The sequence below is a fragment of the Nicotiana attenuata genome, chromosome 1 (genome assembly GCF_001879085.1).
Source record: "Nicotiana attenuata strain UT chromosome 1, NIATTr2, whole genome shotgun sequence".
Lineage (NCBI taxonomy): Eukaryota > Viridiplantae > Streptophyta > Magnoliopsida > Solanales > Solanaceae > Nicotiana > Nicotiana attenuata.
The window spans coordinates 83,715,068-83,787,156 of NC_031989.1; the positions used below are offsets into that span (position 1 = coordinate 83,715,068).

The 72,089-nt window shown below is 39.5% G+C and overlaps 1 protein-coding gene and 1 long non-coding RNA gene across 4 annotated transcripts; one reads left to right on the forward strand and one right to left on the reverse strand.

Annotated features, from left to right (window-relative positions):
* Positions 25,661–45,769, forward strand: LOC109229873. Of its 3 annotated transcripts, XM_019395426.1 has the most exons (21): positions 25,661–25,880; positions 25,969–26,273; positions 26,549–26,666; positions 26,786–26,868; positions 27,767–27,984; positions 28,083–28,185; positions 29,317–29,399; positions 33,550–33,762; positions 34,855–35,211; positions 35,506–35,677; positions 36,448–36,639; positions 37,565–37,774; positions 37,866–37,958; positions 38,164–38,378; positions 38,577–39,077; positions 39,182–39,262; positions 39,388–39,473; positions 41,693–41,917; positions 41,993–42,439; positions 44,993–45,146; positions 45,267–45,769. In XM_019395426.1, the coding sequence occupies exons 1-21, from the start codon at positions 25,766–25,768 to the stop codon at positions 45,349–45,351; spliced, it is 4,056 nt and encodes a 1,351-aa protein (XP_019250971.1). In that variant the 5' UTR covers positions 25,661–25,765; the 3' UTR covers positions 45,352–45,769. The 3 variants fall into 3 exon arrangements, with proteins under 3 accessions (XP_019250971.1, XP_019250967.1, XP_019250975.1); XM_019395422.1 differs by having other exon boundaries at positions 41,693–42,439; XM_019395430.1 differs by lacking the exons at positions 25,661–25,880; positions 25,969–26,273 and having other exon boundaries at positions 26,553–26,653; positions 41,693–42,439.
* On the reverse strand, positions 46,433–47,077 carry LOC109241574. The gene is made up of 2 exons (XR_002070255.1): positions 46,849–47,077; positions 46,433–46,756 (listed from the first exon to the last, which is right to left on the reverse strand). It is a non-coding gene; the product is annotated as an uncharacterized LOC109241574 (long non-coding RNA).

Here is a 72,089-nt window from a genome sequence, read left to right on the forward strand (position 1 = left end):
CTCTCAGTCATCAGCCTCACAAGCCACTCGGACTATCAGTAAAACAGGGTGCTCAGCCCAAAATATCATTTTATGCATAAACAGAGTAATAGAGAGTGAGTTATAAAATCAGTAAAACGTAGCATGACTGAGTGTAGATATTAACCAAAACAGTGAGGAAACAGTAGTAAGAAGCCCCTAAGGGTCCAAATAGTTGGCACAAGGCCCAAATATGGCATTCAGCCCAAAAGATAGTAATATTTTCAAAAACACAATGATATCAAACAATTGTCAATCAAATACGCGACTTAGCAGTCACACGGGACGGACCAAGTCACAATCCCCAACAGTGCATGACCCCACGCTCGTCATCTAGCGTGTGTGTCACCTCAAAGTAGCACAACGATGTGAAATCCGGGGTTTCATACCCTCAGGACAACATTCACAATCATTACTTACCTCAAATCGAACGAGAATCTACACCGCGATGCCCTTGCCTCTCGACTCGGCCTCAATTCGCCTCAAATCTATCCAAAATCAGATTCATAACATTAATATACGCTAAGGGAACAAAGCCCACGCGAAAATAATTAAATTACACAAAAATCCCGAAATTGGTCCAACCCGACCCCCAGGCCCACGACTCGGAATCCGATAAAAATCACATCAATAAAATCCTTATCCTCCCACGAGTCTATTCATACCAAAAGCATCAAAATTGGACCTCATGTAACGACCCGACTGGTCATTTTGCTTTTTAGTACCCGTTCCCCTAAATAAGACTTTCGGTACTTGCTTTTACTGATTTATGACTTGCAGGAATGGTTGGTTCGGGATTTGGAAGAGTTTGGGTGGAAATCGGAACACTTGGTTCCTTAAGGTTGGATTTAAAGGCCAAGTTTGACTTCGGTCAATGTTTTGAGTAAACGACCTCGGAATCTGGATTCGAAGATTCCAACAAGTTTGTATGATGATTTCGGACTTGGGCGTACATCCGGATCGGGTTTTGGATGACCCGGGAGCATTTTGGTGCCTAATAGTGAAAGTTGATTCCTTAAGGATTTTGAAATTCTTAAATATTTGGTTTGGAGCGGGTTTTGTGTTATCGAGGTCCGAACGGAGTTCCGAGACCGGGAATAGTTCCGTATTGCCATTTAAGACTTGCACGCAAAATTTGGTGTCAATCCGAATAGTATAAGTATGTTTCATTGCGTTGGAAGTAATTTGAAGAAATTGAAGTTCATAAGTTTGATTCAATTGGTTTTAGGGGGTGATTCTTAGATTTAGCGTTGTTTTGGGCGTTCTGAGGGTTCGAGCGAGTCCGTTTTATGATTTCAAACTTGTCGGTATGTTCCGGCGGGGCCCGGGGGCCCCGAGCGTCAATCGGACAAGGCTCGAGTGAAGTTGGAAAAAATTGGAAAGGAGCTGAAGCTCCAGTCATCTGTCATAACCGCACATGCGGTTGGACAGCCGCAGGTACAAGACCTCAGGTGCGGTCAACCGATCGCAGCTGCTGCCAAGAGGGAGGAGCCCAGGAACCGCAAACGCGGCTCCTTCTCCACAGAAGTGGCTCCGCAGGAGCGGCCCAAAGACCGCAGAAGCGGTCCCAGCCCGCTTGGCCCAGTTCCGCAGATGCGGACCCCCTCTCGCAGAAGTGAGACCGCAGATGCGATCCCCTAACCGCAGGTGCGGAAATTGCTGAAGGCAGTGCCTTCATTTAATACGGGAATGTGTCATTTGACACATTTCCACCATTGTTTGGGCGACTTGGGAGCTTACAAAGAGAGAGATTCCACCTAGCATCTTGAGGTAAGTTCATCCTACTTATTTTGAATTTAATACTTGAGTCTTGGGTAGATTAACACACAAAGATTAGGGAAAAATCATGGGGTTAGAGCAAAACCTAGGGTTTTGATAAAAATTAGATTTAACCATGAAATTTGTTATGGATGAAGTAGAAATCATATATTATTGATCCTTAGGTTATAGAGAACAACTTTCTTCGAAAAATTTCGGAATCCGGGCACGTGGGCCCGGGGTCGGATTTTAGGAAACTTGTGATTTGGGTTGGGAAATTACCTTAGTAGTTAAAATGCAAACTCTTGAGCTTGTATTGACTAGTTCCTACCTCGTTTAATTAGTTTTGGATCGTTCGTTTCCAAATTGAGGATTTGAGCACATTCTTGATATTGGGAGTACGCTTTGGAGCGAGGTGAGTCTCCTTTCTAACCTTGTAAGAGGTAATTGTCACCATAGGTGAGTTAATTAATCATGTGTTGCTAATTGTGAGGGCTACGTACGCACGCGGTGACGAGAGTCCGAGCGTAGCTACTATTATGTTAATTGTCCGGGTAGTTAGGAACCATATCATGCTATATTTGCAAATGTCTATATCCTTTCATGTTAATGAGATCACTTAGGATATGTTAGGGGTTGGAAATAAATGTATAAGGACGTATGCACTTACTTGACAACTTGTATGAATTTATTTGACTATGAATGCACCTTATGTGCCTTCTTGATGATTATTGATATTTGTGGATCGGGTCGATCGCCTCGATAGAAATAGTTGCATCTATGGTTCGCGCCATTCGAACCTCAAGCAGTGCACATTTCCTTTTTATGTTGGACCGGGCCATACGACCTCGGCATGATATGCGCATGACATTTATGTGAAATCTTATTCATGACTTACTCTGATAAATGCCTCGAATTGAAATCATATAAGACATGACTGGAATTGATATATATTGATCTCTGTAAAATCTGAGCTTGTTATTTTGCCTATATTATCCATGCTTAGTGAAATCTTAAATCATTATTGGTATTGACCTTAGTAAGTGTCATGTCGACCCCTCGTCACTACTTCTTCGAGGTTAGACTGGATACTTACTGGGTACATGTTGTTTATGTACTCATACTACACTTCTGTACTTAATTGTACAGGATCTGAGGCAGGTATATCTGGCTATCAGTCTGGTGCGCATTCTTGATAGAGTCCCGAGATTCCACGGTGAGCTGCCCTTCTCCTACACCGTTCAGCAGCGTGATGGAGTCTCTCTGTGCTTTTCGCTGTCTATTTTATTCTTTTGTGTATTCTACTAGATGCCCATATACTTGTGACACCAGGTCTTGGCACACATATTGGTAGACTATTCTTTTGGTTTGTATAATTATTATCGTACATTGTTGATCATCACTTATTTATGATTCAAATGAACAAACTGTAGGAATTGTTTTGGTAAAGTAAAACGAGAATTCACTAATATGTAGAGTTGGATTGCCTGACAACGGTGTTGGGCGCCATCACGACCTGTAATGAAATTGGGTCGTGACACCTCAATGGTCCCTCAAATCCCCACTCAAAGCTCTCCAATATCAAGCCCTAATCCCTCAATTTTCTTCCTTAAATTCCCCTAATACCATGATTAAACAATGGAAAAATGGTCATAAACACAAGTAATGAAGCTTAAGTGGCTTACCTAACCGATAACCTTCGATTTCCCTTGAAGAATCACTGCCCTAACTCACTTCCCGTCTTCAAAAATGGAGAACTTAGCAAAAATTTGCGAAGGAAACCTTATATACTTTCTGACCCAGGGATTTCGCACCTGCAGTCCCTTTTCCGCTTTTGCTGTCAAACTACCGCTTCTGCAGTTTTCACTTAAATCATGGAACCGCACCTGCGCCTTACCTTCCGCACCTGCGGTTTCGCAGGTGCACTCAAGCTTCCGCACCTGCGGCTTCTGGTCCTCTAGCCCCTGGCCGCTTCTGCAGCTTACCCAACGCTTCTGCGATCACGCACCTGCGGTCCCCAATCCGCAGGTGCGCTTATGACAGGGGCAACAACTTCAGCTGCTCATTTCCAAAGTCAAACTTTCCGAAAATCTTCCGAATTCATCCCGAGGCCCCCCGAACCTCCACCAAAAGTACGAACAAGTCACATAACACTATTCAAACTTATACCAACCTTCGAAACACTCAAAATAACATCGAATCATCAAAACACCCTTGGATTCAAGCCTAAGATTTCCAATACTTCCAAATTCCGCTTTTGATCAAAAAGTCTATCAAACCTTGTCCGAATGATCTGAAATTTTGCACACACGTCACAAATGACACAATGGACCTACTCCAATTTCCGGAATTCCATTCCGACCCCGATATCAAAATTTCCACTGCCGACCGGAAACTCCAAATTTTCCAATTTCGCCAATTCGAGCCTAAATCTACCACGGATCTCCAAATCACATTCCGGACGCGCTCCCAAGTCCAAAATCACCAAACGGAGCTAACCAAATCATAAAAATCCAAATCCGAGATCGAATACTAAAAAGTCAAGACTGGGTCAAACCTTTCAAATTTAGAGCTTCAAGATGAGAATCATTCTCCCATATCTATTCCAATTAACCTGAAAACCAAAACCGACGATTTACATAAGTCATAATACATCTTACGGGACTAATCATGCCCGACAACTGGCGAGCGAAGTGCAAATGCTCAAGACGACCGGTCGGTTCGTTACATCCTCCCCCACTTAAACATACGTTCGTCCTCGAACGTGCCCAGAGTTGTTCCAAAAGCCAACAAATCGCTGTATAACCTTACCACGCAAATACCTGGGGCTGATCCCACGTCACCCTATCCCATATAGGTCTGATAACGCAACATGACTGAAATTTCGCAATCCAACCAAGTCCATAAACCTTGGAACCAAATTTCCACTTCCGATATTATCCATAAGTTTAGAACCTCGCATCTATACACTGAATAAGTCTGAACACGTTGTATCAAGCCATAACCGCAATTCAAGATGAAATCATATGATATACCACACAACTCAAACTCTCATATCGACAACTTCTAATCACAGCAGTTGTTCACAGCAACACAATACTGGTAATAAACCTCTTATTAAACCAAACCTCATTTCAACACTTTCGTATATTGCCAATGATGAAAGAAACATGCAAAAGGTCATAATTATTCTTCAGATCAACCATTCATGAAACTCTCTCTCCTTTGGCAAGGACCATAGTAAATTTCTAAGCCGAATCCCAATGTTATCCTTTCAACATGCTGAAATCGAATCCGATAGTATTCATTCTAGATCCCAATGACCTCATCTCATCCAACACGACCACTCTAGCGACATGACACATCGATACAATCTAAATCCACAACCCGTGCAACTCGTGCACCAATAAGCAACAGTCCAAATGTACTTAAATCATGGAAAGTGAATCAAATGAGAGAGCTGTACCGCAATCTCACCAGTACCACCACAACACAATGCTGAGAACCCATCACACATTGTAGAACCAGAACACACGAATCTAACCCGAAGGGTCATAGCTCAACATAACTTCGCCGCAATGCGCTACCCTACCCAAACACTGGTTCTCATGAGACACCCCAAATCACCATGCTCAAAATCATCAACCAAGCGCAATTTGATGCCTAACGCCCAAAAGTGAATCACCATAACCATGGAGAAGCAAATGACGCAATGCCACACCAGTCTGAAAAGAACATATCCAATGCGCAACAAATCATGCAACACCCAAATACCCGTCTCATTCAAATCCCGCTATAAAGCCCAAATGAAACCGCACCATATGTGCATATAACCACCAAATCACAACTCCTCGTAACACCGGAGAGTAACTCATAGATCACTCCAGAACACGAATAAACTCATCAACAATCGAATGACACATCTCCCAACAATAGCAGTTCGGAGTCAACAAATCCGACTCGATGCAGAACGCACGTCCATATTGGCCTACCAATGGACCCCAAATCAACTCTGGTCACCCACAATAGATAAAAAACTCTCTGAAAGTTCATAATGACTGAATCATAGCACATACTATCATCTGACTAGTTTGTCCACATCTTCACAGTCCACAACCACGAAATAACCTGTTTATGAGAACTCCTAGTCTCCAAATCCCCAAAGCACACAAATCATCATATCCGATCCCAACTCTACCGTCCGAATATCTAACACATCTCTACTACTCGATCATCCCATTAGGGTAATCCTAAAATTCTCCTGTGCCGACAAGCAAACTTTAAATATCAACATTCGATCAGACAAGATAGTACCGCAATACCGATGAAGCACCCATAACTCAAACATATCGCCCTTTTTGAAGTGTATACCCTCATCAAGCCACACTAATCAGCAACATCATTTACCTAATCATCTGAAACTACCCATGCTGCCTAAAAATTTATGACCTTCCTTTCAGAACTGAACTGACCTTACACATGCAAATCTCAATCCTACACAACATACCGCATATACCATACCACCCTATGATAAATATGAGAACTTCATAATCCACTCTGAGCTACAAGAAACTATGTACTCAACGAGCCAAGAACTTTTTCACTTGATCCCATCTAGGAGAGAAGCACTATACATCCCATGCTCCTCATGCCAGTAGAAAATATACATCTCCAACCGTGGTAGAAATCATCAAGAACTCTACGAATCCCCTTTGCACAAAACCGAACCATCAGGACTGACTCCTTCTAACTTAACCAAGCTACACAAGCCATCAAAACCTAAGGGCATTGCCACGAAACATCTGTAGAAACACGCCGCTTCATAAGCACCCAAGAACTAATCACATCCATTACCATGCCGATCCAGCCTACTACCCAGTAGTCCTAATTTTCTGAGTTCCTTTCGAATCACCTTCAATTTGATACATTTCCTTGCTAGTACACCACTATCCTTAACTAAAACTTACCCCGCGAACTTTAGTATAAGACCACACCGTTCTAAAGCTCAAAAACTGTTGTATTCTTCTGAAACACCCCACAAAGTACCACAGCCGAGATACCCGCTCCGAAGAGACCCTCTGCGAATCTAAAGCCATTACCTTTGCCTTCCTGATACTGGTATGTAGAATCCATAGTGATGTAGAAACGCCACAAGTCTTGTCATCCTCCAATGTAAACCTCAGTTTCTAGCCAAATACACAACCTAAAAATCTCCAATTAATACATGTAAACTCTTGAACCCATTAGAACCATTCTCGAGAGCCATCCACCCTGCTCAAACCTTTAGACTGATCAAACGGACCGAATGGCCTGTGCTTGATAACTAGGGATTCTAGTCTATTTTATGCTCCTTTTTGCTTGAGTTTTGGATTAAAAATGTATACAAGTAATACCGAAAGCTTACATGTTGTGCTTGTTTGCAGTGTTTGGTCAAAAGTGACAAGGAAGTCAAAACCAATTCAAAAAGGAGTGAAACCTGCACAAGTGCAAAGCCAAGTCAAAGCACCGCTACAGCAGAAAATCCACCACGGACGCAGAAGACCGACCGCGACCGCAGTCCTTTTATCGCGATCCGCGGTAGCATGGTTCAGAGAGCTTGATTTTGGGGTTACCAATCACCGCTGACCGCGGTGCTTTTATGCGGCAGCGGTGCCCTTACCGCTGTCACGGTCCGCGGTGGCATGATTCAGAGAGGTGGAGTTTCTTGGGATTTCAAGTTATCGCGGTCCGCGGTTGATTTTACACGGCCGCGATGGCCTCACCGCCGCAACGGTCAATTTTCTGATGTCAGCGGTACCTCCGTCAGGGGCATTTTTGTCCGAAAAATTCAGCCTTGTATAAATACTTCTTTTTCAAATTTTTAGGTCATCTGTTGTTTAGCTGAGCACGTGAACCGCCTCTTTTTACCTTTTTGAGTAATTTCATAGCTAGTTTAGCAATTAATCTTAGTACTTTATCTTGTAATTACATTTTATGGATCAACCTTCATCTAAATCTTTGATTTCTTCTATTATTATGAGTAGCTAGACCCATTAGCTAGGGTTGTGGCTCAACCCTAGTGTGGGTATTTGATGGGTCTCTTATTTTAGGGCTTAGTTGTTTATGGGTGACTGGTATTTGGCCTGATTTGTATTTTTCATGTTGAATTAGTGGTTGCAAACACTAATTTGTGCCTATTTGACTTAGGCTCTTCTTGAGAAACAGAGCTTGAGTCTAGAAAATCAGGCCAACAAGGAATTGGGGCGTATTCAAGAGATTGATATCCCCAATTAAAGGGTTAAACCTAGAGATAGTAATACCCGGCTTGAGCCTACATTGCTTGCACAATTTTGACACCAAATGGTCTTGAAAAAGTCAATTAGGGCAAAGTCACTCGAACTACCGAAAGGTATAGAGTGAGTAGTTTCGTGCATTGGCTATATCACGAACCCAAACATAACAATTTTGCCTTAGGTATTAGAACCCATTAAATATTCACCTAGGGGAAAGTCGCTTCCCTAGTGCCTTTCCATCAATTAAGAAAACCCTACAAAAAGATATCAAACTTAGTCTAATTTCCTGCATCGTTAGTGTTAATCTAGAATAGTGAACTATCAAAGCATGTTTAGAAGTGTAAACAATTACTTTGCACATTGCTATTGTAGATAGGAACCCAATTCCAAACTTATTCTAGCTCCCTGTGGATTCGATCCCGACCTTCTCGGGTGAAAGCTGCATCGACCGCTCTTGCCACTCTGTAGTGGTGAAGGGTTGGACACGATCAGTGCTCCATTAGCACTCCAATACTGCAGATAGTAACCTCACCTTAATGCAACCAAATGAATTCCTGCTCCATGTACCTTACATCCTTCACCAATAACACTCAAGTCATTCCATAAGTTCTTATACACCCATAAAGCATAACACAACCCCTATCCAAAATTTCCTTTATTCAGATCGTCCTCGATCTCAACCTCTGTAAGCCATAACTGATTCACCAGTATGCCCCAAATTGGAAACAACAGCGGACTCCCCCACTTGGCTCAAAGCCATAGGTCAAAACACACAATAAATCATAATGCCTATACTCTATCACTGCCATAGTACCGTAGTGAGATTCAACTAAATCCCTCATAAGCTCATGTGACGCATACCATCTCGTATTTCAAATCATTTGCGAACCTCGCATTCACCCTTGTCACAGTCAAGCCCACTCTCTTAAACGACCCAAATTCAAATTGCAACACGTATAATTCACTGGTAAAAAAGGACTCGCTACAAAACAGCATAGGGATCACACGCCCTCAGGACACCCCGCAGGAGATAACCCACCTGCTTCGTCTCAAACTAACATCTCTTTATACCCTTCCACTGTTATAAACATCACGCAATCACTTAATCTTCCTGAGTCTGAAGTCATATCACGACATGAAATCTACTTCATTCCCCAACTAAACAACATGAAAAGATCATTCAACACACCCATAACTCGGGGCTATACATCAAATCAAGATAGAAATCAAGCACCAAATAGTTCTTTCTACCCTCAAGCAGACCCTTCTCGTCTCATTCAATTCACACGAACACATCTCGCAGTCACGTCATACTCATCACGTAGCTATCCAGTCATCACTTCCCCCAATAGGGACACTGTCGAACATACAAATCCAGATGCACGTGCTCACACAATCAGCACCTCGGTGCTCAAGCTACAGACAAAATCCGGCCTTAAGTCCTCCAGACTGGCCCAACATCAACACACAAAAGTCACATCTCGCCCCTTAATCAGGGAATCACAAGCCGCCGACACACACTGATACTGAGCGCTCATGTGCGCATACGAACACGTGGAAGGAATTCAAAGAGTTACATTTCAGGCTGAATCAATGTCGCACGATAAGAATTCAAGAATGAGAAGTTTTCCTAAAGGTTCTGCAGCCTCCCGAGGATAAGTATAGACGTCTCCGTACCGATCCGCGAGACTCTACTAAACTTGCTCATGACTCGTGAGACCTATGTAACCTAGGCTCTAATACCAACTTGTCACGACCCTAAAACCGACCCGGTCGTGATGGCGCCTATCGTGAAACTAGGCCAGCCAACACAATTTCCAAATCAAACCATTATTTTATAAGTGTCATTTTTAAGCCATAAATTAACAAGAAATCTCATAATATGAATCTAAATAACCAGTGCGGAAACATAACACAAGCCCGACATCGGGGTGTCACTAGTCATGAGCATCTATTACCACTGTCTGACAACATAAGACTGACATGGCCGGGAAATCACTGAATACAACTAAGGAAGAATAAGAAGGGAGAAAAGCAGGGCTGCGATTGCCAAGCAGCTACCTGGCTAACTCCGATGAACCTGCCACCGAGCTCGGAAATGCCTGAATCTGCACACAAGGTGCAGGGAGTAATGTGAGAACGCCAACTCAGTAAGTAATAAAAGTAAATAAAGACTGAGCAGTAAGAAATCACATAAAACACGTCATAGCACCACAGCGGGTACAGTATGTTTCCAAAACCAGGATACAAATCAAATCATCTCATTAAACTCCAATTTCAGTGAAATCCTTTGAAAAATAACTTTCTAAAAGTCTCATTAGAGGTTCAATGTAGTTTATAGTGAAAGTGATGAAAACCGTAATCAGCCCCTTGGGCAAAAATAATTCATAAACAGCCCTGCCGGCAAAACCCTCAGTCATTCATTTACATGACATAACAGGAAAATCTCAATGGGAATAACAAAAAAATACAAATAAGTGATTTACTTCCAAACATCTCGTAAAAATTCCAGTTTCAATCTAAGTTGCTCAAAACATTTGTTTAACATTTTCAATAGAGGCTCAGTATAAAGATGAGTGAAAATAGTAATTTCGTGAAAACAAGCCCCTCAGGCAAAGCATCACTCGTATCTGTGCATATATATAGCCCCTCGGGCAAGCCTCTCAGTCACTCATGAGTCAAATCTCATCAATCAGCACTCACGCTCAATAGGTACCATATAATAACTGCTGCGGCGTGCAGCCCGATCCATATATCGCTGCGGCGTGCAGCCCGATCCGTATATATAGTCCACTGCGCTCACTAGGGGTGTACAGACTCTGGAGGGGCTCCTTCAGCCCAAGCACTATATCGTTGCAGCGTGCAGCACGATCCAATAAATATATATAATATCGCTGCGGCGTGCAGCCCGATCCAATAAATATATATAATATCGCTGCGACGTGCAACCCGATCCAATAAATATATATAATCCTCACCACCAGGCCCTCGGCCTCCCTCAGTCATCAACCTCACAATCAGAGCCTCTGTCCCTCTCGGTCATCAGCCTCACAAGCCACTCGGACTATCAGTAAAACATGGTGCTCAGCCCAAAATATCATTTTATGCATAAACATAGTAATAGAGACTGAGTTATGAAATCGGTAAAACATAGCATGACTAAGTGTAGATATTAACCAAAACGGTGAGGAAACAGTAGTAAAAAGCCCCTAAGGGTCCAAACTGTTGGCACAAGGCCCAAATATGGCATTCAACCCAAAACATAGTAATATTTTCCAAAACACAAAGATATCAAACAATTTTCAACCAAATACGCGACTTAGCAGTCGCACTGGACGGACCAAGTCACAATCCCCAACAATGCACGACCCCACGCTCGTCATCTAGCGTGTCTGTCACCTCAAGGTAGCACAACGATGTGAAATCCGGGGTTTCATACCCTCAGGACAACATTTACAATCATTACTTATCATAAACTGGACGAGAATCTACACCGCGATGCCCTTGCCTCTCGACTCGGCCTCAATTCGCCTCAAATCTATCCAAAATCAGATTCATAACATCAATATACGCTAAGGGAACAAAGCCCACACGAAAATAATCAAATTACATCAAAAATCCTGAAATTGGTCCAACCCGACCCCCGAGCCCACGACTCGGAATCCGATAAAAATCACATCAATAAAATCCTTATCCTCCCACGAGTCTATTCATACCAAAAGCATCAAAATCGGACCTCAAATGGTCCCTCAAATCCCCACTCAAAGCTCTCCAATATCAAGCCCTAATCCCTCAATTTTCTTCCTTAATTTCCCCTAATACCATGATTAAACAATGGAAAATGGTCATAAACACAAGTAATGAAGCTTAAGTGGCTTACCCAGCTGATAACCTTCGATTTCCCTTGAAAAATCATTGCCCTAGCTCACTTCCCGTCTTCAAAAATGGAGAACTTAGCAAAAATTCGCGAAGGAAACCTTATATACTTTCTGACCCAGGAATTTCGCACCTGCGGTCCCTTTTCCGCTTCTGCGCTACCGCTTTTGCGGTCAAACTACCGCTTCTGCGGTTTTCACTTAAATCCTGGAACCGCACCTGCGCCTTGCATTCCGCACCTGCGGTCTTGCAGGTGCGCTCAAGCTTCCGCACCTGTGGCTTTTGGTCCTCTAGCCCCTGGCTGCTTCTGCGGCTTACCCAACGCTTCTGCAATCACGCACCTGCGGTCCCCAATCCGCAGGTGCGGTTATGACAGGGCAGCAACTTCAGTTGCTCATTTCCAAAGCCAAACTTTTCGAAAATCTTTCGAATTCATCCCGTGGCCCCCCGAACCTCCACCAAAAGTACGAACAAGTCACATAACACTATTCAAACTTATACCAACCTTCGGACACTCAAACAACATCGAATCATCAAAACACCCTCGGATTTAAGCCTAAGGTTTCCAAAACTTCCAAATTCCGCTTTTGATAAAAAAGTCTATGAAACCTTGTCCGAATGATCTGAAATTTTGCCCACACGTCACAAATGACACACCGGACCTACTCCAATAAATTCCATTCCGACCCCGATATCAAAATTTCCACTGCCGACCGGAAACTCCAAATTTTCCAATTTCGCCAATTCGAGCCTAAATCTACCACGGATCTCCAAATCACATTTCGGACGCGCTCCCAAGTCCAAAATCACCAAACGGAGCTAACCAAATCATAAAAATCCAAATCCAAGATCGAATACTAAAAAGTCAAGACTGAGTCAAACCTTTCAAATTTAGAGCTTCAAGCTGAGAATCATTCTCCCATATCTATTCCAATTAACCTGAAAATCAAAACTGACGATTTACATAAGTCATAATACATCTTACGGGGGGTAGTCATGCCCGAGAACTGGCGAGCGAAGTGAAAATGCTCAAAACGACCGGTCGGGTCGTTACAGAAATCGTCTAGAAACATGGAATTTGATATGTTTGAGAATATTCTTACATGGTTAGCTCTACACAAAATTAAAATGAAGACAAACTTTTTATTAAAAAAAATGCTTTCGTTATAGTTACAAAATATAAATAAGGAAAAAAAAACTACAGAAGTAAAACCAATTTTGTATTTTGGCCTTCAAATAATTGAGGTGCACGCCCCGGCCACCCTTTTTAAATTTAAAAGAAAAACACATTTGTATTGCCTAAGAAAGTCTTACACAACCTAGTATTTACATAGTTGTGAAAGCCACCAGGTAATTGGAATTGGTATAATTACTAGGGTAGTAATTACACAGCCTAGTATTTACATAGTTGTATAATTATGATGACCTGTTTGTTTGTCATAATGTAATTACAGTGTAATTACGATAGTTTATTGTTTGGTTGCACAAGTGTAATTACACGGTTAGATCGAATTTTAAATGAAGTAGTTATCAAAACTTAAAAGTTAATATAATAAATATATGCCTATAAATTTTTATAAGTATAAATGATATTATATTTTGGTATTTAAGATGTATATTTTTTCGTGAATATACATTAATTAGTAATCATATATTTATAATTTATAATTGTAAAATTAATATATATATATATATTTTTTCCAAATTAATAATATTTAGTTTAGATACTTACAAAACTAAAAACATGAGTTTTGCAAGAACATCATGAAATTCATGTTTGATAAAATAAATTAATATATATAAATATAATGTTATAACGTTATTCAAATATTTTTCAAAACGAATCTATCAATTCTAACTAAAAAATAAATAACATACAATGTGAGCCAATACAACTAAAACAAGTAAATTGGAACCATGAATATAGCACAATTTTAAAACACACAAAAAAAATAGTTTAACATATGTCAAATTTTAACATAATAATAGTAAGTTCCACTACAACTTAAGATTAGAAAACATAATAAGTTTATAACCACATTTAACAACGAAATTTTACTTTAATTGCATCACTCATTATATGCCAAGTTTGTTAATGTAACGACCCGACCGGTCGTTTTGAGCTTTAGCGCGTTCTTCGGCGGTTTGAGGCCATGAGTAGCTTCACTTCAGGTATTATGACTTGTACGCGTGGTCGGAATTGAATTTCGGAAAGTTTGAAATTGATTTGGAAATAAAATTCTCATTTCGGAAGCATTAAGTTGCAAGAATTGACTAAGGTTTGATTTTTGAACGACCTCGGAATCGGAATTTGAAGGTTCCAACGGCAACAGGTTCGTATGATGATTTTGGACTTAGGCGTATGTCCGGATCGGATTTTGGATGACCCGTGAGCGTTTCGGCGCCTATTGTGGAAGTTAGCGTTTTGGAAGAATTGCATAAATTTGGATTGAGGTGCATTTCAGTGTCCGTTTGGGATTCCAAGTTTGGGAATAGCTCCGTATGGTGATTCTGGTATTGGGAGCGCGATCGAAAGTGGATTTGGAGGTTCGTAGGTCATTTTGGAGTCATTTGGCGAAAGTTAGAAATTTGAAGATTTTTGAGAAGTTTGACCGGAAGTGGACTTTTCGATATCGAGGTCGGATATCGATTCCGGAAGTTGGAGTAGGTCCGTAATGTCGAATATGACTTGTGTGCAAAATTCAAGGTCAATCGGACGTGATTTGATAGGTTTCGGCATCGAATGTTGAAGTTTGAAATTCTAAAGTTCATTAAGCTTGGATTGGAGGGCGATTCATGGTTTAAACGTTATTTGATATGATTTGAGGCCTCGAGCGTGTCCGCATGATGTTTTGGAACTGGTTAGTATGATTGGACGGGGTCTTGGGGGCCTCGGGTGGAATCCGGGTGGTTAACGGATCGAAAATGGAACATAAAGAATGGCCGAAGTGCACCAGTTCTGGTGTAATCCCACCTGCGTAAGTTTGACCGCAGGTGCGTGATCGCAGAAGCGTGGAAATGGTCGCAGGTGCGGTTTGGGCGAAGAAGGACAGTGACCGCAGGTGCAGAGACTTACCCGCATATGCGGGTGCGCATCTGCGGTGAGGAGACCGCAGAAGCGGATTTTGGACTTGAGCCCAGGACCGCAGAAGCGGCACATGCGCCGCAGAAGCGGCCTATGCACCGCAGTGCGAAAATGCTAGAGGTAGTAAGGTTTCTTTAAAACGGGGGTTTGGCCCATTTTCTTCCATTCACTCTTGTTTGGACGACTTTTGGAGAGCTTCAAGTGGGGGTTTTCATCATCAATGACAAGGTAAGATATCCCCACCTATCTTGAGTTAAATGCATTGATTATGTATAGATTTTAGCATGAAAATTAGTAGAAATTTGGGAGTTCGAGGAAAACCTAGAAAATTGGTGTTCTTGAATTTTGACCACGATTTTGGTCATGAAATTGAGAGTGAATTATATATTTGAGCTCGTGAGGTTATGGGTAAATTTTATCTTCGAAAAATTTCGGATTCCGGGCGCGTGGGCCCGAGGGCGATTTTGTCAACTTTTTGATCGGGGTTAGGAATTATTATAAATTGGATTATTATGAGTAATTGAGCATATATTAATGGGTTTGCATAATTGTTGGCTAGTTTTGGGGCGTTATGCATCGATTTGAGTCTTCGGAAGGGCGTGGAATGCCGATTATGGAACTTCGGAGCGAGGTGAGTCTCTTTTCTAACCTTGTAAGAGGGAATTGTCCCCATAGGTGAATTATTTGGATATGTACTTCTATTTGTGGGGGCTACGTACGCACGAGGTGACGAGAGTCCGTGGCGTAGCTACTATTATGCTTAATTCCGGGTAGTCTAGGACCCAAAAGCATGCTTTGCTTGTAATATTTGCAATCTTGTTGTCAATTTAAAATGCTTAAAACATATCGAACATGTAAATGAATTTCTAAAAGACTAGACATCGTTCCTTGACTTTTAAAAAGAGAAATTGTCTTTTCTTGGATAATTGCTCCTTGATGAATTCTTGATTGACTGTTTGAACGTGTTTATCTATTGTGGAACGGGCCGAACGCCTTGATAGATTAAATAGATACATCTATGGTTCGCGCCATTCGACCCTCTGGCAGTGCACAGTTTAAATATTGTTGGATCGGGCCGTACGACCTCGGCATGATTTGCGCATGCTTGTATTGCTCGCCTTGAAATTTATAGATGTTGATATTTGTTCTCCCTGGCCTGAGATAAATGTATAAATGATGAAAATGTATTTGGAAATTTCCTATGAACGAAAGAATTGTTTACTTGCCTTACGCTATTGAGTTACAGCCATTTTTATGAAAATCCTCGATTTACTATATTAATGGTATATTATTATTGGATCACTAGTATGTGTCGAAGTCGACCTCTCGTCTCTACTTCTTCGAGATTAGACGGGATACTTACTGAGTACACGTTTTTGTGCTCGTGCTACACTTGATGTGCATTTTTGTTGCACAGGCATATGTACCTCTAGCGGCCTAATGGGCACAGCAGCATGGATGATACGGAGACTTAGGTGAGCTGCATCTCTCGAGGTGACCCGCAGCCGGCATAGTCTCTTTCAGTGTATAGTATTTACCTTCTGTCCAATTTGTATTACGGACAATTATTGTACTTCATTTGATTTCCTAGAAATAGCTCATGCACTTGTGACACCGAGTTCTGGGATGATTATGGGATTATTCAATATTAAGTTGGTTAAAGACATCATTTTATTTAAGTGAATTTCATTATTTATTGTTTAATGTATAGAAGAAATGATTTCAATATATACTAAAATGGCAATTTAATTAACTTCTTGGTGTTGGCTTGCCTGACAGTGATGCCGGTGCCATCACGACCCTTAGCGGATTTTGGGTCGTGACTGACTCATTATTTCTAATATTAGGAGGTGTAGTTTCAAAAAATAGAATAATATAATAAATAAAAAATAAAATATAAGCAATTACATGAAATCACAAGAAGTAAATGTAGAGAAATAAAAGATAAATAATGTACAAAACCTGGCACAAACTGGGAGATGAGGTAATAAATGAAGTGCTTAGTTTTTTCGAGACAATTGATATGTATGGACCTATAAACTGCACTTCAGTCACATTGATAACAAAGGTGAAGCATCCTGCCACTATCAAAGAATATCGGCATATATCCTGCTGCACAACATTGTACAAAATCATTTCCAAAATGATAACCAACAGATTGCAACATGTCATGGATCAGCTAGTAGATTGCAGTCACAATGCTTTTGTTCATGGAAGGATCATCCATGATAATGTGGTATTAAGCCATGAGATCATCAAAGGGTATGGCAGGAAAGGAGTATCACCAAGGATAATGATCAAAGTGGATATGCAAAAGGCTTATGATTCACTGGAATGGAATTTTTTGAAGCAGATATTGTCAAGTATGAACTTCCCAAGAAAGTTTATAACATGGATTAACAGATGCTTTAGAACAGTCTCTTACTCTGTTGTTATAAATGGAAATCCAACACCATCATTTGAGGCAAAAAAAGGACATAGGCAGGGTGATCCATTATTTCCTTCTCTGTTTGTGCTTGCCATGGAGTATCTCACCAGATTACTCACAACACTAAAGGGGAACCCAGAGTTCAATTATCACCCTAGATACGAGAAGTTGGGAATAATACGGCTTGGATTTGCAAATGACCTACTCATGTTTTGCAGAGGAGATGTGGTATCAGCTTCATTGCTATTTGAGTACTTCCAGCAGTTCTCAAGAGCATCTGGATTGATTGCCAACATTAATAAGAGTAGCATATACTTTGGAGGAGTGCCTGACCATGTAAAGAATGAAATAGTGTAGCTGCTTGGTTTCTCTATTGGTACACTACCTTTCAAATACCTTGGAGTGCCTCTAAGTTCCAAAAGGTTGGCTGTAGCACAATGCCAACCTTTGATTGATCGGATGCTTGGAAGAATAAGCAACTGGACTGTCAGGTTTCTATCATATGCTGGGAAATTGCAATAATTAAAAGCGTGCTCATAGCTATACAATCCTATTGGTCAGAGATATTTCAGTTGCCTAAGAAAGTCATCACCAAGATTGAAGTTGTTTGTCGGACATTTCTCCGGACGGATAATACAGAAATTAAAAAGAAGGCTTTGGTCTCGTGGAACAAACTGTGCTTACCTAAGACGGTTGGGGGGATGAATATTACTGATATACAAATATGGAACATAGCTACAATTCTGAAACACTACTGGAATTTGTCTCAAAAGAAGGAGAAGTTATGGATTAAGTGTGTCACGACCCAAACCGATGGGCCGCGACGGGCACCCGGTACCTCTCTCAACCGAGTACCAACATGACGTATCTTTTCATGTCATACTATCATAAATAACTGAGCCGGAGAGGCTGCCGAGAAATAGGTAGAATACAACAGGTAATGTCAACTTATACATAAGACATATGGGCCTCTAAGACCAAAATGACCACTTGAACACTGAACATAGGCCGACAAGGCCATACAATCTTTTACGTACATGACATCTATCTACAAGCCTCTAAGAATACATAATTTTCATAAAGGTCGGGACCGCCATACCAAACAATACATATCTAACTCATACTAACCAAACAAGCAACTCCGAAGCAAATGGAGCGCACCAACATCTTCCGTTGAGCTGATAGCCTACTTAGAGGGCTCTCGACCTGTCTATCGGGACCTGCAGGCATGAAACGCAGCGTCCCCAGGCAAAAAGGGACGTCAGTACGAATAATGTACTGAGTACGTAAGGCATATAAATAAGTACATAACAGACATGGAGGAAATATATAGTAAATGACTCCACCTGTAAGTCTGAATAACTTTGTAAACCATGACATAATTATAGTATCATGTATATGTGTATGAATGTCATGTCGTGCATAGGTACATGTTTCATAACATCATCAGCCTCCGAGGGCATCCCATCATATCATCTTGGCCACTGTGGGCAAAATCATCAACGTATACCAGCTTATCAGGTGGTGGTACGTATATAACGTCGTAACCATTTTCCACATCCCATATACATATATTTACATATATACGCGTATATAACGCCATCTGGCCATGGGTCAATGCACATGTATAAATGGGTGAAATGCATGAAAAATACGTAAAAATCTCAATATTCCTTCCGGATAAACTTTTTTCAACCGCGTATTATTCTGAGACCCATGAACAGAAGATAATAATAATTTTCATGGGGAATCAAGAATATAGACACCCCTAGTATCTCTATGAATAAAGTAATTTATGGAAACTGTACGTTTGCTCGTTTCTTCAGTATAATTTGGACCATGCCAAAAGAAAGAAGGGATGGCCTTAACATACCTGGAGTAGGGAAAACTCCGTATAATATTCCGTTGGAAACCTCCGTGGATTGAACTTAGAACCCCAAAAATCGGATTAAGCTTCTGCTTCTTCGAAATTCTTGAACGCAACTTCAAGCTTCTTGAGGTACTGAACGAAGTCAAATCAAGAAAGAATGTATTTCTTGATTTTTTGGGAATGACTACGTTACTCCTTTCCAAATAAAAATGGAGACTTCATATATGATTCTTATCTTCTGATTTTTGTCAAAATGCAAGAAGGAATCAAGACTTGTAACAAGTCTTTATTAAATCCCTATTATTCTTATATAGCCACCTAAGCTCAAATGTAAGAGTCATGTATACATAGAGATAGTGGGCTGCCACGTGGGGTGGGGGTGGGAAATATTAGTCATTATTCATTTATTTGGTAATTAGGTAATGTCCCGTTACCCGATAATCAACCAATTACTCGTATAATTAAGAATTATCTCAAATTACCTAAAACTCTACTTATTTTTAATATACTTTTTATACATTATACTACCATGGTCATATGGTATCTTACATGGTACCAGTTCATAATTATCGGGTATTATCCCTCGACCCGTATTTTATCCCAAATGCCAAACTTGGACGAAAATTCGTTTCCTTTTACATGCTTCCCCTCTCACCTTCACGAATTTACTTATTACTTGTTTGAAATAGCATAATCCTTATAATCTCCGAATAATCTTTTCCTTGGACTGATGTCAATTACCTTACGGCAAATTCAACGTACAATACTACAGGGTGCAACATCGTCGTAATGTAGTACTGCGGGACGTGACATCTCACTTCCGGACTCTCATTAATTTATTTATGGCGTATTTTTATGTACGAAAATATGGGGTGTAGCATCATTCCCTCCTTTGGAACATTCGTCCTCGAATGTTGGCTGATGCGCTTATCGTTCTCATATCCCATAGCTCTTGTGAATACTTTAGTAGTCCTCTTGCCATCTAGGCAACTGTTCTGTGAATAAGTCCAAAGGCCAGGGCATTCCCCCCTTTAGGCCTCTTTCCCACGCCATGACTTGTGATCGAATTCCTTCCAATCTCGTAACTGTTGCTACCTTTCATCATGCAGCTTCTACGATACTGACCTTGTAAGTGTGCCTATGCGACTCTCCTCTCCTTTTTCCTCCAGTTTTTAGCCAATCCTGAAGTTCTTCGCTTGGTATTTTGTCGAACTTACAAATATTGCTATATCTTATTTTATAGACCTGGTTATCCATTCGTATGACTTTACTGCATCTACATAGGTCATACTATACCATAACTCTTACCTCGATTTCTCGTTACTGAGGTCTGCTACCAAATCCCAGGTTACTTTCATTGCTTATCCCATACGTATAAATCTATGTCCTCTAATGCTTCCACATTACTGTTCATCTTAAGAATGACGGCCTAATCTCCTCTCATACTTTATAACTTTTATCCATTCATTGTTGATTCACCTCAATTTTGATCCATAATCCACCCCTGATAACTTAACCTTTTATGTAATATTGCCGCTAAGATTCACGTTTTACCGGAGAACATCTGAAATTATTAGATTGATCCACCTGGGGCGATAACCTGCTTTCATAACCGTATCTCACGGCATTCCAATGTGATTCACCTTGCGTGGGTATTTTAATCCTGTCCAATTCATGAGATCCCTTTCTTTTATTCGTCGGATCATTACTCAATCGAAGGACCAAACGTCATTTTTTTTGACATCGTGCTTACATAACGTTCTGGAATCATAGCATATCTGTAGCATTTGGATAAGTGCAATCTCATCCCTTTCTCATTCTTATCGCATCCTTCCTTTATCGCTCCATAGTTACTAGATCCACTTAATTCTGACTTACTGCCACATCTCTCCATATTCCCCCCTTTAGGGGAGTACTAAGAGTTGAAGCCACGAGGATCTACCTATAGATGTGTTACCTCTTTATCTTTGGCGTTTTTTTTTTCACATCATTGATGACCCTTCCTTGCCTTGCGGCAATCCTTCTGTACCCAGGATAACAAAATTCCTCACTCGCGATGGTGACACTTAGCGTAACTGGCACATACAGTTTCTTAAGCTTAACTTTGCTCACATTGCTTGCTTTAGGAAAGCGTCTCCCTAAATAACCATTCTCTGAATTCATCATGAATCTTCTTCTGTGGTCCATTCTATTACCGCCGAAACGAAATCTAAAATTCCCATGATGCCGAGTATTTTTCAATCATTCAGCCCCTAATTCATGTTTAGTTTATCTTGTTTACCAGCCCATACTGATTTCTACTACTATGGGGATTAACTCTCCCTTCTGGTATTTGCGTTGGAGTCACGAACTTATTCCTCGAAAATGAGGATATAACCTTATGGCCTACTCTCTTTTGTTGTCTTAAGGCCCATCACCTTTCGTCTCTTTCTTCATTTGACTATAGGTTCTGTAACACTCTACCGTTGTCATTCATGTATCACACCTTATTCATAATGCTTCCTTATCTCTCTTCTCATTACTCAGCTAATATTTCTGCATATCCCTTTTCTTGTGAAAACTTCAACACGACATTCTTTCGCTTTTAGCTTTCCTTGCTTCATTCACGGTTTTTCGGGTTGCTCAACGTCCTCGCTCTACTAGGGACGAGAGTCACACTAAGGCTTCCAGTGCTTTTTTTTTATAGTACTCATATCTAGCTGTATTATTTCAGAGTGTACCATCTGGGTGTCTCACAAGGAGATTTTGTTAGCATATTTACAATATCTTTCGGCAATGTCAACTAACACAAGCAATCCATTCACCAATTCGGGTTACCCTAACCCCAGCCGGATCTTGATATCCCGTCCTTCTCCTAACTATACCTGTTAGCCCCCACAGGGCATAACTGAAATGGGAGTGACCAATCGTACATATCTCTGTTACTGTTGAATATTACACAAAAAGCTTATGTTCCTCTGCCTGAATTATAAACACTGTTAACCTTCATTAACTGGGCGTCTCGTACCCTTCTTCATCTTGCTTCCTTTGCTTGTTGAAACTTGTATTTATCTTCTTAATCTCTCGTTGTCTTTCACCATAAAGGTGGATAGGCATTCTTTCTTTAAGACTTCTTATCAGGAAGCTTACACCTTTCAGTACACCCATGATCTGCTAAAGACCTCACATTTACTTATCGTAGGCATCATACAAAATTTCAATTCCTCTGACTCAGCTCTTCCATATCTATCTCTCTTTCCAACCTTCTTTCCAGGTATTGTCTTATTACGAATAAAATAGAATTTCGGAATTTGAATTCTTATAAGCGAGCTCTACCACACGATCTAGAGTAAGAAGAAAGAGTGACAATCTTAAATGCCCTGTAGCCTCCTGCTTATAAGTGTGGTGCATGACACACCCATAAACAAGACTCTGCTAGAAACGGCTTGTAGACTCCCTAGGACAGAACTGTTCTGATACCACTTTTGTCACGACCCAAACCGATGGGCCGCGACGGGAACCCGGTACCTTACTCAACTGAGTACCAACATAACGTATCTTTTCATGTCATACTATCATAAATAACTGAGCCGGAGAGGCTGCCGAGAAATAGGTAGAATACAACAGGTAATGTCAACTTATACATAAGACATATGGGCCTCTAAGACCAAAATGACCACTTGAACGTTGAACATAGGCCGACAAGGCCATACAATCTTTTACGTACATGACATCTGTCTACAAGCTTCTAAGAATACATACCAAACAATACATATCTAACTCATACCAACCAAGCAAGCAACTCCGAAGCAAATGGAGCACACCAACATCTTCCGCTGAGCTGATAGCCTACTTAGAGGGCTCTCGACCTGTCTATCGGGACCTGCGGGCATGAAACGTAGCGTCCCCAGGCAAAAAGGAACGTCAGTACGAATAATGTACTGAGTATGTAAGGTATATAAATAAGTACATAACAGACATGGAGGAAATATATAGTAAATGACTCCATCTGTAAGTCTGAATAACTTTGTAAACCATGAAATAATTATAGTATCATGTATATGCGTATGAATGTCATGTCGTGCATAGGTACATGTTTCATAACATCATCAGCCTCTGAGGGCATCCCATCGTATCATCTTGGCCACTATGGGCAAAATCATCAACGTATACCAGCTGATCAGGTGGTGGTGCGTATATAACGCCGTAACCATTTCCCACATCCCATATACATATATTTACATATATACACGTATATAACGCTATCTGGTCATGGGTCAATGCACATGTATAAATGGGTGAAATGCATGAAAAATACGTAAAAATCTCAATATTCCTTCCGGATAAACTTTTTTCAACCGCGTATTATTCTAAGACCCATGAACAGAAGATAATAATAATTCTCATGGAGAATCAAGAATGTAGACACCCCTAGTATCTCTATGAATAGAGTAATTTATGAAAACTGTACGTTTGCTCGTTTCTTCAGTATAATTTGGACCATGCCAAAAGAAAGAAGGGATGACCTTAGCATACCTGGAGTAGGGAAAACTTCGTATAATATTCCGCTGGAAACCTTCGTGGATTGAACTTAGAACCCCGAAAATCGGATTAAGCTTCCGCTTCTTCGAAATTCTTGAACGCAACTTCAAGCTTCTTGCTTGTTGAGGTACTGAACGAATTTTCTTAAGTTCTGTTATTGAATTTTTCAAATCAAGAAAGAATGTATTTCTTGCTTTTTTGGGAATGACTACGTTACTCCTTTCCAAATAAAAATGGAGACTTGATATATGATTCTTATCTTCTGATTTTTGTCAAAATGCAAGAAGGAATCAAGACTTGTAACAAGTCTTTATTAAATCCCTATTATTCTTATATAGCCACCTAAGCTCAATTGTAAGAGTCATGTATACGTAGAGATAGTGGGCTGCCACGTGGGGTGGGGTGGGAAATATTAGTCATTATTCATTTATTTGATAATTAGGTAATGTTCCGTTACCCGACAATTAACCAATTATCTGTATTATTAAGAATTATCTTAAATTATCTAAAATTTTACTTATTTTTAATATACTTTTTATACGTTATACTATCGTGGTCATATGGTATCTTACATGGTATCAGTTCGTAATTATCGGGTATTATCGCTCGACCCGTATTTTAACCCAAATGCCAAACTTGGACGTAAATTCGTTTCCTTTGACTTGTTTCCCCTCTCACCTTCACGAATATACTTATTACTTGTTTGAAATAGCATAATCCTTATAATCTCTGAATAATCTTTTCCTTGAACTGATGTCAATTACCTTACGACAAATTCAACGTACAATACTACAGGGTGCAACATCGTCATAATGTAGTACTGCGGGACGTGACATCTCACTTCCGGGCTCTCATTAATTTATTTATGGCGTATTTTTATGTACGAAAATATGGGGTGTAACAAAGTGGGTTCATACTTATTATATAAAACACAAAGATATGATTGAGGTAGATACTAAGAATGCCTCGTGGGTTGTTCGAAAGATCATCAATGCGAGGAAATATTTGGGAAGGGCAGAAGTGAAGATAGAGGAAGCTGTGGTGGAGGGAAAATTCTCAATAAGGAAATATGCTAAGAGGAGATCTCGCAAAAATAAGGTGAAAGAAACTGATATGCAATAACCAAGCAAGTCCAAAGTGGGTGTTCATACTCTATTTGGCTGTCCAAGAGAGACTATACACTAAGGATCGGATGATAAAATGGGGTATGGTGACTGATCCAAAGTGTGTGTTATGTGAAGAAGAGTAGGAGAGCCACCAACATCTATTCTTTAAATGTAGAGCAGCTGCAAAGGTATGGCTATGTATTCTGAAATGGCTGGGCATCAACAGGAATCCTATGGAATGGAGGGAAGAGATAGATTGGGCCAGTGTGCAAGCTAATGGAAAGAACTCCTTCGCAGAGATATACAGGCTGAGCTTGGCTTGTACAACTTATCAATTATGGCAAGAAAGGAATTGCAGAATCTTTCAACAAAAGAAGAGGACGATAGAAGAAATAGTAAGAACAATTGTGCAAGAAGTACCTTGTAGAGGTAGAATTAAGACTAAGCTGGGAAACCACTTACATAAGATAATTTTTTATCTGAGTTTGTAAGGGTATAGGGAGTAGGCTGATGTTAATTAGATGAAGATGTGATAGTGATAGAGCTAGAGTTGGGATCAATGTCAATTACATGCTGACCAAATAATTACTTGGCCAAACAAACATGCCAAACTGTATAATTATACCTGATTACAGTCAAATCCAATTCCTACTTGGCTTTCCAAACAAGCTCTAAATTGGGTTATTCTGAAGAGGGTTATGATCGGTAAGAGGCCAGGGGTTCACAAACGGGCCATTAAAACTAAATACTAGCCCGATTGGCCATTAGCATTTGAACACTGCCGCAAGTGAACCTCTCCAGTGCATTGCCGACTGCTTGTAGCTCCTAACCATGGCTGAGCAAAGCAGCTGTCACCTCCGAAGAGGGCAGTACCTTGGAGAAATCTCTGCTCTCTGCTTTCTACACCTTCCCCCTGACTTCTCTTCTCTTCCTTTTCTTCTAGCTGGTCCGTTCTCTTTTAACATTTTGTTATTCTTTACTCACTATATTTGTATTGAAACGGTTCTAAGCATACAATTAATGTGTCTCCACAGGAACTGGTTCACAAATTCTTGTCTACGATTTAACGACTGGGAAAATGATAAAATCATTTGATGTGTTCGACGGAATTCGAGTGCATGGAGTTTCTTTGCAGACATTTAACGAACACTTGTCGGGTTCACTTGTTACTTTTAAGACTGCAGTCTATGGTGAGAGGAGAGTTAAACTTTTCAGCTTGCAAATTCAGAGGGTCTCTAATTCTCAAACTGAGCAACAAGCATGTTTTCATTTAACTTTAAGTCTCCTGCTCCTGTTACCTAAGTTTAGCCACTGGGTTTTGGACGTTAGCTTTTTGAAGGTAAACTTTTTTTTCAATGGATTTAAGTTATATACACTGATAGTGTAGTGAAATTTTACACCATCAGTTCAATTTTAATCAGTTATAGCACATTATTACTCTATTTTTCAGGTTACCATATGAAAGACTTATCTATTGTTAAGTCAACTTAACCTGATGGTGTAAGAAATCTGTACACTGACAGTACACAAAAGTTAAACTCTTTCTTAATTATGAAACACCTTACCCCTTTTGTTGGATTTATGCTTATTATGATACTGAACATGTGGTGGTAGTGGGATGGTGCTACTTCTTCAAACAATGGTGATTGTCTTGCCATAGGATGCAGTGACAATTCTGTACATATTTGGGATATGTTGAGATGTTCTCTCCTTTCCAGAGTAAGATGCTCAGGTTGGTTTATCAGTTATCATACTAGACCAGTGCTTTCTGTTCTATTGTTCATTAGGAGACTTAATTCAACCATGGATGCCACGGTTCATGTTTGACTCTTTTCTTCATCTAACTTTTAGAAAGGTGTTTGTTGTACTCCATGAGGATTTGGGGCGATGATGTTGGATCTCTCCGTGTAGCATCTGGCACTATCTTTAATGAGGTACCGATATTTAGGTTATACCTTTTCCCACTCTATCTTATCATATTTCCCTTGCTATAGTATTTTGTCCAAACTTAGGAGTATTTTTGATATATTGCAGAGATGTTCATCTGTCATTGGAGAAGTTTCTTCCATCACTTATGATAATTTTAACCCTAATTTTGTCTCTAAATAAATTAAATAATCTAGCAATATAGCCTCAAATCACACTTCATGGATCTTTTTGCTTTGTACATCCGTTATCCGAAACTCACTGGCTTGATTAGTCAGATTCACCGAATAGGCCCACTAAGCAGGCAAAACGCTCCCCACCGGTAGGTTTTCATTTTACATTCTCAGGTCTCAAAACTGAGACCTCTGGTTTAAAGTGGAGAATCCTAATCATCCCGCCAATACCCCTAGGTAGTTTTATAGGGGGGTCAAGAAAGGGAAAGGGAAAGAGTGCAGTGGGAATCAAACCCACATCTATTGTTTGGGAGAGTCCCACAAATACCACTAGGATATAAACCTTAGTGATGCTTTAGATATTTGAGTCATAAGGTACATGGTTAAAATTGTTCTGCTATCAGAAAAGATGAATGCACATTCTTTAGAAGTTTCTTTTGACTACTTTGACTGTTTTCCTGAAAACTTCTCCTTTTGAATATTTTTGCATACTATAAACAGATTTTATGGTTCTCCTTCTACAGTTTTGGTTGGATATTGTTCAATAACTGAAGATATGCTCTATAGCCTGTATTGACTCTCTTGTTTCTACAGTTTCTGACAGTTCAAAATTATCACTTAATTCTTTAGTAAAATGGATCTGTTCAAAGGTGTTCGTAACGCCTTTTGTGTGCTCCTTGATATATGCATGTCCTCCGACAGGCGCTTAATTTTCTTGATCTGGGTTTGGCAGGTTCTTGTTTGGAAAGTGGGTTGTAAGCCTGATCCTGATGTTATTGGAAGCCCTACAGAAGACCTTTTACATTTGACCAGTCACGAGGGTCGCCAGCTTCCTTATCAGCAATATGAAGCTGTAAATATATGTAAACTAATTGGACATGAAGGTTCAATTTTCCGCCTTGCATGGTCTGCTGATGGATTTAAACTAGTATCTGTATCTGATGATCGAAGGTCCATATTTTTCTTAATTAATACCTATGTATATATTGATCCATAGAAACATTTAATCAGCGACTTTAGGTGGTTATTCTTCTTTTTTGTTAGTGCAGTGCTCGTATCTGGACGCTTGGTGCTAATGGTTCCAACCACGTGGTTGACTTTGTCTTATTTGGTCACAGTGCTAGAATTTGGGACTGCTATATATTTGACTCTGTAAGTTCATGAAAGTACTTTGTAATTCACTTACACAGCATCGGGGAATATGCTGTTCAGCAGGCTAAAGTACTGAAGTTGCAGATGTCAAAAATAACTGCGCAACCTTGTAATAAAAGCTGTCTAAATGGCCTAAAGCATTTTATGGTTGGGGTTGACTAGGGGTTTGCAGGAGAATACAACAAGTCAGCTAAAAAAACTTGTCCAGTGTCCCAGTTCCTTCAGAACTAATGAACTTTTAGACAACTAGGGACAATTTATGATGAGGATAGATGGATAAGCTTGTAAAAAGAGGAGAGGAGAAGAGAAGATAGGGAAGATCGCTCAGGTTTTGGTTAAACTTCTTCTCTACAATGAAATCACATTTAATAGCACCTAAGGGTGTGGCCTAGTGGTCAATAAGGTGTTGAGTACTATGAGGTCTTAGGTTCAAATCCCAGTGGAGGCAAAAATACTTGGGTGATTTCTTCCCATCTATCCAAGCCTTGGTGGACAGAGTTACTTGGTAGCTGTGATGGTGGGAGGTAGTAGGTACCCCGTGGAATTAGTCGAGGTGCGCGCAAGCTGGCCCGACACCACGGTTATCAAAAGAAAAAAATGATATCACATTTTGTGTAGCTTGACAAGTCGACAAATATATGCTTACTGAGCTTCTGCATTTTCCAATCTGAACAATTATTTATCAGTATGAATATCGATACTTTTATCTTGCCAATCTTTGACTTTATTTTAATAAATACTTGGGGAACAATCTGACAAGCAAGAAGTAATGAAAAGCCTACATGTAATCACGTAGCGCTGTCATTGCAAACCAAAATCTTTAATATGCACATTGATAATGAAGACATGTAACTTATGGGGTTTTTTAGAGAGTCAAGAGAGCCCAATTGCGGTTGCTTTTTTTGTGTGCGGATTTAATGCCAGAAATAGTTTTCCTGTATCAGACGGTTCTGTGTTCTTCATGAGGGGTACATTTTATATATTTATGATGCTATGCGGTAATTTTTATTGTAAAACTGTACGTTGTGATGGTTCATTAAGAATTTGTGCATTCCTTTCCTTCAAATGTGGGACATGTGAGGATCGCTTCTAAGTTTGGTTTTGTCTGTCTATATGTGGGACTCTGCTTAGTTAATCATAACTGCTGGCGAGGATTGCACGTGTCGTGTATGGGGAATGGATGGCACACAACTTACAAGAATCAGGGAGCATGTGTAAGTGAAAGGAAAGTTTCATCACGGAAGTGACTTCTTAATTATATTATTGTACCAATTAAATTATTATTTCTCATTTTTGACTTCATTAGTGTCACTTTATGTTCTGTGGTGCAAAATGTTTTGCTTGCATTGTACACCTTAGAATAAACTGGTTTTATGATATACACCCTGCGTTTCAATTTATGTGAACCCATTTGACTGGGCACGTATAAGGGTGGCAAGTGGGCCGGTCCAAACGGTCCCGGTCCCGGTCCCGGGCCGGTCCCAATTTAAACGGGCTAAACGGTCCCGGTCCTGGTGGTCTTTTTGTAGGAACCGGCCCGGGACCGGGCCCACGAACAAATGGTTCCGGGCTAAACGGTCTCGGCTCGCGGGCTAAGTGGGCCTAAGTGGGCCCAACAGATTTTTTTTTTAATTTTTTATATAAATTAGAGAAAAAAAGATGTTAATAAAAATATCTAAGGCAATTCCTTGTAAATTTTATTATAGAATTGTGACCTAAATTTTTTAATTCAAATTTAAAGACAAAAATATTGTAAAGAGATATTCAAAGCAATGCGTTATAATTATATTATAGCATTAAAAAACACATGGCAATATCTTTCTTAGTCTTCCTCCCCCCTATGGAATGAGCACAACAAGGTGCTAATACCACCATTGAGAAGAAAAAGAAACTACTCAAGATGTGCCAAAATACAAGTTACATAATACATACTAACTTTTGTTTATACAAGTTACATGGTATCTCTTACAAACTTCATAAATCCATTAAGGTCCGGAGGAATTTCCGTTGGTGGTGGCGGAAAGGAAGCTTGGTCATCACCGCTTCCGGGCGAAGCAGAATCCTCCGCAAGTTCAACTAGCATTTCTTCGTAAGCTTCGTCTACCTTTGGTTGTGATTCAGCAAGTCTAAAATTTCTTCTTTCCGAACGGATCCAATCTCTGAAAAGTACTGATTTTTCTAAGCTCTCCCTCATAGACGCTCTATAATCACCGAGTTGAAGTCTTGCTTGACTGAAAGCGCCCTCCGATCCCATTGTTGAAGCTTGAATAGTTAAAATATCTCGGGCAATCCTTGAAAGAACCGGAAAGTGTTTTTCTTTGTCCTTCCACCATTTCAAAAGATCAAAGGAGCCGTCAGGATTCACTTCCTCAATTCCCCGTGACAAATAAACTTCAAGCTCATTTAGTTGTGAAAAATCACTACTAGTAGAACCTTGAGAACCCCTAAACCCCGCCCAAGCACTAAGTGCTCTTACTCCCGCAGTTCTTTTAGATGATTGAGAATCAGAAGAAGGAGTTGGAACATTTGGTCTAGCATGATCTAATGCACTTGATAAGCATTATAAATAGTTTGAGCATTTATTCTAATTGAGGCTATTGCTTCCGGAAGTTTAGACAACTCCTCATCTTCAAGTGCCAAACTTTTATAAACAGTTTCATACCAAATTTGAGGACCTCTTAATTTCATACAAGGATTTAACAAAGCAGTAACACCATAAATAGGGGGAATAGGGAAAAAATATTTTTTAAACTTTTTTCTCATAGAATCAATAGCAAGTTTATAAATTTCCCCACCCTCTGAAAAATGAGCAAACAAATTTGCAAGTTCTGCAATATAAACTAAACAATTCGAAATAGTAGGATAATATTGCCCAGAAAATTCATTTGTAGCAATATGAAATTTTTCTAAAAAATCTACAAGCATTTTAACATTAGCTCAATCCGCATTTGTAAGGTGCTCATCATCCTCACTTACATGAGCATTAAACGTTGAGTTTATGGGGTTTCTATATTCATACGCAACAACTAAACTTTCATACATGTAATTCCATCTAGTTGAACAAGGTTTAGGAACCTTTCTTTCTCTTAGGCCTAATTCATCGCATCTTTTAAAATATTCTCTAAGTGTACTTCTACGGTTTGAATAAAAAAGCTAGTTAAGAGCCATTTTAACCTTTTCAATTTCAATATTTAAAACTCTCATACCATCACCCACAATTAAATGGTAAATATGACAAATACATCTGACATGAAAAATGTTACTAAATGCAGGACTTAGTGTAGTGGTAAGCAAGGCTACAACATTTGTGTTACTTGTAACATTATCCATTGAAACTGACATTATTTTATCACTAATGCAAAAATATCTACAAATATCCGTAACTGTGCTAGCAATAAACTGCCCTGTGTGACGTGAATTAATTATTCTATAAGCAATAATCCGCTTTTGCATTATCCAATCCTCATCAATCCAATGACTGGTAACAATAAGGTAATCACAATTATTACCACTTTTACTAATATCAGTTGTAATAGCAACACGACAATTTATATGAGTAAATAAATAGCGCAAATATTGTTCATATTCATGTTTATATTTATAAATATCACTCTTTACGGTTGTGCGAGGAAAACCTTTTTAAGTAGGATTAAAATTTTTCTAGTATAATGCACAAAGTGAGGGTCAGAAGGAAAACTATAGGGTAAGCACATAGCAGTAACTATTTTTGCCAATTCTTCCCGATCTTTTTTTGATCATAATATAAAATACCACCGGTAACAGCGTTAATTCCCGGTTGAAATTGATTTGACCCGGTACTAGGGTTAGCCTGACTAGGAGTAGGTACACTTGTCCCCTTGGCCAAAGCTTTGGCACGAAGATATTTGGTCTTGAGGGTGTATTAACATGCGTCTAGCCAAAGTTCCCGTCCCCTCCCTCCTTCCCCTCACCCCCCCACCCGACCTCCAAAATATTTAAAAGCTAGCTCCTTGCCACAAAGTTTTACACTTAGCCTTATTTTGTGGAATTAGTTGAGTAAAAAATGGCCAAACAATAGATGTTTCTGTCCGTTTGGTACGTTGTCTAGAAAAAGTAGGGGTAGTAACAGGAGTATCAGACGGGACATCATTTGGATTATCACTAGTTGGGTTAACTTCAGGAGCAGGACTAGTGGGTGTATCGTCATCCGGTTGAGTTTCATCAAAATCTATTTTCTCCTCATCATTTTCATCAATAGTTGGATTAGAATAAAGAGCATTCATTAATTCATGGTCTAATTGTTCACCAGCTCCAACATTATGGCAAAATTGACTCTCAGTAATTTGTAATAAACTATTATCGCTATTAAGAATAGCAGGTGTAGGACGGAAATGGGGTTTGGGTCGGGGAGCCGGAGGCAGTAGAGGAGGAACAGATCGACCACTAGATTCGCTACTCTTGGATTTTCCCTTATTTTTACCAAAAAGTTTTTTTAAGAAAGCTATCTTAATTAATCAAATACTAGAAAATAAATAAAACAAACAAAACTATAATATTAAAAATTAAGAGTTGGAACGAGTTTACCGAATTGACGAACAACTTGTTAAAAATTGATTATCGTTGAAGACTTGAAGACTTCAATTCACCAACTTCACAGTTTTTTCACAAATTGTAACAATAAAGTAAGCAATAGTAGCAATTATAGAAGAAAATTAGAGAGATTGATGATTTTGTGAGAAAAATGAAACAATGAGGGGGTATTTATAGTTGAAAATAGGGAAAAAGTGTAATTATAAAAAATTTGGGGTTAAAACATAGTTTGGGGGGGGGGGGGGGTTGGGGGTGGTTAATAGGCGTATTTTGTTAAATAAGCCAACTGACTATTTTGGTCGAAACCTAAACCGGCGTNTTAAAACAAAGTTGGGGGAGGGGGTGGTTAAATGGCTATTTTGTAAATAGCCAATGACTATTTTGGCAAACCTAACGGCTATTTTTTAAATGCCCAAACAGGCAGAACTTTAAATTTTTGACCGTTGACCGTTTGGGCCCGCCAAGGACCTGTCCGGCCCCGGTCCCAGGCCTAGCGGTGCTAAAGTGAAGAATCGGACCAGGCCCAGGTAGCCGGTTCTAACCGGTTCAGGCCCGTTTAGGCCCAGAAGACCGTTTGCCACCCTTAGGCACGTAATTTAAGAAAAGAGAGAACTTTTGAATTTGTGGTGTAAAATGAGGCACATATATTTTGTGTGGCTATAAATCATTGTATAAAGGTAAATTGTTTCCAAATAAGGAAAGGGGTCATTCTTTTTGGCACGGGCTAAAAAGGAAATAGGTTTACATAAATTGATACGGAGGGAGTAATAACTATATCACATTTTATTGGTACAGTGGAAGGGGAATCTGGCGATGTCTCTACGATCCTGATGCAGCACTCCTTGTGACTGCGGGATTTGATTCTGCAATAAAAGTACACCATCTGCAAGGATCGTTTTCTAATGGGTCAGAAGGAGGTATTGTGGAAGTACAGGACTCAACTGTCCAAAAGGAGGAATTTGCTCTTTATATTCCAAATTTTAGAGAGCATGATGGCCTCTTGAACAGGTATAGCTGATATTTCAATTTCCCAGTGATGATGATTTTCAAAGCACATGATGGCCTCTTATATCCTTTGTGTGTGTGTGTGTGGGGTGTGGGGTGGGGGGTGGGGGTGGGGGGGGTTAAGGATTATGTTAATGAGTGAACCTTGCGTTTGTGACACGTGGAACATTGGTGGCATGGTGGCGCGAACCCATGTGGATTCAGTTACTTGTAGAAGAAGCTGCTCATCTGATGATCACAAACTCATGTTTTTTCTATCAATTTCTTAGAAACAATATATTAACATATCACATATGCCACTTTCTTGTTACTTTATTGTGTAAGTTATCTAGTTGAGAAGTATTGGTAGTTGAAGTACCTTTATCACTTGAAGTAACATTTCTTACACCCTCTTTGGGAGTGTGGGATGATTTAATTAAAAGTGCTTTTACTTATAAAAATACTAAAAGTACTTCTCTAAAAACAACTACGCTTTGAAAAGGTAGAAGCTTTCCCCTTTAAATTTTGTCTTAGTTATGCTGACACCTGGCCTTGGATGAAAATGGAAATAACTGTATTATGATAGGAAATTCAAAGTATGGATCCCTATTTGAAATCCAAATATTGATCTAGGGGATGTGTAGATTTGCCCCAACAAACTTTATTGAGGTAAAGTGTGTTGTGAACTAAAATTTTTGGTGTGGGGCCTAGCAGTCGATGAAGCTTAAATGAAGACCATGAGGCTAGGGTTCGAATCCCAGCAAAGGAAAAAAGTTAGGTGATTTCTTCTAATATGCCTAAGACTTGGTGGGCAGAGTTACCCAATACTTGTCCTTGTCTGGTGGAGGGATGCATGTACTCAATGAAATGGTCGAGGTATGCGCAAGCTGGTCGGAAACCACTGTTAATTTTTTTTTCAAAAAAGAATTTTGAGCCTGTATGTATTATATTTTCAGGAGTAATTGTTGAACAAGTTGTATTTTTCAGGAGAAGTCTCTTATATTGCTAATGCAACTCATCCTATCTTAGTTCTTGACAACTTACTTGTTCACATTTGAGCCCATGATTTCTAAGTGCTTATTGGCTGATCATTTGGCTTTATCAAATTTCATGCAGCAAAAGCGAATATGTAAGATGCTTGCATTTTTCTCGGGAAGATTCTCTTTATGTTGCCACAAACAATGGATATGTGTACCATGCTAAACTTTATGATACTGAGGATGTGAAATGGACCGAACTTCTCCATATTGGGGAGGAAGGACCAATTGTTTGCATGGATTTGTTGTCACACTGTTCTGATGTTACTGAAGACATTGAAAATTGGGTTGCTGTTGGCAATGGTAAAGGCACTATGGTGATTGCCAGAGTTGTTGATGATGTCTTGAATCCTCGAGTTGAACTCACGTCTACATGGTCAGCTGAACCAGAGAGGCAACTACTTGGGACTTATTGGTGCAAATCTTTGGGACCGAAGTAAGTTATGATGATGCCAGAAGTCAAAATGATACGATGAATATGCTTGACATATTTAGATAGAAGATTGATGAACGTCTTTCTAAGTCTATCCTGTTGACTTTTGGCTGATATGATCTTTCCTTTCAGTACCATTAGTATGCCGTTGGCCTGGAGAGCAGAGACCCCCCCCCCCCCCCTAAACCCCATAAACACATTTTACTTGATAAAATCTGCATCTGTTGGTAGGGATAATATATCATTTACATGTCTGATCGTGTGAAAGCCATATATTCTGATGACCTTATCCTGTAGGTTCCTCTTCACTTCTGATCCCAGAGGCACATTGAAACTGTGGAGGTTGTTCAACCCTTTGCCCTCTGTTTCTCAGGATGTCATGAGAAGGTGTTGTGTATCTTTAATAGCAGAATTCCGCTCATGCTTTGGAATGCGGATAATGTGCTTGGATGCATCAGTAGAGAATGAGGTTAATACCCTTTACATTTTATGCATTGTGAAATTTAGCATGTTCCTTCTCTCTTTCTCTCTCTATGGCTTCAAATTTGTTCTCTCTCTCTATATATATATGTGTGTGTGTGTGTGTGTAGCCTCAAACACTTTTTGGGTATTACTCCCTCTTCCCAAAACGCCTTCCTTTTTTTGGATTTTTTCCAAAATATTGTTCATTTTCCTGAAATGAAATGAAAAGTTCTAATGCATTTTAAATACCAGCAAAAGTTCTATAGGACTCATTCTATCATTCTCAATTCAAAATTATCCTTTATTCTATATTCTATGACACAGCGGCAAAGATTGACCCACAAAAAATCATATTATCAACTCTTATGTTAATATTCGTGCCTAGTCAAAAAAGAAAAGACTAGCAAATTGGGACGGAGTAAGTTAGAAACGGGGCATATGGCTGCTTTACTGCAATTGTCATGTTCCTATTATTGATTAGTATCCTTGAAGTAGCATTTGTTATACATTGTACCGATTAAATTGTTCCAAATAATTCTTCAATTACTCTGCTATGTGACTCTTAAGATGAAGTTCCTCCATACATATTGGGTGTTCCCTTTATGTTCCTAAATAAAAGAGGAGTTGCTTCAAATATATATATTCCTTCTCTCTTTCTATCTCTGGAAAGCAATAATATATCCTGACTTGTCTGTTTCAAGTTTGAACAACCCACCAGTATGAAATATTACTTACTGTGTAAGTTTCAAAATTCTTGATATATTTCCCTTTTTATAGGTCCTAGTGTGCGGTGACATTCGTGGTAATCTTTTGTTGTTTCCGATGCAAAGAGACATTCTTTTTAGCATGTCTACAGCTTCCGAAATAAATATAAGTCCTTTCAGCAACTTCAGAGGAGCTCATGGAATATCAACTGTGTGTAGCATCTCCATTGCTAGTTTTGGTCCTACACAACTTGAAATTCATTCAGTAAGACCTTACTTGGATGCTTATTCTGTTCTGCTAGTTACTTATAATCATTAAGCAACTTCCTGCTTGGGTTTGAGGTGATCTTTTCATTCTCCCTTTGTGATATGTTGATTTAAGAATCCGTTGATATTTGATTTTCAGGACTTTTACGCTGCTTTATATGATAAAGCTTTCGGATACTATATAAGAACTAAGTCTAAAATAATGAAAAAAATCTGTAATAAGTCTCATCATATATTTTAAAATAAATATATACAGATGGAGGTTGACCTTTTATTAGTCCCTGTAGCTGTTAACCTCAAGATGTCTTTTCCCATCATTATTTTAAGTGTTACAGAGAGAGTCCCTGCATTATAACATTGGCCAAAGTACAGTTGAAAGTCTTTGACTGCATATCAGAGTATGTATTCCTGTTTTTTTTTACCGGTTGGAATCTGGACTTCTCTGTTCCATGCAAATATAAATCAGAGATAAAAAGGTGAGACAAGGTCATGTAGTAAGAAATGATACTACAAAAATGTGTAAACTATTGCCCCCAAAGGCTTTGGTCTAGTGGTAAGAGCGTAGCACATGATGTGTGGGTTAGGCACACGTCACACTTTTGAATCTGCTGCAGACAAAAGCCTGAAACAAACACAAGCGTGGTATTTAAGTGAAGAAGGGTAAAGGGGCGGGCCCATTATCCTCTAAGTTCCGATTGTTTGTCCTTGAATCATCTTGTCTACAAAAAAAAAAAAAAACGAGAAAGAGGACTCTTTTTAGGTTTCTATTATGTAAACACAGATTCATTTAAATTTTTACATATAAATATACCGTTAATATCAGGACTTTCGTGGATTCAAGACCCTGAAAGTACTTGATGCAAGAACATGCCATTGTGTTGTCCAATGCAGTAGCTTTTCTTTTTGTTCTTTATTTTCTTCAGACTGGAGGAGATGGGTGCATATGCTACTTTGAACATGATAGAAGTCGTCATAACTTGGAATTCGTAGGGATCAAGCAAGTGAAAGAGCTAAGTACAGTACGATCAATCTTCACTAATGCTGACCAACAAGGCGATTTACCTGGAAGCAGTTGTGCAATAGGATTTTCTTCATCAGACTTTATCATATGGAATTTATTTTCCGAGACAAAGGTTTGGTCTCTCTTGCCTACTCGGTCGATATTCTGTCCCTCTGTTTCTCGTTCTCTTCCACATCATAATGATCTTACATTCGCTGGAATAGGTTTTGCAAGTAACCTGTGGTGGATGGAGGCGTCCTCATTCTTATTTTCTTGGTGATGTACCAGAGATGAAAAATTGCTTTGCCTATGTCAAGGTATAATCTTTTCCAAATCTGTTAATTTCCTGTTCCACGATGGATTTAGAAGATAGGAAATGATCATACAGGCAACAGGAGGTTTAGTCCAGCTTGCTTTGGGAAGTGGAGTTGCACCACTTGTAGTTATTAGCTGGCCTCAGAGTAATAATTCTTCTAATGACGGGATTAATATCGTGACCACACCATAGCTCTTTCTTTGCAGGATGGAATTATTTATGTTCATAGACACTGGGTGACCACTAGTGAGAGGGTTATGTATCCCAAAAATCTTCATCTGCAATTCCATGGCAGGGAGATACATACCTTATGTTTTATCTCTCAAGATTCATCGTGCAGTCTAAATGAAAAGCAGGATATTTTTTCTGAAATGATTTGGGTTGCAACAGGTTGTGAAGATGGAACTGTGAGATTGACAAGGTATGATGCCATTTCCGATTTTTATTTTTATGCATTATTTAATCCTGGGGGATGGATTTTGTCTATTTTTTTAGTTTTGTTTCAACCATTTCCCTACCTAATTGGGCTTCCTTCGACGAGTCTTGATATTTGCGCACTTTCTTTGTCGTTGTCTTTTTGAAGTTCTGTGACAAATTAGTTATTTTGCTGATGTCTCAGGTATGCTTCAGAAATTGAAAATTGGTCAACTTCCAAGCTGCTTGGTGAACATGTTGGCGGATCAGCTGTGAGATCTATATTCTTTGTCTCAAGGCTACATAGAATGGTGCTGGATGAAAATGACATGCCTGACAGCGTTAACAGTGAAAAAGGGTTTTTAGAGGACCCGGAGGATCTTTCATTACTAATATCAGTAGGTGCAAAAAGGGTGGTAACTGCTTGGAAGCAAAAAAGTAAGATGAGAATTAGGGAAGGAACCTTTGACCCAGAGTGCAACATTAGAAATGATTTCCAGTGGCTTTCTACTGATATGCCAACCAGAGAAAGAAATCATGGAAAACTACAAAACAATAAAAAAATTAGTGAAATGGTCGAAAATGATGGATCACTTCCCTCAGAAGACAAGAGAAGCTATTCAGAACCATGTGTACCAGATATATGTGAAAATGATTGGAGATATCTCGCAGTTACTGCTTTTCTTGCTCAAGTTGCAGGCACAAGGTCAGTAAATCAACAGTATCCAACAGTTAATCAACAGTACATCATCGTGTTCTGTCAAATTAGGCAAATATGAACAATTTCACATCCTGTTTATTCATCTGCAGGTGTTCAGTCTGTTTCGTAGTTGTTGCATGTTCAGATGCCACAGTTACACTACGAGCTCTCTTACTACCCTACCGACTCTGGTATGTACGTCCATTATCTCATCATGTCCAAATAACAATACTTGTATTCCCTTTTGCAGCATGGTACTACGGAACATGCTGTTCTCTTGTTTCTGACCTGGTCTCGTTTCCAATAACAATTTCAGGTTTGATGTTGCTTTACTGACTCCTTTGTCATCTCCGGTGCTTGCTTTGCAACATATCATTGTTCCTACATATCCCCCACTTCAAGGTTGATTTACTACTTAGGTTTAGTTGATTAGCAACTTTTTTCATATTTTGACTGTGTAGGATCTATAGGTTAAGATTGATTTTTGAGCATAGTATGTTCCCAAATGCATTTCAAAGCAAAGATCCAGTAATCTCACAGTCAATTCTGCATTAATTAATTTAAACCAGGAATTAAAACAAATTATCTAAAAGCTACTAATAACAAGCAAACCTAAGCAGCGAGCACAATGGCACCACCTGCCTCCGTAATCTTCTTCTTAGTGTCTTTGAGATGAGCTTGGCCTTCATCAAAATAGGCTGGGAGGGTGGCGATCACCCTTGGCCAAGATCTTGAAGTAACTGACCTGGCTATTGCTGATTAAGAAGCACTGTCCTTGCTACCAACAGCCTTGTCCTTCACCTAAGGGATGAGAGGCCAGGGCTTGTCTATATTCTTTCTTGTTTCAGAGCTTGTGGAAGTAGTGTATACCTACCTTTTTGAAGTAGTTCGAATTGTACTTGTCAAAGCGGATGCTATTAAATACCCCTCCATCTCATTTTATATGAAGGTGTTTGACTGGGCATAGATTTTAAAGAAGAAAACTTGTGGTCTTAAAAATGCCATATCATTTTTGTGCTATAAAATCATATCATTAAGGGTAAATAGGAAGTTTAAGGTTAAATTGTTTCTAAATATAGAAAGGTGTCATTCTTTTTGAGACAGAGTAAAAGGGAAAGAGTGTCACATAAAATGGCACGGAAGGAGCAAGATAAAATGGGTTCTAGTATTATTTACGTAACTACTTTTCAATTTTTCATATGCTTTACAAACTACTGAAACCTTCTGCATTTTTTTTTGTTTTTGTTTTGATTTTTTGTTCAAACCTTCAACATATACAACAGTTTTTCTTCTATATTTGATCTTTGACACATCACACACTGAAGATCTGAGGGAGGTGATGAAGCAGCTTATATGTAGTACCAGAGGGAGGGAGAGGGGTCTTTGGCTGGTGTAGAAGAAGAGAATAGCTACTACTTTGTGAGTGCTTTCCATCAAATGCAGTTTCTCGTGGTAGGCAAGATAGAGGAGCTTTATGAAGGTTAGAAAAATGAGATTTATCTCTCAGAATTATTGTAGGTCGGAGTAAATACATGTAGGATGTGGATTGACATGTGAGGATTTGGGGGGGGGGGGGTGTACCAAGTAAGAAAGTGACCCATCCTCAGTACTGATGACTATATAGAAGACGTGCTTGTGCTTTATGCCATTTTCTCCTCGAGCACTGGATAGAGATTGGTGAGCAGACAGCCCAGTGAGTAGGACCACAGAGGTTAAAATTACCAGGTCAAGCAATTTAGCTTCCTTTAGACCGAACCGGACCACAGCTTGGGGAGAAGCATGGAGACATATTTCACTCGTGGCTTTTCATATTTTTACAGGGTATATTCTCGAAATTGACAAAAGGAGAGGAAGGGGGATGGGGAAATTCCCTAGCTAAAATAGTAATTGAATGGGGAACAATAGTGCTGTGTGAATTTTTTTCTATGAGAAGAATATGCAATTCAATGTATTCAAACAAAAATATTATTGTGAAATACTAACCTTAAATGGCGATAAACTAGAAAAATGTGCTAGGAATTATACTTGAGATATTGAATTAGACATTCTAGTCAGTTGAAAGCAAAAGGATCTTTCAGTTGGAGTCGTCCCAAAGGAATTGAATGTACGATTAAGAAAATGAAGAAATTTCTGAAGAGATCAGTAAGTTTCTATGTCAATTCTGTCCAGTTCAAAAAAGTCTTTATGTCAATTCTGTATTCTACATAGTGGGATTGGCACTTAAAATTCTCAGCTTTCTGGGAATTTTGAAAATATGTCTGCTGGGATTTTCACAAAAAAACTCCAATGAATTTAAAAAAAAAAAGAAGAACCGCAATGAATTTTACCTTTATGTTGTCATAGAAACTGTTGGATTGATTCTTCCTTTTTTTTTTATAGGAAACACAATGTTTACTTCTTTCTTTATGGGAGACAAAACAAACTCTAGTTAGTTCTCTCAGTTTGTGGTATTTATGTTGCAACTACTTGCGGAATTACAGGTCTTTACTTGCATTTACATTCTTGTAGAGAAGTCATATACATTTTTTGTTCCTTTTGTGATAAAAGGTAGATGATAACTCCTGTCTTGTATAGCTCTTTTTTTCTGTGTTTTTATTCTGATTGAAATCTTGATTTTGCAGGCAATGTTCGGTTCGGAAGTCGGTATATTATTATTAGTGGGTCTACTGATGGAAGTATTGCCTTTTGGGATCTTACTGAACATGTTGAAAATTTTATGCGGCAATTATCAGCAGTTCAAATCAGAAAAGGTCTAGACAGCCAGAAAAGACCACGTACAGGTAGAGGAAGCCAAGGTGGACGGCAGTGGAGATCATTGGGCAGTCCAGTGTCTAATAAAATAACAGGTGAGGAACAATTGTTGGGAGTTCCTGTTTCAAAGGGAAAGCCTGATAATGGTTTGTGTGCGACAACTGTCCCAGGAACTGACAAAACTGTGCAAGATCACACTCTGCGAGGGATATCTCATTTGGTAGAAAATACACATGCATTTTCTCCAGACACCTTCACTGGCATAAAGGAAGTATTACACAAAGCATGGCCCTTGCATATCTTCAAGGATGTCCACCAGTCAGGGGTCAACTGTCTTCATGTTTCAGATATAAGAGGTCCTGAAGTTTCTGATTCAAGGTTTACATTTTGTGTTTTAAGTGGAGGTGACGACCAGTCACTTAACTGTCTTAGATTAGATTTCTCTCTGAAATCGTTGAGGCCGAGTTGTGAAAGTTCGACTCCGGAGCAACAACAACATAGCACCACTGGATCACTGAGTTTAGGCGGTCATGTTCACCATTATGAAGTCGGAAATTATGATATGAGATTTGCGTTGCTTGATAAAGTCATGTCAGCTCACAGCTCTGCGGTTAAAGGTAGATAATCTGATTTGTTTTTTCATTAAAATGTGCATACGTTTTTCATTTTCTTTTTATTATTTTGCGTTGTGATTTTGCCTTTTTCATTCTAGCTGCTGGAAAGCTCTGTTTACCTTTTCATTGTAGGATCCACAGCTGCTATACTCCAAATAAAGTTTCATAGAACTGTTGGACTAAAGTTCATAGAACTGTTGAAGAGGGATAGTGTAAACCCAAAGTTTGGCCTTTTGTCTGAAGGTTCTCAAAATTGGTCATCTCCTCCATTCTAGCTTCAGTGTCTGAGTGTCCAATTTTTGCACAAGCTAGAGTTTATTTTTCTATCATATCATATCTATATAAAGTAGAGTCTGCAGTCTCTGTGTCAAATCTGATTGTTTATTGATAGGAACAAGGATAGGATAAACAAGAAAATTAAAGATAGCTAGTAAAAGAATTTAGAATAGACCCAAATTGAAAGCAATAACTAGAACATTCAAAGGAAAATGAACACCCTAATTATGCAACAATAAGAACTAGGAATACCTTCAAGTGGAAGAATTCCACTTGATAACACCCTTGCAAGAATTGTCATCAACCATGGGATTCCACCATACTTCTCAGTAAGAGAAAACATTAATACTCAAGGTAAGCTGCCTAAGATGGTAAGAAAAGAACTACTTATACAGGTTCTAATTTAGGTTGCAAATTCCCAAACTATCCCTAAGCTAGGCCTTAAGATAAGGTGTGCTGAAATTGCCATTCTGAACTCCCAGGCCTCCCTCGCGTTCGAGGTGTAAAGTCTGCTATCGCGGACCTGGGCAGCTGAGTTTTCATCGCAATTGCGGTCTTTGCTGGTGCTGCCTCCTTTGCAGTTGCAGTCTGAGCCTCGCGATCACGGTCTTCACTGTAGCCAAAAACTGCAGCTTCTAAATGTGATTTTAGCCTTCCTCTGGCCTTGTATCTTGCTCCCCTCTTCTTGTATTTCCACTTTAACATGTTATATGCCTTCTCATTTTCTTGGAAGGATCTCTCAAGACTCCGTAAACACTTGAAGGTTGAGAGCAAGCTTCTAGTTCCTTGATGCCTACCGTGCATGCCATCATTTATGTTAACATATAAACACAGCTTAGTTCATTCTCATTTCACCTCCTGCTGCCCTTGATTTGAAGTTTCTACCAGTCCTTTTTAATTGATTCCTTTGTCATGTTATTTTAAAACCATTCAAATGTGCTCAGTTTGGCTTCATCCACACACTTTTAATTTAGTGTTGTAAGTTTATTAAATTAAAACAAGGAAAAAAAAGATAGCGTTATAAGCTCATTTGGCTCTATAATGCCCTCATAAATCGATATTTCTGTTCACACCTATTTAAAAGACTATTCTTATAAAGCTCGATTTTCTGGATTCTCCACATCCCTGTATTACATTTTTGCTGACATCCAATCTGTGGTACGAGAAAGCAGAGATAATGATTTGGAAAGAGAAGTAATTGGGAAAATACTTGAAGCTCTTTCTGGCCTTACCCAACCTTATGTATTTTTACCCGCGTAGAATCACTCCCAGCTTCCATCCAAATGTTCGAGCCACATCGCTTTCTTTTAATCAACCTTATTTTGAAACCTTGTAATCATGTAATGCATAAGTTATTCTTTCGGTCTCATTAAATGCTTACCTTGTTTTAGCTTTCTGAAATTTCACCAGCACCTTTTAGCTAAGTACTGAATTTGCAGTTGTATTGTGAATGACGATAGGCATAGCTGCCAAAATGGTGTGAGGAATTTCAATGAGTTCATCCTTACTAAATCAATTTCAGTGAGTTCATACTTCCTAGATCATGCTAAACATTCATGGTCATTCTCCTTTTTTGTGGGTTTAGCGATCTGGTATCCAGAACCTATCCACTGGCCTGACTAATCCAGATTCACATCAAGTAAGGCTCATTTAAAGGAGAAGCGCACTACCAGAAATTTCTCCATTCCCTGGGATCAAACTCAAGACATCTAGTTAAGGATGGAGGGATTCCATCCATCCCACGACATCCATTGGTGACCGTTCGTTCATGGTCATTCTCGTTCTAAAAAAGCTGTGCCAATAATGTGATACTGTTTGACAAGAAAAAAAAGGGTAGCCTTAGGCTATGAAGGCTGATTTATGCAGTGAGAAAGATGATTTATAGGAAAATCTTTTATGCAACGACGGCCCCTACTCTTTACCTTTCTAATGGAATCTCCAAATAAAGTCAACATCATCTGAACTGAGTAAAGCAGAGTAAGTTCTATTATTGTGGTAAATAATGGAATTTTATGTAAAATGAAAAAAGTACTTTTAGTTCTCTCCCTCCTGTTCATTAGGCATTGGCCACGCTCATAAGACTCCAATTATTACTGGAGTAGTCAGTTTGAATTGTGTCTCACTTTTTATCTTGGGGGTTGCCCTACTACCTATACTCTATATATATGCTCCATCACCCACCCATAACTATCAGAGTTTTTCTTGTCAAATGACTCTGATGAAATCATCATTTGCACGTAAGAATGGACCTGGACCTGATGTTAGTCTTGTTCACTATAGGTGTTTGGACAGATGGTTGTTGGGTATTTTCTACGGGTCTTGATCAGCGCATCAGGTGTTGGCATCTCGAACAGCAAGGCAAACTAACTGAGCACAAACATATGGTTGTTAGTGTACCGGAGCCTGAGGCATTGGATGCTAGGGCCTGTGGAAGGTGGGTAATCCTTTCTTTCATACTGTATTGTTGATTTTCTTGTTTAATCTTCCATTTTTCACTTTCTGGAAACCAACCTCTACATCGCTTTAATATTTTCTTTAATATTTTCATATTCAGGAACCATTATCAGATTGCAGTCGCTGGGAGGGGAATGCAAATGTTTGATTTTGTTGCACCTGATGACATGAAGGGTGGAAATTAAGGTTTTTCCCTATTGTATTAAAACATTTTGAGGAATGTAAAATGTATGAGGTTCCTCTATTTTGGGCATTAAGTGCGAGGCGTCTGATATGACATACGAGGAAATTCTTATATTTATTTAATCATGATATTTGGTACTTTCTTAGGCATTCAGAAGGTGAATTATATGAGGTACCAACAATTAGTGCAATACGTCCCAAGAAAATAATCTTGTGGTTACAGTTTTAGGTAGCTTTTGCAAGCCAAGAGAACACTAGAGGTTAGTGAAATACCCGAGAATCTGTAGAATATACCGAGGCATCCTAGAAGGTGAAACGTTTGATGCATCTTTCGCCATAGCATTGGTAGTACTGGTGCTGCTGCTGTTGTTCGTTGTACATTATTTTATTTTATCTGTTCATTTCTTCTACTATTTTTAATTTTATCTGTTCGTTTCTTCTGGTTGGCATGAAATGGTTTTCTTGTCTATGCACCTCCAATTACTTCGGTATTATCATTCCAAAATTCTTTGTTTTTCGTGTTGAATGTGTGTGGTCTTATCATAGGTGTTGTACGTATATTCGTAGAATATTTGTTGTTTTATTTGTTTTCCCCGCATCTTTGGGTTGATATGTGGGATCTATTGCGTAGTTTTTCAGCTGAATCCAATAGTATGTAATGTTGTTGATAAGTGTCACTCACTTTAAGTTTTCATTCTTTTGATTGAGCTATAGTGGCATGTGCAGTTTCTTTTAATAATCGAATGTCCCTGAAAGGAGAGGGGCATATGCAATTACTAGAGCGAAAATGTAAAAGCTAAAACATGTGCGCTGTGAATTCAAGCATCTAACGGCATTTAATATTGAGAATTATAACTTCTATCGTATTTTCACGAACTTGATTGTTTATTTTATCATAAGGCAATAGCATCTTTAGACATCTCAGAAATTATGATGTATGTTTTCAATCGAAGTTAATGGTGGCATCGTAATAGTTAACTGCCATGGCAAATGTCTTACAAAACTTGGCCACTTCCCGGAAAAGGAAAAGGTTGAATTTGGTCAGTAGTCAGTACTGCAAAAAAAGAAAAAGACAAAAAAGAAAACCAACCAAAAGCGCTAGTTCGATACTGAGATGCGAGAAGGTTGAAGACGTAGCTTCTTTAAAATAACAAGCGGAAGATCAAAATTCCACATTACTCTCTTTATGGTTCAGAACAAAAAAAGATTGTTGATTTTATCAGTCAAAGTGGTTAAAGGAAAGCAAAAAGTAAGAAAATAGAGACAGTGAAACCCCTCATTTCAAAACATTCTCGGTTCCCTCATGATGGAATGGATGTCAAGTAGTATACAATGCAGCCAAAATCCAGAGAGACAAAGATAGGTAGTAGATGAGATAGCTTGAGAGAAGAATCCACCTCAACGGCCCTATCACAAAAAAAGAAAAAGAAGCAAACCCCAGTTGAGGTTAATCAAGAATCAAGTATGCATAAGTTGTTGAATGAAGAGTGAAGACTAACCTGCACAAGCTACAAAAGAAAGCAGGAACAAGAAGGCGACGGGGAGGAAAGCAATTGTTATGGATTCTCTCAGTCTCATCCCAGTTTTCATTGCCCAAAGAATGTGAGATAAAACTTGGTTGTTGTATGAATAGATAAATGCTGGATTATTGCAATTATATACCACTTGTAGTAGGTGGAATGAGTTATAAGTCGCAGCGAGTTTGGTAGATACCTGATGGTGAACAAGGTTTTCATTGTATTTATGTACACATGTAAAGAGAGAGGGAGAAGAAAAAAACTTGCTAAGATATATGTAATGGACTCGTCACTCAACTATCTCAAATTATCTCCTAAAGTTACTTTACTTTCGTTTGTAATAACTATGCCTATTGCACCCAGAAGGTTACTCAACTAGATTTTTCAAATTTTGGATTGCCAAATACCTATTTTACCCTCTAAATTATGGACATATATCTTCTTTTTATTTTTTTAAAACCTTTTAATATTATGGGCTTACCTATAGAATAAATAAATATTATTTATAAATTAAAAAAAATAGAAAGTATTTAAGCATATATAATGCTGGAATAACAAATAATGAGCATAGTAAAAAAATTAATTAGAATAACTTCTTAGTAATAATAATTTTAGTATTAACAACAAAAAATAAAATTTATTTACACAATTCAGAATGAAAGAAAATAAAGGTTGTAATATATATATTCATGCACGTAACATAAAAATAATTATTTGAATAAAAGTATTTTTATTATATACATTATATATTCTTGAAAATTATGCTCAATTATATTATTGTTTCTACCAACTTTCCGACGACACAAAGTTATATCACCGGAAAGCAGGGGGACTATCTGTATAGGGTNTGCATGAAATATATATTTTACAACCTTTCTTTTCTTTCATTCTGAATTGTGTAAATAAATTTTTAAATTTTTGTTGTTAATACTAAAATTATTATTACAAACAAATTATTCTAATTAATTCTTTTACTATGCTCATTATTTTGTTATTCCAGCATTATAGATGCTTAAATACTTTTTATTTTTTTAATTTATAAATAATATTTATTTATTTTATAGATAAGTCCATAATATAAATTAAAAAGGAGAAATCATAATATTAAAAAGTTTAAAAAAGTAAAAGAAGATAAATATTTATAATTTAGAGGGTAAAATAGGTATTTGGCAATCCAAAATTTGAAAAATCTAGTTGGGTGACCTTCTGAGCGCAATAGGCATAGTTCAGTAACTTTGTTGTTACAAACGAAAGGAAAGTGACTTTAGGAGATAATTTGAGATAGTTGACTGATCATTTGAGTAATTGACTCTATGTAATGTGCATCAATAACTACTGCTCAGTTCCAAATTAGTGGAGTTCGCCAATATGAATTCTCCAATCTTTAGAAAATTTATTTTATAATTATTCTTACAGTTCATCCACCGTAACTTTTCTTCTTTATCCGAGTATCATATTGGTTTCTCGATGCGAGTGAACGCCTTTACGTCTTTATTCTAAGTAGGTTCCACAATTCCCATTACTTAGGTAAGTCAGACGCAGCAGAAACACTGATGTACCCAGCGGAATCAGTGCTAAGGATGGGTGGTTTTTTGCCTGCTGGCTACTGAGGGTGATAGAGAATCCAAGACTGTATGACCATATAAAATTTATATAACAAAATCATTTAGTGGTAGAAAGGGGTGGGCTACACTTCGTTTTTTGCAGCGTGGCAGGGGCAAGGATAATGGAGTCCGGAACCGAAATGTTATCTTTTTTTAGACTTAATTTTTTTTTTTGATAGAAAAAAACATATAAAAAAAAAGACAATCCGATCCACTAGGCTCCTGCTACGGGATAGCACCCAAATCTTCCTCTGGTTAAAGGGAGCAATCATGGCCATGCAGTCAAACAATCTTTTCTTCTTGACGCAACTGTGACGTCACTTTTCACACAAAGACATTTATCTCCCTGCATGAGATTATCTACTTCCTTTCTCATTTTATGTTTTAACACTTTTTCCTTTTTAAACTGTCAAAAAATGTTGCTCCCCGTTTCAATTTAGATGATGTAGTTTGACTTAAAACAAAGTTTAAGAAAAAAGAAAAACTTTTAAAATATGTGTTGCTAAAAACTGAAGAGGCAAAAGCTTAATGGGATCAATAATATTTGTATGGCTATAAATGCTTCTCATTACTCCCTCCGGTCCATAATAAGTGATCAATTTGCCTTGGGTACATCCATTAAGGAAATACTAAATTCTACACAAAAATAATTAGTATGACTAAACTACCCTTAATTAAGTGTTGTAGCATAATTTAATGTGATGAGTAAAAGACTTTTTAGGGATACATACAAGGGCAATTTTGGAAAAACAAATTGTATTTTTTCTTGATTATATAAATGAACACTTATTTTGGACGTAAAATAAAAAGGCAAATTGGTCACTTATTGTGGATCGGAGGGAGTAAGGGTAAAGAGGTTTAGAATAAAAAGTTTAAAGTTAAATTATTTCTAAATAAAAAAATATATTATTCTTTTTGGAATGGACTAATAAAGAAAGTGTGTCATCTAAATTAAAACGGAAGGAGTAGTTTTTTTAATTAAGAAATTTTAAAACAATAAAACACAAATATCTAAGTATTATTTTAATACTCCTTGTGTTTCAATTTAGATGAGTTAGTTTGACTCGACACAGAGTTTAAGAAAAATACAAAAAGACTTTTAAAACTTATGGTATTAAAACCTTAAGGGATAAAAGCTTTGTGAGACCATGGCATTTGTATGGTTATAAGAACTTTTCATTAGGGGTAAAATATGTAAAATAAAAAGTTTAAAGTTGAATTATTTCTAATTGTAGAAATGTGACATTCTTTTTTGAACGGACTAATAAAAAAATTGTGTCATTTAAATTGAAACAGAGGGAGTATTATTTTTCATAATTTTTTTATCCAGTTAAACAATATTTCTAGTCACCTTAGGGCTTCAATGGGTAATTTTGTCCTTAAACAAGAGTATATCCCTCCCTAGCAAGTAAAGACAGAGTTAAAACAGTGATATTTAATAAACATGACGGATTGTGGTCTTATTGAATTTGACAGCCATATCTATAAAATCCTAGACCCCTCTAATTTTTTTTTTTTTTTTTTTTTTTTTTTTTTTTAAGAATTAGTCACTCATTTACTGTTTCTACCTACATAGTATTGAAACGCGTTTTACATATTTTGGTCACTATATTTTTTTTTCACCTAAAAAAGTATTTTGAGTCCAAAAAAGACAATATTTTGATTCCGGACTCAAGGATAATGGCATGGCCACATCAAGGGAGAAATTAAAAAATAGCCAGATTTACAAGTGGTCGTTCAAAAATTGCCCAATTTTAAAAGTAATCGAAATTTAGTCACTTTTCATGTAAAGATAAATCTGAGCGAAAACACTGTTTAAAACCCGGAAAATACGCTAGTATATTATGCTGGAGTTCTAGCATAAGTATACTTGAACTCCAACATATTATACTGGAGTTCCAGGATAAGTATGTTGGAACTCCAGCATAATATGATGGAGTTCCAGCATAAGTACACTAGAACTCTAGCATAATATACTGGAGTTCCAGCAAAGTATACCGGTCCAGTATATTATGCTTGAAGTTCATACACAAGTGCTCGAATCTCCAGTATATTATGCTGGAACTTTCCGTGTGTTGGAGTTCCAGCATAATATGCTGGAAGTTCATACACAGGTGCACTGAACTCCAGTATGTTATGCTGGACCGGTCTCTGTTGCAGCAAAATAGTGGCTATTTTTTATTGACTTGGTAAACGCTGGCTATTTTTGAATGACCAGTCCGAAAACTGGCTAGACCGTGCTATTTTTACCCACATCAATTGTCGAAATCCTCAGTCTTGGCCTCGTGGGGACTGCCATTCCATTTGCACTACACAACAAAAACTAAAATACTACACTACTAATGTTATCACTGTTACTGTTGCTACTGTTGCTCCTTGTTACTGAATAATTAACGAGACGTAAATATATTACTTTTTCCATAGATAGGTGACTTAATTATAGGAGCTGATCCTTAGGATATTTTTCTTTATTTTGTTTCTTTTGATAGAGTCTTGTGTAAGTGTATAAATCTCTTGTATTCCTAAATAGAAATACAACAAGTTATGCATGGGGTAAAATTGGTTTATAACGGATTGTCGAATGGTAACGTGACACATGGAACCGAAGATAGGCAAAGGACAAGTCAGGAAATAACTAATACCGGATACGACGAATGCAGTCGATATCGAGTAAATCTCGAAGGGAGCGTAGTAGACGGGAGAAGGCCAAGGGTTTGCCATCGGATATCATTCAATGAGAAAATATTCACTAACATTATATGAGCGACTGTTACAGAGAATATTTGCATTCATGGCCTGCCGTTACACGTTCACCAATGACTCTTTTATTATCATTTAAGAGGAGCTTGATCCTAGGATCTTGTTTCCCTAGGTAAAGCTATAAATAGCAGGCTCAGCGGCCATTGTAAACACATGAAACATTCTATACAAAAAGGCTATATTTTACTATTTTGCTCTGAAATTAACATCTTTCTCTCACTTTGTCGTTATTCCCATTTGTGCTCTCGGAAATGCTGAGTTCGGAGCCATGCTTGCTATCTTCTTCAATTTCAATCGTTAAATCTCAATTTTAACCTCATCTCTTTATCATTTTTTGATTAAATCAATTCCCTGATCTATAAACTACGTAACAAATTTAACTGTACCATTTTACGGGTAAACAGTTTGGTTACCATCGTGGCGCATAGACAGCTGCATAATTGTTTTGATTTATTCGTTTATTACTAACTTGTTTTGATTCTTTCCTTAGTAAAAAACTAGATATGACAGCTAATGATGTCAACATCACACACAACGTTGAGGAAATCGAAGAATTGTCCCAACATGATGACTCAATTAGTGAGACTCGTAATGAAGGGAATCAAACGACCCCGGGCCGAGATGGCCAGTATCCTCGGCATGTGCGGGAATCGACTCCCGATGATGCAGAGGAGGAACATGTCGTAGAGACGGTTAAAATCTTGAGTGATCAGCAGAAAGCAATCATGAAACACCTCTCAAGGCAGGAATGAGTGATGATACAGTTAAAACAAACATTGTCAGACGCCTCCACCAATGTGAATGAAGGGGCCCGATTCCTCCCAGTGTTCCTACCAACCAAATATCACAGAGGGTCGATAACAACACCCCAAGGGGTGAAGTCGGTTTCGACAAAGCCGATGGAACCGGTAGCAGATATGGGAATAACAATGGGAATGATCCCTTCAAAATCGAGCTTATGAGGTTTATGAGGGAAATGAACGAATGAATGGATCAAATGCAAAGGAGTTTCACGCTCGGATGGATTATATTTCGGGTGCACCACCAGTACCAAAAGGTCCAGATTCGAAAAAATACACGCAATTATCATTTAAGCCGAGCGTAGCACCAGAATTAATTCCAAAGAGGTTCAAGATGCCGGACATACCAAAATACGACGAGACTCCGAATCCGCAGGAGCACATCAAAACCTACACCATGGCTGTGAAAAGGAATGATTTGGCTCAACACGAGATCGAGTCAGTTTTGTTGAAGAAGTTTGGTGAAACCCTCACAAAGGGGGCCCTGACATGGTATTCTTTCTTACATGAGCATTCAAGAGATTCTTTTGAGATGCTTGCAGACTCGTTCATTAGGGCCCATGCTGGAGCAAGGAAGGTTCAAGCCAGAAAGGCATACATATTCAGGATTGTGTAGGGCGAGGCTGAATTGCTACGAGAATTCATGATCCGATTCCAGAAAGAGAGGATGCTGTTACCGGCGGTACCAGATGAGTGGGTGTTGATACCCAAATTGCCCTCATATTTTATAAAGTTTTCTATATACTTTCAAAAGATCATTTTACATTATTACCCAATTTACAAAGGTCATATAAGTATTTTCTATAATTTTGTAAGCTTTAAAATTGATTTTGTTGCATTTAATTTGTTCAAATATTTATCAATTATCCCTTCAAATTATTTTTAGAGTGATTTTGATCATCCAGATTTATCATTTTATACTCACATGCATTTTATAATATTGTATCTCATTTTTACGTAATTACATTTGCAATTTTTCTATTTTATCTACAGTAGTTACAATAATAGCCGATATTCTATAAATAATTGCGTTTATTATATTATTTATGATAAAATAGCATTTTATATTTTTTTTATAATGTTTAGTTATTATTTTCATGCATTTTCACAACAAAAATAATATTTTTACTATTTACTAGACGTTTTAGTAATTTAGTTTTTAATTAATTTTGGGTGTTTCAAGAGCTAGCCCAAAACAGGCCCATTTTCGGACCATTTCAATGGCCCAAATTCCCAACACATTTGGCTCAATCTCTTTAGCCCAAACCGAATGACCCAATTGACTTACACCTGTCACGATCCAGTCGCGACCCACTAAACAACCCGCCCCACTCATCTCTTCATCCTAGCCATTGACCTTTTAAGATTAACGGCCCTCGCTCACCCAACCCTCTTTAATTAACCAAACTTACTCGAAACCCTACCATTTCCCTGAGACCGCTGCCCCTAAATCCTCTCCTCTCCTTCTTTCTAAGAGAAACCCTAGCCTCCTCACTCAAATCCCAATCCTAATCCGATATCACATAGAAAATCTTCCATGCTTCCTTTCCTTTTTCGCACACACGGAGATTCTTACCATCTCAATGTTACAGTGTTTGGTACTCAGTTATTTATGGAAGTTAAATCAGTAGGTGTTCGTTCGACTCCGATTCCGTATTATCTTCATGTTCTTGACTTGGTATATTCACTACCAGGTTATATTGGGTCTGATTCAGTGAGATCTTTGACTATTTTTGTTCTCCTTCTTGAACTAAGGTTTGCCCGATTTTTCTCCTACATTGATTTTGCATGCTTTTCTTTCCTTATTTGTGTTTGATTGATTGTGTTTCCTTGTTTGTTCGTTCAATTTTGCTACTATAAAAACCCCCTTTTCCGTTTCCCTAACAGACTTTAATCACTTTACTTCTCTCACTCTCACACTTTCTATACTATTCTACGCTCTTGATGGTGTCCGACTGAAAGCCAAGGCCACCGGAATCTCATCTATCGACCTCCCTAGTGCGAGCACTACTCGGGGCTCATTGAAGCTCCTATGAACTCTGGCGCACCGGGATCTGGGTTCTCTTCGTTCTCTATCAATTACTGCCATTGATGGCATTCTAAGTTTCTCACTCTTTTGCTCGTTTATCTTTGAAACTGGTTAGTGTTATCTCCCTTTACAATTTAAATTACTTTCCTCTTATACGATTATGTCTATGTGAATTCTGTGTGCCTCTATTGTTTGACTCAGTTTCCTACTACTTGTGAACTCCTAATGTTGTATGATTATCACATGTTCTACTAATTGTTAATCTTGATGATGTTTCTTCTGCAATTCTTTGTGTTCTAATATTACCTAAGTCCAATGCTTCTAAATGAGTAGCCTATTCTTTTAGGTGCAGTCGATTGGAATAAAGTTCTGGCCCTCTTAAGTATTACCTGACTTTCATATTAACCTTTAATTTTGTATAGTTTCATCTTCCATGACTCCCCGAATCACCTTATATTTCTTAAGCCTTCTTGAGATGATTGGTGTCTGCCTGGAATTTGAATGTGTTAAGTCCCTCATATTTGAACTAAGTGGGTGTTTGTAAGTTGATTTGGACTATGCATACTAGTCTGACTGCTTTTAAAAAGTCCTGTTTGATTACCAATTAGCTGTGGCCATGCCTTCCTTATATTTCATATTTGGTGTAGTCATGTACAAACTGCTAACTTTCTTAGAATTAATCCATGATCGGGTGAAATTTTGCATGTCGATACTGTCTAAACTTTTAGACAAACATGACTTATGTTTCTATACCATTTGTGAGCCCCAACAATGTATTATGTTCCATGCTTACTGTAATTCTGTTGTCATGATAGAACCCTGCCTGCTAGTGTTAAATCTGCTTGAGCCTAATGCCTTTGGGCAATCCTGGATGCGTAGCTGAGCTTATCATGTATGATCAACCTGTAGAATCTCTAATATCTTTATAGAATTAAGTGAATACTTGCTAATTATTGTGTCACACCCATAGAACTGTGTTTATATGATTGGTTTGTTTAGGACTTTCATGATAGGGATCTTTGTTTAGCCATAGGACTAGTTTTAAACATGTCTTACCTTAGATCTTCCTGTTAAAGCTTCCATGTATGAATTTTCCTCGAATCAGTCCTGCACCATGTTTTTCTTAAACCCCTACTTGTTGAAATCTCTTTGAGAACTTCTGCTAAAATTGTTCTATTCATGTGCTTCTTTTACCTCTGGGATATCATGTTCAACAAGTCCAGTTTCTTTATTAGCTATAACCCCCTAAGTATCCCCCTATGTATGTGTCTATATCTGAAGTTACTTGAGTAATTAGTTTGTGTTGGGCTGTTACGTGGGTTGTTAGTTACTGGGTAAGCAAGACAATTGTCTTCATGTTTGTGCCTGGTTTGTTGGGCCGTATGTGTTGTTGGACCTAAATAGTGGATTCAGGTGCATTTTAGTTGTCCTTGTGAGCTCGGGATTTGGGTTTGCTGGTTGTCCGGAGAGCAAGGCCGTTGAAGGCCCAGAACATCACTGGGTTACTTTCTGTTGGGATTATAGCTGTTCTATTGGGCTTGTGACTGTTTTATTCTGTTTGTATTATTTTATTTGGGCATATAATAACTTGTAATAACGAATGATGGGGAAAATTAGTAAAAGGGGGACTGGGGTACTTTAATTCTCGCATGAATGAGTCGAAAATATGTCTATAGGGTCTAAATGCTTTGTTTGCTATCTTGTTTGACATGCTCTATTTCTATACATTGATGGAATGCCTATAGGAACCTAAGTGCTTTACTTGCTCAATATGTCTTATTTCCATACACTGTTAGAAAACATGCTCATAAGAATCTAATTGCTTCACTTGTTCACATGCTCTACTCCCATACGCTACTAGATGGCATGTCCATAGGATTTAGACGTCATTGGTTATTTGCTCAATTTGCTATGTGATTGTTAGACATCATGCCTATAGGGCCGTGTTAAGTAATTAAGATTTGCTTCTATCGGCACTCATCTAGATACCATGTCTATAAGGCTTTAATTGATTAATTAAATTGCCGTTGTTGCTGTTCTTATCACTGCCCGCCTAGAAACATGCCTATAGGATTTAGCAAAATGAATTCGTATTCAACTGTTTAGAAAACATACCTATAGGATATCACTGCTCGCTTAGAAAACATCCTATGGGATCAAAGACGAATAATTCTGAGTTTTCAACGGTTTCACTACCCAAGGACGAATCACCTAGAGATCATCCCTATAGGCTTTTAATAACGATTATAATCTGCAGCTTTGATAATCTGACCAGCTATATTGTTTATGAGATTTTATTAATTCATGCAGTCACGTAGAAGCCATGCCTATAGGTTTTGAACAACTTTAATGCGTCTCAATCCCAAAACTGCCTATGACCCTTTACTATATAATCTGAAACCTTGTTAGTATAAAATGTGTGACTGTTTCGCGTGCTTTTGTGCTTATGTGTGGAGGAGGCTAACTTGAGCCCTTAATTGCTGTTATGTGCAGTTCTACATGTTTGCATGTGCACCTAGTTTTATCATTTTGATCACCCTAAGTAAAGTCTTGAACCATCCAAATTGTAGGTCCAAAGCCTCTTGGACCACATGCATGAGACGGGTAATGCACGCATAGGACGCGGTTTAGAATTGAAATAGACTCTTTAGGTAAACAACTTTAACATAGTAATTGGGTAGCAGGAGATGATAGTCTGTGCCCGCTGAATAATATGGTCAACCCCTACCTCAAGGGAGTTGCAGAATATTATTTATGTTGCACAGGGTAATCCTTTAGGCTAAAAAACTTAGGACCCCTCATACGTTTACTACTTGCACCTTTGTTTATTCGGGCTTAGAACAAATTGGGTTGTATCTTGTAATCTCCAAGGAGTTGTACCAATCATCTATTAATGAATAGTCTATTGCTTTCATATGTGCAATCTTCTTTATACTTGTTTTACATCGTAGTTGGATATTTTGATTACCTATCTTCCTTTAACTTATGTGATCATATAAAATAATTATAATACAATAATCCCACATAGCGTAAATTTTGGTCGGGACCCACAGTTGTGGACCTCGAAGAGTGCGTAACATCTTCTCTTTGAGGTAATTTGAGCCCTTACCTGATCTTTGGTGACACAGACTAGTTAAAATAGAGTTATTTGCAAATAGGTGCCCTAACACACCTTAAAATCATTAGGTGGTGACTATTCTCTTGTAATACCCATTTAAAGGAGTTTTCACACGTCAAAACCCGCTTTCGCGAGTAAACGAAATGCGATAGCATGCCGACTCTACTGGGAATATACGTAGGCTCTTACCATAATGAAGTTTCACTTATGTGGATTAACGGGTTATTTGACTTCCTGTACATCCCCCTCCCATTTACTTTATTTGCTTTAAGTTGCTATATCATGTACATCCTCTCCCTATTTCTCTTATTTGCTTAAAATTACAGTATCATGTGCCTGTCTCCCCTATTGCTTCATTTAATTATGTTCTGGAACTTTTTTTTCATGAGTTATGCTAACTTATCTCCATTGTCTTTCCTCTTTCTTTTCCTTCTCCTATTCATCTTTATCACATTATTATTATTATTTTTACGTGCTTTCATCATGCAAAATATCTGGCAACGTGTTGATGTTTTTTTGTATAAAGCACGCTTTCCACATCATACTCCACTCGTGCTTATTATCAACATAGTGGCGCTTGATGAGTGTTCGCGCTTTCCTAAAACACCCTTTTATACCGGAAAGGCTTATTAGCAGTAGACTAGTCGATTAGCGGTGCAGTCGACGGTCCCGTGCCTTTTCTTCTCAAGTCGTCCACTTGAGAGTATTAGTCTACACCTTTCTAGAAACCCCACTCATGCTAAACCTAGTGTAGATTGAAACATCACTGACGCATTAATCCATTCAGATAAACCTTGTCCAAAGTCCAAAGGGATTTTCACAATTCCAAATGACACCATTATATTATGTGCATTACTCGGAGAAGACGTGCGAACATGTTGACCGTTACTGCATGAATAGTCGAATCTGGAGGGAGAAAGGGCTAACTCTTATTTGTTTGCAGAAAACAAAGCACGAAATACCAGGTTTGGTATGATTCAGAGTATCCCACCCCTGATAATTGACTGGTGGAATGACCTTGCACCATGTGACAGAAATTACGTGAGGAGAGTACTAGGTAACTTGCCATCTTTGCTGAATATTTGAACCAACAGGGAATTAATTAAGGCAACCACCATGTTTTGGGATGAAAAGGGAGTTGTCTTTTGATTTGGCAGTATGAAATGATTCCTCTTTTGGAAGAGATAAGAGGCTTCACCAAGTTTCCATGGGATAGTCCAGGTCTATTGGTGCCAGAAAATCGCACCCCACACGGTTTTCTAAAAATGTTAGGGTTTAAGAAGAAAGACGAATTGGTTTGCTTGAAGAATCATACACCCCCTTCGAGTTTCTCTATGAGCGATATGGGTACAACAAATAATTTCACTTGCATCACGAAGAACTAGATATTACCTCTTTGGGATGAGTAGACCGTCGGGTTTATGTCTTCATAGTTTGCTTCTTGGGTTTGTTGATCTTTCCGATGCAAGGAGGGAGAATTCACACTCGCTTAGCCATGGTCGGCAGGACCATGATGGTGGGTATCAATGGACTAGCTAAGATGTACCGACCCTTGGACCGGTGCAAGCATGGTTTTGGGCACTTCAAGGGTTGCAATCTCCTACTACAGGTTTGGCTGCTAAAACACTTTCAGAGGGGAAATTACCGCCAAGAGCTCTTGCGCAGACCATTGAGCGACTACATAGCCAGTCATCAACCAAAGAAGATGACATTCGCCCCAGATAGGTTTGAAAAACCTGGGAATGCTGTAGGCTAGGTGCGTTTCTTCAGTAATCTGACAGACGAGCAAGTGCATTGGATGTTCGAGTGTTTTCCTAGTAGCGAGTTCATCATCAATTCCAAAGGAACTACTCACTTGGTATTGATTGGGTTGCGAGGCATCTACCCTTACGCTCCTATAAGGGTAATGAGGCAAGCTGGGAGGAAGCAAGTCATACCTCGGGTTTCCAACATGGTTCAGTATAAAGCGGACTTCAAAGAAGATGTTATCCCATTCAAATTTGAGGCCCAGCACATATGGAACCAAAAGATCATCGTGGACGGAGAGACTATTGAACCAGACAAGTATCCCGCTGGTTATATGTATTACTACCTCTCGTGGAAGATGACATAACCGGAGATGTCAAATCGAGGGTCAATCTGAAAGATAGAATCATAGATGAGGTGGCTGAGGCTCAGGTAAAGTACAAAAGGCTACGCAAAAGAGTGCTCAAATCTGAAGCTAAGCATTTGGAGCAACATAAGGTGGATATAGAAGCGATCAAAGAATGGAAAGAGATTGCAAACAAGTTGACAGAGAGGTTGGAGAACCTAGAGCAAGGCCTGATAGAGCTAGAGAGGAAGATGAGAAAGAGGCTTTGGGATTGTCAAGGTATAGGCTATGATGAAAGAGGGAAGCTAGCAACGACTTACTTGATACTCGACATGCGTGATCTGGGAAGTGTGGTTGATGGAGTCAAGAGAGCCAAGCATGGAGAAGGTCCTTCGAGGACCAAGTAGACTAGGAGATAATGTTCTTTACTGCTTTCTAGATTAGATTTCATTAGATTTTGATGTAATAAGGCTCAATGCCATTAGTGACTTTATAATTATTATTTCGATTTAGTGAAAGAATGATTTGGCTTATTTTCGCATTAATGGAATGAGGCAATGTTGGCATGAATTTCCTCCAAGTTTATGTGTCTCTTAGGCCTACCTCGGGCACTACGAGGTCCCCAAATTAGGACGTGAACTGTTGCATGACCTTACGTGTTACTTGCTTATGCAAACACTTTTTTATTTCGTCTTGCTGACTTGGTTACCTTTGTTTTTACTTCTTTTTATTATTACCATTCCCAAATGTTGGTTCGTGCGTTCTAGCATCATCGGCATATCACACTAGATCCAGAGGTCCTCCACCTTCTCCTCCACCTAGCGACCACAAAATCAAAAGCAAAGGCAAAGGGAAGATGGATGATTTAAGTGGTAACCGAAAGGACAATGCTACCACAACAGAGAATGTCAAAACTTCAGATGGAAGGAGTACGCCAAGACAAAATGAGTTGGTCCTATGGTTGGAACAGAAAATCTTGGAGCTACAAAGTGAGCTTGAGTAGGTCCGAAATCTCGCAAACCTCTCCCTTACTCTAAATGTCCCGACATCAACCATCGGAACACCGCCACCCAGAATCAAATACAGCCCAAAACATAAAAGCCTAAAATCCGCCACTCATAGCTCCATAAAATCCTCCCACAACGCACGAATATCCCAACCCACACCCCCTCAAAACCTTAACCCTCTACCAATACAAACCCCTCAACACCACCACCATCACCTGACTAGTATCCGCAAGCCACTACTTATCATACCCCTCAAAACGTGCCACAACATACTCCTGATCCATCTCAAACCTCAATCAATGATCAACCATACACTCAAGTCCCAGGAACACATCAAGGCAACCCGATATACATGGAAAACTTACCACATACCCACCAGCAAACCCTATACATACCCGAACCAACCGAGAAGGACCTGCTCATCTGGAAGATGGCTGAAGAGCTAAAGAAGCTAGCAGGAAGAGTCCAGAGTGTTGAGGGTGGGAAAGGTGTTGAAGATTTGAACTATGAAGACCTGTATATCCAGCCAGACGTGGAATTACCAGAGGGGTACAAACCTCCCAAGTTCAAAATATTTGATGGTACCAGTGACCCTAAGGTGCATTTGAGGAATTACTGTGATAAGCTTGCAGGATTGGGAAAGAATGAACAAATCCGCATGAAGTTGTTCATGCAAAGTCTCACCAAGGATGCTTTATCTAGGTACATAAGTCAGAATCCAAAGAAGTGGGAGAACTGGGTAAGCATGGCATCCGATTTCAAGGATAAATTCAGGTTCAACACAAAAAACGCGCCAGACGTTTTCTATATCCAGAACCTCAAGAAGAAGCCGATAGAAACCTTTTGTGAGTATGCTACTCGCTTGAGATCAGAGGCCGCCAAGGTGAGGCCACCACTAGAAAAAGAGCAAATGAACAAGTTCTTTGTCAGAGCTCAAGATCCACAGTATTATGAAAGATTGATGGTTATAGAAAATCACAAGTTCTCCGACATCATCAAGTTGGGAAAAGGATAGAAGAAGGAATCAAGAGCGGTATGGTGACCAATTTTGAGGCGCTGCAAGCCACCAATAAAGCTTTACAGTGCAGAGGTATTTCAAAGAAGAATGAAATGGGTGTCGTGATGGTAGTCCAGGGCCCTAAGTCTCCCCTTACTTATCAGACACCTCCACCAACATATCAACCCTCACCTCCAAAATACCATTACCCTACCACCACCTACAATACCCATCATGTATATTACCATTCACCTCCTCCCGCCCACCAAAACTACCCAAAGCCACTGATAAGTTAGGATTTTGACGTGTTTTATACCCCTACTTGCCTACGCTTTTGTTATACAATTGCTACAAAATAGTCCCAAAACGCTCACAAGTTGTACTTAATTGCAGGTTTGATCGACAAAGCGACAAAAGTCAAATATCGGCTCAGAAAGGAGTGAAACCTGCTCAAGTGTCAAAGACCAAGGAAGTTGAGGAAAAGAGGCCCTAGTGCGGACCGCGCAACTGTGAACGCGACCGCACTAGGAGGTTCCGAGAATGGCAATATTCAAAGGGAGGCTACGCGGCCGCGCTCATTTTTACGCGGTCCGCGGTCAGGCTCCGCGGCTGCGCTATACTTTTATGCGGTCCGCGGAGCAGAGATTCAGAGATCCTAATTTTGACCCCTTCTAAGCAATGCGGCCCGTGCTCAATTCTGTGCGGCCGCGCTAACTTTCACCGCGGCCGCGCTACATTTTTTATGCAGTCTGCGGTCCTCAACTTTAGAAGAAGCAGAAACAAAGACCGCGGTCATGTTTGCGCGGTCCGCGCTGACCCCGCAGGGGTATTTTTGTCCAATTTTTCCAGCCGAGTATAAATAGACCCTTTTTCTATTTTTAGGTCAAGTTTTGTTTTTTCTGAAGCTGCTGAGCTCGTGAGAACGACTAGTTTAGCCATTTTTGGCACTTTTGATCTTTAATATTGTATTTCCTTCTTAGCAATTAATTAATATGTTTACTTCTTCATCTATTTCTTTAATTTTTGCATCTAGCATGAGTAGCTAAACTCACTAGCTAGGGTTGTGGCTCAACCCTAGTGTGGGTAATTGATGGGTGTTGCCATCTAAGGTTAGATTGATATTGGGTGTTTGCTGTTTGGGTTAATTTTAGGTTTTGATTAAGGATTGGTGGTTGCAAACACTGATTCTAGCTTGGTAGGTTTAACTCTTCTTGAGAAAGAGAGTCTATAACCCTAAAATTGACCCAACAAGGAATTGAGATGGACCCATGAGAAATGGTAGTCCCAATTAACGGGTTAAACTTCGAGAGAGTAATCACCCTACTTGAACCCTAGTTGCTTGGTCTAATTGGCCTACCCAATTGGTCTCGAGAGAGTCAATTGGGCAAAATCACTCTCTCTACCAAGAGGTGTGAGAGTGGGTTCAATTGTGCAACGGTTATAGCATAAGCCCAAAACATGTCAATCTATCCTTAGTAGCATCTACCCCTTAATTAGCCACCTAAGCAATGCCACGACCCTAGTGCTTTTCTCTATATTAATTACAACTTAGCAATATTCCCGTAGCATAATGTAGCTTCAATCATTAGTCTTATAATAGTAGATATAAAAATCAAAACCAAAAATGTTTGAAGTGATATTAGAAGCACAACTGCAATTCTAGACTAAACAGACAATACAACTCCATTACTAGCTCCCTGTGGAAATTCGATCCCGAACCACTATTCGGGTAAAAGCTGTTGCGACCCGCTCTTCCTACCTTAGTGTAGTGTTGAGTCGGTAGCGATCAGCCACGACCACACTTCGACCGCAAAACTCCTAGACAATATGCCCCTATCACCGAACCCATAGCCTAACTATATGAGAGACTGAAGGCTGCTGCTTATGTCACTCCCATTCCTATTGCTACTTTTGAAAATCATTCCCAGTGGGTTGACCCCAACAATACTTGTGCCTACCACTCAGGCATGAAGGTCCATACTATCGAGGAATGTTTGCATGTTAAAAGATAAGATCCAGACACTGATTGACACCAAAGTTATACATGCAAATGAGTCTGCACCAAATGTCCGCAATAACCCTCTTCCTAAACACAGGGGCGAGGGAGTGAATGTGATAGAAACTGATGAATAATGGGAGCAGGAAGGATCCATCGGGCTTATCCGATAGGGGGGCGCTCTCAAAACATCTCCTATCACCCTCTCGCCGGTTGTGGTGCTAATCCAGGCGCTATTCGAGGTCGCAGTAGCTATGCCCTTCACTGTGATGGTAGCTCCAACACCGTCTTATATGTCGGATGTTGTTCCATGGGATTATGGATGAGGCAAGGAGAAAAGGAAAAGACAAGATAGAAAAAATGGGTGTTGCACAGGGAATGACAAGAACCGATAGGGTTTACACGCCGGAAAATCTTGGAGGAACGAGTAAGAAAACTGCACCAAAGCCTCCTGTTTTGGAGACAGGTGCTGATGACCTTTGGAGAAAGGTACAGGCGGGAATACTCTATTGTTGATCACCTAAACATGACTCCCACCCAAATATATATCTTGTCGCTGTTGCAAAACTTAAATGCGCACAAAAATGCCTTGATGAAGGTGTTAAGTGAAGCTTATGTACCTACCGGTATCACTAGTGGAGAGATGGCGAAACGTGGTGGGGTAGATACTGAAGAGTCACAAGAGTACATTCCACGAAGATGAGCTGCCACCGGAAGGATTAAGTCATAACAAAGCATTGTAAATCACTGTGCAATATGAAGATAAGTTTATTGCTAGGGTTATGATAGACGGAGGTTCAAGTCTGAACATATGCCCGCTGACTACTTTGAAAAGATTGGGTATAGGTTTGCATGAGATATGTATGGGAAGTATGAACGTGAAAATATTTGATGGGTCTCAGAGAGCCAGTATTGGAGAGATCAACCTGGACCTAAAAATGGGCCCAACCTGGTTCGATGTTGAGTTTCTGGTGCTGGATATATCTGCTACCTATAACCTGTTACTAGGATGACCATGGATACACGCGGCTGGGGCAGTCACTTCTAGTCTGCACCAGGTTGTGAAGTTCGAGTAGAACCATCAGGAGGTGATTATCCACGAAGATGGAAGCAACCCTATCTACACCAACCTGACCGTGCCATCCATCGAGAATAGGAGGAAGTTGGGAGGAGAGACATTCCACAGCATTGAGCGGATAGACGCAATCGAGAGAGGGCGATGGTGGAGCAACAAGATAGAGAGCATAATAATGTGGTTAGGGTACGAACCCTGCAAGGGTCTTGGTCTTAAGCTTCAAGGGATCACAGAACCAATATGATCATATATATCATGGCACAACCTTTGGTCTCAGATATGAATACACCGTGCAAGAATATAATGATTGGATACCGCCATGGCGTGACTTCTACTATCTGTTGGAACAACTCATACCACCACTGCACCAGACATTTTGCCAGACTGATGTGATTTGGGGATCTCAGGAAGATGAGGTTTTGGCCAGTATGAGGAAGATGTTTCTGGACGAGAAAAATATGGACTGCAGTGCAATCTTGGAGGAGGAGGAGGAAAACCTTACCATTAAGATAGTGGGAGATGGAGTTATTCTCAGGAATTGGACTGCTGCACCATCTCGGGCTCGCCGAGTACCGGGTAGCCTTGGAAGAATTAGCATGATTCATTTTAAAATAGTTTTTAGCATTTAAGACATTTTTAGTGTTTTGTTTTGAAATAATTACTCGAGACATCGAGTCGTACTTGTTTGACAGTTTTAAGTTTTATTAATGCATCACTGCTTTTCGTTTATTTGTATTACTATCTTTCTACATTTTTTCTAGTATAATTATTACATATCCTGATGAACCTATGACTGTGACATGTAATGAGACAACACAACATAAGGAAAGTGATTCGGATGATTTCGAAGATGATATAATACTTGAGGAAATTGTCAAAGAAGTAGAGAATTTTGAAAACAAACCAAAGTCCAATTTGGAAGAAACTGAGGCGGCTAACTTAGAGGATTATGAAACAGTCAAAGAAACTCGCATTAGATTCATCTATCACCATCAGAGAAGGAAGAGTACATCAGGTTTCTAAAGGAATATGAGGATATTTTTGCATGGTCCTACGACGACATGATCGGGTTAAGCACATCCAGAGTGGCTCACAAGCTACCTACCAACCCTATATGTCCGCCGGTAAAGCATAAGCTCAGAAAGTTCAAGCCAAATATGAGTTTGAAGATAAAAGAAGAGGTTACCAAGCAAATCAAAGCCAAGGTCCTTCGTGTGGTTGAGTACCCAACTTGGCTAGCCAACATATTACGAATTCCAAGGAAGGATGGGAAAGTCAGGGTGTGTGTTGACGATCAAGATCTGAACAGAGCAAGTCCTAAGGATGATTTCTCGTTACCCAATATACACATACTGATCGATAACTGTGCTAAGCATGAAATCCAATCCTTTATGGATTGCTTAGCAGGATATCACCGGATTTGGATGGACGAAGAGGATTTCGAAAAGACAGCCCTCACCACGCCATAGGGAATATACTGCTACAAAATGATGACGTTTGGTTTAAAGAATGCCGCGAAAACCTACATGAGGGACATGGCTACTCTTTTCCATGATATGATACACAAATAAATAGAGGTATACGTGGATGACATCATCATCAAGTGTAAGAGGAGTTCGGATCACATAACAAACCTGAGGAAGTTTTTTGATCGACTTCGAAAGTACAATCTGAAGTTAAATCCTGCAAAGTGTGATTTCGGAGTCCCAGTCGGAAAGTTGCTGGGATTCATCGTCAGTCGCTGCGGCATTGACTTAGACACGTAAAAGATCAAAGCTATTCAGGACTTGTCATCGCCAATGAGCAAGAAGCATGTGACAAGTTTTCTAGGGCGCCTCAATTATATCAGCCATTTTATAGCACAGTCAATGGTAATATGTGAGCTGATCTTCTCTGCGACAAGTGAAATTGAATAGTGTCAAAAGGATTTCGTTAAAATCAAGGAGTACCTGTCCAAGCCGCCCGTGTTAGTCCCACCAGAGCCCACGAGACCTCTACTACTATATCTATCCGTGTTGGATGGAGCCTTTTGTTGCGTCGTGGGGCAACATGACAAAATCAGAAGGAAGGAGCAAGCAATATACTATCTGAGTAAGAAGTTCACACCTTACGAAGCCCGATACTCTTTGTTAGAACGTACCATTTGTGCCTTGACATGGATAGCCCAGAAATTGAGGCACTACTTCTGCGTTTACACCACATATCTCATATTGAGGATGGCTCTGTTGAAATACATCTTTCAGAAACCCATGCCTACGGGTAAGCTATCAAAGTGACAGATATTACTAAGTGAGTTCGACATCATCTATGTGACTCAGAAGGCGGTCGAGGGAAAGCATTGGCCGATTACCTGGCAGAGAACCCCGTAGACAGAGAACGTGAACCATTGAAGACATATTTTCCCGATATGGAAGTGTCATTTATAGGGGAAGATATTGCCGAAGCATATGATGGTTGGAGGATGTTTTTCGATGGAGCCGCAAACTTCAAAGGAGTGGGCATCAGAGCTGTCCTGGTATCAAGAACCGATAAACATTACCCAGTATTCGCCAAGCTCAGATTCCCGTGCACCAACAATATGGCAGAATGCGAAGCTTGCATCATGGGACTCAGGTTGGCCATCGACATGAATATTCAGGAATTTCTGGTAATTGGAGATTTAGATCTGTTGGTGTGATGACCCAAAAAGTCATCACTTGTTTTAGAAACAAATTCAGTGTTCCGAGGCCTAAAAACCTCCTTTTTACCTCACCTCGATTTGCATGCGCAGTCCGAGCGCGTAGCCGGAAAGCCATTATATGAAAAACTGTGGAAAATGATGAATTTTACCTTTAAAATGAATTTAAGTTGACTTCGGCCAACATTTTGGGTAAACGGACCCGGACCCGTGATTTGACGGTCCCGAAGGATCCGTAGGAAAATATGGACTTGGGCGTATGCCCGGAATCGAATTCCGAGGTCCCAAGCCCGAGAAATGAATTTTTAAAGAAAATTGTTTTCTGGAAAATATATGAGTTTTTAGAAATGAGATGTGTTTCAAATTTGATGGTATCAGGCCTGTATTTTGGTTTCGGAGCCCAGTATAGGTCTTATATATAATTTAAGTTAAGTCTGTGAAGTTTGGTAAGAAGCGGACTTGAAATGACGCGAATCGGACCTTATTTGAGAAAATTAGAAAATTTGATGTTCTTAAGTGATTTCATGATTTTGATGCTAAATTCATAGTTGTAGATGTTATTTTGGTGATTTGAATGCATGAGCGAGTTCGTATGATATTTTTGGGTTAGTGTGCATGTTTGGTTTGGAGCCCCGAGGGCTCGGGTGAGTTTTGGATAGGCCACGAAGTGAAATTGGACTTCGAAAAATTGCTGGTGTGTTGCAGGTGTGTAGCAGGCCTCTGATCTCGCATTTGCGAGATCAGGCATCGCAATTGCGATGCAAGCAGGGTTCGCAAATGCGATAAACTCGTCGCAAATGCGAAGAACCCCGGGCTAGCCTTATCTCGCATTTGCGAGATACACTTCGCAAATGCGAAGTTTTCAGTTTATGCCTGAGGTCGCAAATGCGACCCAAGTATCGCAAATGCGATATCGCAAATGCGACAGTCCTATCGCAAATGCGGAGGACTGGAAAATTGAATTGGTCGCAAATGCGAAATTTTGTTCGCAAAGGCGAAAGTCTCAGAATCCTGAAGGGTTCGCAATTGCGAACCCTGGTCGCAATTGCGACATCAGAGACCTGTAAATTCATAACTTAGACGCATTTCAACCATTTTTTCACACTCTTTCAAAACCAAAACACTCTAGGGCGATTTTTCAAAGGCAATTTCTTCTCCAAATCGATTGTAAGTTATTTCTAACTCGCTTTCTTCAATCTCTAACATCTTTTCACATGATTTCAACTCAAAATCAAAGGTTTTCATGGGGGAAATTGGGTGTTTTGGATAGAACCTAGGTTTTTCAAATTTTGGGGATTTGGACCTCGGTTTGAGGTCCGATTTCAAAACAAATTGTATATTTGAGTTCGTGGGTGAATGGGTAGTCGGGTTTTACGTTCGAACCTCGGGTTTTGACCATGTGGGACCGGGGTCGATTTTTGACTTTTTGGGAAAAACTTTAGAAAACTTATTTCCATGCATTAGAATTGATTCATTTAGCATTTATTGATATAATTAAGTAACTTGTGGCTAGATATGAGTGAATTGGTGGTGGAATCAAGAGGTAAAGCGATAGTTGAGGCTTGAACTGTGTTCGAGGCATCGAGGTAAGTGTTTGGTCTAACCTTAGCTTGAGGGATTATGAGTTGTGTCCTATTTGCTATGCGATATTTTTTGAGTACGACGTATAGGCATGATGACGAGTATCTATACGTTGGTGTCAAGCATGCCCGTGAGTCTTGTATTGTTATTAAAATGACTCCATTTGTATTGTTCATGCCTTTATGTGATGCTTTCTATTATTGGGCAAAGTTTGTGGAAATAATGGTGATATTTGAACATTGAGGAGCGTTGGCTCATGTTGTGAGGTGAATTGTGGAAGAATAATTGGTAACTGAACCTTATAGAGCATTGGCTCAAATTGTGAATCTAGTTGTGAAGTAAATGTGAAAAAGAGAAGAGGATTATGGTATTGTTCCCTTGCCGGGACGTTGTTGCTTTTGAATATTGTTCCCTTGCCGGGATTTTATTATGATTCATTTATTCCTTGCCCTTATTGTTTGTGTTTGTTGTTTGGGTGAGGAAGAGTGTAAAGCACGAAGGATGATGCTGTGCCGCACGATGTACCATTCCGTGCCGATTATATTGATTTTATGGTGAGGATGAGAGTAAAAGCACGAAGGGTGATGCCGTGTAGTTTATATTGATTTTTATGGTGAGGATGAGAGTAAAAGCACGAAGGGTGATGCCGTCCACTTGTTTGATTTCTGATTCTTGTTGATAGTTGAATTGTGGTGTTCCCTATATTTACCTGCTGTCTTCTTGTTGCCACCTGATATTTCCCCGCAGCATGTTTCCCCCTCCCATCCTTGACTGTATATTTCTACTTTTATTTTTTTTGTTGTACATTATTTATCTGCACAGGTTTATTTGGTAGTCTGGTCCTAGCCTCGTCACTACTTCGCCGAGGTTAGGCTAGGCACTTACCAGCACATGGGGTCGGTTGTGCTAATACTACACTCTGCACTCTTTTGTGCAGATCCCAGTGCTGAAGATTTCGGACCGCAGTGAGATTTCTGCTCCTTGTTCATCAGGCGACCCGAGGTAGTCCTGCAGGCGTCCGTAGGCCTTGGCGTCTCCTTGGCCTATTAAATTGTGTTGTTCATTAACTGTTGGTTCTTAATTGTTAACGGATTTAAAATGGAATCAAGGTAATTAAATTCAGTTGTTGGCTTGCCTAGCTTTCACTAGTAGGCGCCATCACGACTCTCGAGGGTGGGAAATTCGGGTCGTGACAAGTTGGTATCGAAGCTCTAGGTTACATAGGTCTCACAATTCACAGACAAGCTTAGTAGAGTCTGAGGGATCGGTACGGAGACGTCTATATTTATCCCCAGAGGCTACAGAGTTAGGAAAAAATTCACATCTATTCTTTACTGTCGTGCGGTTTGGTTTCTCAATGCTAATTGAATTTCTACTCTGTTCTTTCGCAGATGCCGAGAACACGCGCTTCCTCATCCGCTGATCAGCAGCCCGAGCCCCCAGCAGCAGCTCCCACGAGGGGCAGAGGGCGAGGCCGAGGCCGTGCTAGAGGCCGAGGTAGGGGCAGAGCTCAGCCCGGAGCAACGGCACCAGCGGCGGATCCTCAGGTTGAGTTTGACGAGGAGGTTCCGGCCTAGACAGCTCCGGTGGGCCCAACTCAGGTCCCAGAGGGGTTCATTGCTACCCCAGTACTTCAGGATGCTCTGGTCCGTCTAGTGGGCCTCATGGAGAGTGTCACCCAGGCAGGCTTGCTTCCGTAGCACCAGCCGTCTCTCAGGCTGGAGGAGGGGCCCAGACTCCTGCTACTCGCACTCCGGAGCAGGTGGCTCCCTAGTTTCAAACTCCAGCAGCTCATCCAGGTTGAGCAGTTCAGCCGGGTGTGGTAGCCTAGGCTGGTGACGGAGCAGCTATGACTGCCGATGCCTTGTGGAGATTGGATAGGTTCACCAAGCTCTTCACTGCCACTTTCAGTGGTGCATCTTCTGAGGATCCCCAGGATTATCTAGATAGCTGTCACGAGGTTCTCGGGAACATGGGGATGGTGGAGACCAATGGGGTCGATTTTGCTACTTTTCGCCTATCTGGATCCGCCAAGACTTGGTGGAGAGATTATTGTTTGGCTAGACCAGCCAGATCACCATCTTTGACTTGGGAGCAGTTCACTCAGCTATTCTTGGAGAAGTTTCTTCCCATTACTCAGAGAGAGATCTATCAGAGGTAGTTTGAGCGTCTCTAACAGGGTTCCATGACTGTTACTCAGTACGAGACCATGTTTATCGAGTTGGCCCGTCATGCTCTACTTATACTTCCCACTGAGAGAGAGAGAGAGAGAGAGAGAGAGAGAGAGAGAGAGAGAGAGAGGAGGTTTATTGAGGGACTTATCCAGCCTATTCGACTTCAGATGGCTAAGGAGACGGGGAGTGAGATTTCTTTCCAGGAGGCGGCCAATGTGGCCAGGAGAGTTGAGATGGTTTTATCACAGGGAGGTGGTCAGGGGTCTGACAAGAGGCCTCGTCATTCACGCAAATTTAGTGGCGCCTCGTCTGGAGGCAGGGATTCGTATGGTAGAGGCCATCCTCTACAGAATACATCAAATATCTAGCTGTACTATTTTAGAGTGCACCATCTGGGTGTCTCACAAGGAGATCTATTAGCACATTTGCAATATCCTTCGGAAATGTCAACTAACGCAAACAATCCATCCACCATTTTGGGTCACTCTAGCCCAGTCGGATCTTTATATTCGTCCTTCTCTTATACTACTTTTGTTATCCCCCATAGGGCATAAATGAGATGGGTGTGGCCAATTGTACATACCTCTGTTATTGTTGAAGGTAACTCAAAAGGATTATATTTCTCTGACTAAATTGTAAATATTGATAATCTTCATTAATCGGGCGCCTCGTACCCTTCTTCATCTTTCTTCTTTTACTTGTTCAAACTTGTATCTTTCTTCTGAATCTCTCATTGCCTTTCACCATAGGGGTGGATAGATATTCTTGCCTTAAGGATCCTTATCAAGAGGCTTACACGTCTTAGTACACACATGATCTACTGAAAACCTTACATTTACTCATCATAAGCATCATGAAAAATTGAGTTCCCCTGACTTAACTCTTCCATAGCCACATTCAATCTCTTACCAACTGTCTTTCTGGATGTAGGCATCGTCGTATTATAAACAAGATAGAGTTTAGGAAACTGAGTTCTTACAACTAAGCTCTACCACACGATCTAGAGTAAGAAGAGAGAGTGACGGTCCTAAATGCCTTGTAGCCTTCTGCTTATAAGTGTGGTGCATAACATACCCATAAACAAGACTCTACTAGAAACAGCTTGTAGACTCCCTAGGACAAAACTGCTCTGATACCACTTTTGTCACGATCCAAACCGATGGGCCGCGACGTGCACCCGGTACCTTACTCAACCGAGTACCAATGTAACATATCTTTCGTGTCATACTATCATAGGTAAATGAGACAGAGAGGTTGTCGTAAGATAAGTAGAATAAACATGAGAGAATACTCGACATAGAACGACCCAACCT

Excerpts from the sequence above, each read along its gene's own strand:
- LOC109229873 (XM_019395422.1), top strand. The coding sequence starts at position 25,766 with ATGGCTGAGCAAAGCAGCTGTCACCTCCGAAGAGGGCAGTACCTTGGA. Across the intron at positions 28,186-29,316 it reads ACTGCTATATATTTGACTCT|TTAATCATAACTGCTGGCGA; the intron begins GTAAGTTCATGA and ends GACTCTGCTTAG. Across the intron at positions 45,147-45,266 it reads GATGCTAGGGCCTGTGGAAG|GAACCATTATCAGATTGCAG; the intron begins GTGGGTAATCCT and ends TTTCATATTCAG.